Source organism: Cervus canadensis, chromosome 13 (assembly GCF_019320065.1).
Source record: "Cervus canadensis isolate Bull #8, Minnesota chromosome 13, ASM1932006v1, whole genome shotgun sequence".
Lineage (NCBI taxonomy): Eukaryota > Metazoa > Chordata > Mammalia > Artiodactyla > Cervidae > Cervus > Cervus canadensis.
In genome coordinates this window covers 54,211,565-54,283,653 of record NC_057398.1, presented here as the reverse complement: position 1 = coordinate 54,283,653, position 72,089 = coordinate 54,211,565, and positions in this window count along the sequence as shown.

The window sequence follows — 72,089 nt, the reverse complement described above, 5'->3', positions numbered from 1 at the left end:
CATTAATTTAGGAAGAATTTGCATTTCAAAATCATTTTCTTGTTTGCCAGTGAATATGCTCTTATTATCTTGTAGGATCTATAGTGATGTTCTTTGTCTGTTTCTAATGTTGGTGCTTTATATTTTCTCATGCTTTTCCCAGATGTTCATCAGATTTGTATATCATCCCAAAGAACCAGAGTTGATTTAATTAATTTTAATATTATTTTTCTGTTTTCTACTTCACTGATTTCAGTTTTTTATTATTATTTTTGTATTTGTTCTTCTTTTCCCTGTCCCTTAGTGGACATTAGGATCATCGATTTAAGACTTCTTTTCTAACATAAGCATTTAAAGCTATGCATTTTCATTTATGATTTTAGTTGTTCCCTCACAAATTTTGATATGTCTTGTTTTCATTTTTATTCCATTCAAAATACTTACTAATTTTCTGTTGATTCCTCATTTGACCTGTGGGTTATTTAAAAGTACATTGTTTAGTTTTTAAATATGAGGAGATTTTGCAAAGATCTTTCTATTACTCACATTTAATTTCATACCATTATAGTCAGAGAACATACTTTATTAGATTTGAATATTTTTAAATTTACTGAGACTTATCTTATGACTTAGAATATGATTGATGGTGATAAATGTGCTGGGTGCTCTTGAAAAGAAAGTATTTTGCTGATGTTGGATACTGTTTTACAAATGTCACTTAGGTAAAGTTGTTTGATAATGTTTGTCTTCCATATTCTCACTGTTTTTTTTTGTTCTATCATTTATTGAGAAAGGTGTTAAACATTTATGTTTGTGAATTTCTTAATTTCTTTTTTTCGTTTCTCTGACTTTCCACTTCATGCATTTTGAATCTCTGTCACTAGCTACATGAACCTTTAGGATTGATATATATTCTTGATAAATTGACTGCTTTCTTACAATAAAATAACCGTCTTTATTTCTTATAATATTTCTTACCAGAAATCTGCTCTGTCTGATATTAATACAGAGACTCCCATTTTCTTTAATGCTAGAATGATGGATCATTTTCTGTTATTTTTACATTTAACCTATCTGTGTCTTTATGTTTAATTTCGTCTCTTGCACTTAGCAAGTAGTCCTACTTTCTTTTTTGTTGTTGGTTTGTTTTACATATGTCTGCTTATTTTCCAACCTGGTAACCTCTGCCTTTTCACTGTTGTGTTGCAAATGCAGTCACACTTGGGGTGCTGGGGTTAGGACTTAAGCACGTAGATATTGGAGGGGACACAGTTTATACCCTAGGGAAGTTTTTCCACTCTAGCTGATAGAGCCACTATCTAGTCCTAGTTTTGTGTGAGCTTTGGGGATTGTTCTGCCTGTTCTTTCCCTGGCCTCGAGCTTTTCTTCAAAAATTTTTTAAACCAATCCTCAGTCAAAGACTCAAGGGGAATTTGCAGGTATTCAGGATTCTCTTTTTTTGAACAATTTGTTCCCTTTCTTTGGTATTCTTCTCTGTGAATTCTAGCCACTTTGGCCTTCTCTGACTTGAAAGCTTGTCTTTTCAACTCAGGGCACCACCAGGCTCTGTTTGACTTTCCCCTCCTTGAATCACACCTTGGAAGCTCCTTAGATGCAATATTCTGGAGCAGCTGTAGGGCTCACTTATTTGTTTCCCTTCTCCCAGGGATCACTATATGTACTGCCTATTGCCTGAAAATGATTATTTCTTGTGTATTTCTACTTATTTGTTTAAGTTGGGAAGATCACTTCTAATTTGTTACTTTCTTATACCAGAAGTGGAAGTCAGCTAAGCTGTAATTATTATTATGCTATTATTATACATATATATAATAATTTTTCTGCTTATAATTTGTAAACCTTTACTGAGGCCTTGCCCTGTCCTAGATTCTACATTAGTCTCTATATTAGTCACTGCAAATAGTTGATAAGACATCTTACCTGCCCTAAAGAGATTGTCAGTGTAGTCACAAGGCAGATTTATATACACATGTTTCCAAAATTAAGCTCTGAAAGGTTTTTTAATGGCCGCTGATTCTTATCCCAGTATGCATGTCTCTTCACAATTTACTTTGCCACTTTTCTCCACGTCCTTAAAATCTGGACTAGAATTCTGAAGTGGAAATGATATCCTGTGAGTTTTGCAGTCTGAGCCACAGGAGACCTTGAAGTTTCTACATTTGCCCTCTTGGGATGCTGTTCTGAGACTTCTATGTAAGGACAGCAGGGGGCCTGATGGAGGATCGAGATCACACAGAGGAGAATCAAGATCCCCCAGTCAAAACCATTAGCATTGGCCAGCACAGTAGGCTTTCCAGCTGAATGCAGCTTCAGCACTCCATTTAGAAAAGATTAGCAAAATGATATCCCAACCAACCCACAGAATTGTGGGAAAAAAATAGTTTTTTGTAAGCTGCTAAAATTTGGAGTGGTTTGTTATACAGAAAAGTGTTGAAACAAAAATGCTAATTTACTTCTTCCCAGAAATTTCTGCAGTTGCTCCACTCTCAGGAATAGTTGTTATTGGTGATATTTGATGAATGTGTTTTTCAGGCCATTCACCTGATGCTCAATGCATATTACTTTCTATTGCTATTCAGTGCCTCAGTTTAGTTGTGTCCTACTCTTTGCAACCCCGTGGACTGCAGCATGCCAGTCTTCCCTGTCCATTACCAACTCCTGGAACCTACTCAAACTCATGTCCATTGCATCACTGATGCCATCCAATCATCTGTCATACCCTTAACCTCCCACCTTGAATTTTTCCAAGCATCAGGGTCTTTTCCAAAGAGTCAGTTGTTTGCATCAGGTGGCCAAGTTATTGGAGTTTCAGCTTCAACATCAGTCCTTCCAATGAACAACCAGGACTGATCTGCTTTAGGATTGACTGGTTGGATCTCCTTGCAGTCCAAGGGACTCTAAAGAGTCTTCTCCAGCACCACAGTTCAAAAGCATCAGTTCTTTGTCACTCAGCTTTCTTTATAGTCCAACTCTCACTTCCATACATGACCACTGGAAAAACCATACCTTTGACTAAATGGTCCTTTGTTGGCCAAGTAATGTCTCTGCTTTTTAATATGCTGTCTAGGTTGGTCATAGCTTTTCTTTCAAGAGCAAGAGTCTTTTAATTTCATGGCTGCAGTCACCATCTGCAGTGATTTTGTAGCCCAAGAAAATAAAGTCAGCCACTGTTTCCACTGTTTCCCCATCTATTTCCCATAAAGTGATGGGACCAGATGCTATGACCTTAGTTTTCTGAATGTTGAGCTTTAAGCCAACTTTTGCACTCTCCTCTTTCACTTTCATCAAGAGGTTCTTTAGTTCTTCTTCTCTTTCTGCCGTGAGGGTGGTGTCATCTGAATATATGAGGTTATTGATATTTCTCCTGGCAATCTTGATTCCAGCTTGTGCTTCATCCAACCCAGCGTTTCTCATGACGTACTCTGCATATAAGTTAAATAAGCAGGGTGACAGTATACAGCCTTGATGTACTCCTTTCCTGATTTGGAACCAGTCTGTTGCTCCATGTCCCAGTTCTAAATGTTGCTTCCTGACCTGCATATAGATTTCTCAGGAGGCAGGTCAGGTGGTCTGGTATTCCCATCTCTTGAAGAATTTTCCACAGTTTGTTGTGATCCACACAGTCAAAGACTTTGGCATAGTCAATAAAGCAAAAGTAGATGTTTCTCTGGAATTCTCTTGCTTTTTCTGTGGTCCAGTGGATGTTGGCAATTTGATCTCTGGTTCCTCTGCCTTTTCTAAATCTAGCTTGAACATCTGGAAGTTCATGGTTCATGTACTGTTGAAGCCTGGCTCAGAGAATTTTGAGTGTGTAAGATGAGCACAATTGTTCAGTAGTTTGAATGTTCTTTGGCATTGCCTTTCTTTGGGATTGGAATGAAAATTGACCTTTTCCAGTCCTGTGGCCACTGCTGAGTTTTCCAGATTTGCTGGCATATTGAGTGCAGAACTTTCACAGCATCATCTTTTAGGGTTTGAAATAGTTCAACTGGAATTCCATCACCTCCACTAGCTTTGTTCATAGTGATGCTTCCTAAGGCCCACTTGACTTCACACTCCAGGATGTCTGGCTCTAGGTGAGTGATCACATCATTGTGGTTATCTGGGTCATGAAGATCTATTTTGTATAGTTCTGTGTATCTTGTCACCTCTTCTTAATATCTTCTGCTTCTGTTAGGTCCGTACCATTTCTGTGCTTTATTGTGTTCATCTTTGCATGAAATGTTCCCTTGGTATCTCTAATATTCTTGAAGAGATCTCAAGTCTTTTCCATTCAATTGTTTTCCTCTATTTCTTTGCACTGATCACTGAAGAGGGCTTTCTTATCTCTCCTTGCTATTCTTTGGAACTCTGCATTCAAATTTGTATATCTTTCCTTTTCTCCTTTGCCTTTAGCTTCTGCATAGTCATTCTATTATGTGTCCTTGACTAAATCAAAAGCTCTTTAAGGGTAGAGTAGTTTCCTTAAATTGCATTTCCAATGCTTTGGTAGGAACGATAGTTCAAAGAAATATTTGATGATATTGATACAAATACTTTATAACAATCACACTTCAGTAAGTCTATAAATTATCCTGGTTACCTTTGTTCAATAGATTATAAATACTTCGGAAGAGCCTATGAAGGGTTAGGCACTGTGCTTTCAGAAACTTTATTGTTGCTGTTGTTAGTAAAATTATTATTATTTAAGTGATCACAATAACTGTGAGTTAGTACTCTCATTTTGTACTTAGAGTGTCTGAGTCTCAGAGAAGTAAAAGCCTAATTCTAGCACATACAATTCACAAGTGGCAGAAATGAAAGCTCAGATATCGCAACTCCAAGAATAGAGCTTTTCCAGAACTTTCTCAGAAATAGGCAGATAAGAAGACTTAAGTGCTATGCCTGGGGCAGCAGACTGGGACAAGAGCACCCGTGGGGCCCCCTTTCTTCAGAGGCCTTGGTGGGAAGCATCTCATAGTAAACGTGAATTAGCATAGGGTTGCCAAGGAGTGGAGGATGTGAAAGCACATGGTTTTCAGGCAGCAGGCTCTCCGCAGCTTTCCCAGTCTGCCTTCCCCAGGAGGAGAAGAGTTGGGCTGACATTGCCCTCGACCACTTGGCTTGTTTTTTCCTGAGCCCCCCCGTGGCCTAGTCTCAGACAGTAGTGACCCATGGTCACCCAGTGAGACACTTTGTAGCCAATTCAGCAAGACCATCTGTGGGTAAAAGTGATACCTGGGTGGAAAGACCTAGCATCTTTTGTAATTGAAGTAGCTGACTTACAATGTTGTGTTAGTTGCAGGTGTACGGCACAGTGAACCATGTGTATATATGTATGTATATAAATCCCATGTTCTTTGCCCATTCACCTGTAGATGGATACTTAAGCTGCTTCTGAGTCTTGGCCACTGTGAACAATGCTGACATGAACATCGGGGAGCATGTATCGTTTTGAATTACAGTTTTCTCCATATTTAAGCCCAGGCAGGAGTGGGATTGCAGTGTCACATGGTAGTTCTACGTTTAGTTTTTTAAGGAACCTCTGTAATGGCTACACCAATTTGCATTCCACCAACAGTATAGGAGGGTTCCCTTTTCTCCACACCTTCTCCAGCATTTATTATTTGTAAACTTTTTGATGATGGCCAATCTGACTGTGTGTCAGATGATACCTAATTGTAGTTTTGACTTGCATTTCTCTAATACTTAACGATGTTGAGCTTCTTTTCATGTGCCTTTGTCCATCTATATGCTTTTGGAGAAATGTCTGTTTAGATCTTTCCATTTTTTTAAACTGGCTATTTTTGATGTAGTGTTTTTGGGTGCTCTTGATGCAGTTTTAGTCTGAATATGAAGCTTCAGAGACCTCCTGGGAAAAAGAGAAATTTAGATCAAACCCATGACCATATGGGCTTCTCTGATAGCTCAGTTGGTAAAGAATCCACCTGCAATGCAGGAGACCTCAGTTTGATTCCTGGGTCAGGAAGATCCTCTGGAGAAGGGATAGGCTACCCACTCCAATATTCTTGGGCTTCCCTTGTGGCTCAGCTGGTAAAGAATCTGCCTGCAATGTGGGGAACCTGGGTTCGATTCCTGGGTTAGGAAGATTTCCCTGGAGAAGGGAAAGGCTACCCACTCCATTAATCTTGCCTGGAGAATTCCATGGACTCTATAGTCCATGGGGTCGCAAAGAGTTGGACACAACTGAGTGACTTTCAATTCACATGACCATATGGCTGTGAGAAGAATCCAAAATCAAAATGACAGAAAAATATATGGACTGCATTCCTTATTGTTTTTCCTTTAGAAAGAATCCAGGATCCTTAATGGTACATATGGAAATAAGTCTAAGAAAAATTGGGAAACATGGGGGAAGGAGAGTGGTTACGGCTTTCAACACATGAAAAATTTAGTTGTGAGGATGCTGAAAGACTTATTTACTCAATTAATGATGAGGAAGTAATAATGTTAACTATAGCTAATGCATATTAAAAACTAACTTTATGTCAGAGTCTGTGGATTCTATGTAAAATCCTGTGTTAAATAGTGGTGAAATTTTAAAAAATGGATGACTTTGCTCATGAAATTTGCAATCTAATGAAGGACTTTTAAGCAAATAAGCATACAAAATATATGATTTATTTATGAGCTGTGAAGGAAGAACACAATGCTATGGTAAAGAAAATAATAAGGAATGTGAAAATCAGATTGGAGATCAGGAAGGCATGAGATCTGATTTGAACCTTGGAGTGCAGGAAACTAGACCCAGTGGAAAGAGTCTAGGTATGTGGTGGGCATAAGAAAAGAAAAGGATATTAAATGTAGGGAGATAAAGTTCTGCTGCAGTTCTCAAATGGCCGGCTAGGGAGCTGCCAGCTTGGGAAGAATTATCAAAAATGAGAACACCGTTTACTCATGTGAAGTCGAACAGCTAGAAATTATTTTCCCGAGACTCTCCAGAGCTGGGAGTCCTCTGTCCAGCATGCGCAGAGTCAGGGGCAGGTACAAAGTCTTTATGGAGGAGGGGGGTGCCATGATCATCTCCAACATGGCCTTACACAAGACTGTATGTGACTTGAATGACAGAATTCATATTTCCTGTGAAATAAGCTTAAATTCCCAAACATCTGAAAAATATGTCCTCCAGCAACCATTTTATGAACCACCAGAGAACTCTGATCAGCCCCAGAGACCACAGATCGGCTGGTTGTGCTATGAGTCACTAACCTCCAGGATTCACTGACCCCCCTCAGAGGAGCGGGGATAGCCATGGCAAACTGCTCCCCGAGAACCTCATCATGAACGGTTCTGCAGAAAGTGTCACTCTGTTTCTGGCAGAGTTCACGCTCTTTGGCATTGGAGTGAAAGATCAGCGGGGTACAGGCTGGTGGCAGTCTGGAGTGACTGTCAGTGGGAACCGGCCCAGCATATAATTATATCATGAGTCAACCTCTCTCCAGGGATGTAAGATGACCAGAGGAAAATGAAATAACATTATATCCCACATGAATAGAGGCACTGGTGGAGAAAGCTGACTCCTGAGAAAGAATACTCAGGCTAAGAAGTTTCCCAGCACTTAAGTGTCTTATGATTTGTCCCTGTGCCCCTTCTCTTAAAAATAAAGAGATAATACGGACACAAAGCATGCCTCAGCCAGAAACCCGGAGACACAAATGACCAAACAATCCACTTAGATAGATAACCTTGATGACAAAAAAGTCATTTAGCTGGAAAACTTCTTGTCTCATATAGTTCCAACAGAGCACTGTTTATTCAGGAAGACATTATACTGACAAATGTTGTGGTGGGAATTAAAAAATATTTTTTTCCTCACTAAACCACTTCCAAAGGTATATTTTTATGGATCCAGGAATAGCAGCCTGTTTGTCTTGCTCGTGTTGGTTTTCCCTCTTGTTTCTTTTTGGTCAACATCCAGCGAATTAGCCTCTTTGCAGAGTGGTGCTGTAGTATGAACGGTGCCTGCTTCCCAGATGATATAATTAGCTAGGGGACTTTTGATCAGTTCACCAAAGAAAAACAGTTACGGAGCAGCTTGGCTTATGTGGTTAGAGACATCAAAATAAGAGTGACACCCTTTTTAAGATGACTTTCAAATAGGGTTATTTTAGACAGAAACTGCAGAAACAAGGAAATGCTCTGAGTGGGAAAGAATAAATTGATTTTTATATTTACCTGCCCTTACTCATTAGCAATGGTCACAAGAGAAACAAGCAGTAAGGTGAAATTTACGGCAGAATCTGGGAGATCAGTGGAAGTGCGAGGTGGAGGCTATCCTATAATCTTGCGGACATCAGTCAATATAAGTTTCTATCTGTTCAGTGTTCGGTTTAAACATTAAAGCACTTTACTTAGGGGTCAAAATAGAAAGAGGAGAAATATTTAAAAGAGACTCTGAATTTTGTTTTCATATTTACCCCTGGGAGGTGTTTGCCCTTACTGGGAATTTTTCCTTTTAATTAGAAACACAGAATCCTCCTGCCAATGTGGGAGACACAAGAGATGTGGGTTTGATCCCTCGGTCAGGAAGATTCCCAGGAGGAGGGCATGGCAATCCATTCTGGTATTCTTGCCTGGAAAATTCCTTTGACAGAGGAGCCTGGCAGGCTACAGTCCATGGGATCACAAAGAGTCAGCCACAACTGAGCAACTGAACATGTGTAACAGGATTAAAGAGAACACACCTACATATCTTCATCCTCAGAAACAAAGATGGAGGTGGTTTGGCATTAATATCACTTCTGTATTAATATCCCTGAAATGATGGTTACAAAGCAGTCAGTCAACATTTACTGGTTGCCTGTTGATATTTATGTGTTTACTATGAGTGAGGAGTAGAGCCTTGTAGGAATTCAAAATGAAGGGCCTTGTAAGAAGAAGTCTGGTCAATGTTTCTATATAAAGCTAAAATAACAAATCAGTCCTGTCAAGTCAGTAGGGAAAATAGATAACTCAGATTGGGTGGTAACATCCAGGCACAATCAGAGACACTGTCCTGAAAAAAGTCTTGATTTCATTTCCTTTTTCCAAGATTTTTTTTCCCCTTAATATTATCTTTTAAATATTGTCAAAGCATTATTTATAGGATCTCTGTTCTATTTCTTAATGCAAAGCTCTGGTGGTGGAAGGTATGAACAGTTCTGCTCCCTTCCTTACTCCTATTCAATCCACTGAAAACCTCCTCTGTGATAGTAGGTGTGTTTAGAATGTGTCACTAACTGGTCTAAATGGGTCATCAAGTGGGGCTCCATCTTTCCCACCCTCTGTCATGGATCATAATAGTTTTAATTTAATTCAAACCATTAGAGATTTAGTTCTTTGAATATTGCAGGAATTTCTCAGTTTTCAAAGTCATCTATTACCATATTTCTTCTACGACTATTTGTGTTTTGCATTTGACATTTCTGAAATTAAAATATATCTTGAAATTAAATTGATTGATGTGTGTGTGTAACCTGGAAGTGTTTTCATCCCCCTTAAACAGGTTAGGGATGAATGATATTGATTTAATATTGAGGAAATAAGGTAACTAAGTTGATGAGATAAAGGACCTTGCAGTGTGTTATGAACTGAATTGTGCCTCTCCAAGATTCTTACCTTGAAGTCTTAACCCCCAGTACCTCAGAGTGTGACTATGTTTGCAAATAGTCTTTAAGGAGGTAAACTAAGATCATTCAGGTAGGCTCTAACCCAGGATGACTGGTTTCCTTGTAAGATTAGGATACAGACACACACAGAAGGAAAACCACATAAAGACACAGGAAGAAGATGGCCATCTACAAACTAAGAAGTGTGTGTTATTCCCTCTGTTATGCCCGACTCTTCATGATCCCATGGATTGTGGCCCATCAGGCTCCTCTGTCCACAGAATTATCTAGGCAAGAATACTGGTATGGATAGGCATTCCCTTCTCCAGGAGATCTTCCCAACCCGGGGACTGAACTTGTGTCTTTGGTGTTGCAGGCAGATTCTTTACTATCTGAGCCACCAGGGAAGTCCAAACTGAGAAGGTTGTGCCATGAAAAGAATACACTCTCAGGAATCCCCTAGCAGTCCAGTGGATAGGACCCTATGCATGCTCTGCCAAGGGCATGGGTTCAGTCCCTGGTCAGGGAGCTAAAATCATGCAGCTCATGTGGCATGGCAAAAAAAAAAAAAAAAAAAAAAGCCTCACTCCTGTTGACACTTTGATCTTGGACTTCTAGTCTTCAGAAATATGAGCAAATGCATTGCTATTGTTTAAACCACCCAGTCTTTGGTACTTTGTTGTGGTCTTCCTGACAAATGAATATAATGTGTTATCAGTTAAAGGCCAAAACAGAAAGCTTGATAGGTAGTGAAGCCATGGGAAGAGACTCATGGGATCAGGAAGACACAAAGGGAGAATGAAGGAGAGTTTCAGACATTCTGCATCTAAATGTCAAAGAATGACCATCTCCCAGAAAACAGATTCTATTTCCTATTCTAACTTTATAAATGACAACAAAGTACAGTACCTGAACAATTATCCTTAGTTTTATCATTTTGCTTTTCATCCAAAATCAGCCCTCTCAAGAGGCCTTCTCCATCTCTAGAACTTTGTTCTGACTGGTCAATTTTCTCCTTCCCCTTTCACCTTATTGTGGTTGTTTCTATATAAAGCTAAAATAACAAATCAGTCCTGTCAAGTCAGTAGGGAAAATAGATAACTCAGATTGGTTGGTAACATCCAGGCACAATCAGAGACACTGTCCTGAAGAAAGTCTTGATTTCATTTCCTTTTTCCAAGATTTTTTTTCCCCTTAATATTATCTTTTAAATATTGTCAAAGCATTATTTATAGGATCTCTGCAAAATAGCTTTAGATGCTTTTGGAGGAGATGTGGTAGGGAATCAAATTAGATTGGGTCACAAGGGAAAGTGTCTGTAAGAAATATGAATGGGACCCGGGGGAAATGAAAATTGAAGAGAAACCAGACTTGAGTTGCAAATTCTCTATTTTGCCAAATTGGACTTGGATTATGTCATCATATGCAATTTCAAGGAATGGGCAAAGCAAGTTGGATAAAAGAAAAAAGTGATCTGATTCGTTTCCCAAAGCATAAATTGAACCACAGGGAGAATTTTCTTGGATGCAAAATAAATGTTCCTAATATATTTTTCCCTGATTATTCATTCTCATGAGCCTTATTGCTTTTAATTCTAAATGAGAAGCGAAATGCTGGAATTACCTAAAGATAATCATTTCTAGGTTATGCATAATTCCTCACACCTTGGTGTTAATATTATTTTATTACATTCAACTAAAGGTTGAATCATTAATCTCCTTGTTAATAGTTGCAGTATATATACCATATGTCTGTATATTTTCTTCCCACTTATAATTATATTTTAAATTTCTTCTGTGCTTCCTAAAAGGCATAGCACAGTCCTGAGTACTTTGTACATGTGTCAGTTTGATATTGCTGTGTAGCAAACCACTTGAAAGCTAGTACTTTTAAAACAATAAAAAATTATTTAGCTCAGGATTCTGTGAATTACCAATTTAGGCTGAGCTCTCTTGGTAGCTCTCTTGGTTTATCATGCCAGGCAAGGGTGATGGAAGCTGGGATTCATTCATGCTTCTGCTGTCAGCAGTTTAAATTGCTGAGGGCTGCCTGATTGTTGGCTGAGTTGTCCCAGTTCTCACTCAGGTGGTTCCTTAACCAGCAGGGCTGACTGGCCTTGTTCCCATGATACCTGGGTTCCAAGAGCGAAAACCAGATAAGCTTTAGTGCACAGGCACTTTTCATGACTTTGCTTGCATCATATATACTAAGAGGCTATCAACCATAAGAAGTCACTTGGCTAAGCCCAGAGTCAGTGAAAGAGAGCAGTGGCAAAGGGCATGGACACATGGAGAGGGATCAAACTGGGGCTGTTACTGCCGTCAGGCCATAAGTAGGCATTCAAAAAAATCGTTAGCATCACCAACTATGGATATGAATTTGAGTCAACTCTGGGAGATAGCGGAGGACAGAGGAGCCTGGCGAGCTACAGTCAACGGGGTTGCAAAGAGTTGGACACGGCTTAGTGACAGAACAACAGCAAAGTAACGAGAATCCTAGTTTTCCTTACTTTCCTAATTCAGTATGCAGACAAATATAGTAACTTTTGCCGTCATTCAAATGATTCGTTTTTCTTCTGAGAGCAAGAAATAACAGGAAACCTAGTATGGGTTAAATGTTTGGGTCCCTGTTCCCCCTTGCCTCCACCCTGCCCCCCTACATGTGTTGAAACCTTGACTCCTAGTGAGGCTGCCTTTGCAGATGGGTCCTCTAAGGAAGTAATTAAAATTAACAAAGGGTGGAGCCTTTTTCTGCTAGAATTTTTGTCCTTATAAGAAGAGACAGCAGAGCATGCAGTCACATAGCACAAAGGCAACACAAAAGCCGGGAAGAGTGCTCTCAGTAGAAACCAGATTTGCTGCCAGCTAGATCCCGGATTTCTAGCCTCCAGACGTGTGAGGGAAAAATGTGTTGTTAGTCACCCAGTCAGTGGTATTTTATTATGGCAGTTTTTTCACTGTTGTTGTTCAGTTGCTAAGTTGTGTCCAATTCTTTGTGACCCTATGGACTGCAGCATGCCAGGCTTCTCTGTCCTTTACTATCTCTGGGAGTTTGCTCAAATTCATGTCCATTGAGTTGGTGATGCTACCTAACCATTTAACTTCTGCCACCCCTTCCTCTTTTGCCTTCAGTCTTTCACAGCATCAGGCATCTGAGGAGGCATCAGACCAGGCATCAGAGCCTGAACAGGAAATCGCATTTCTACTGGAGTGCTTCCTGCTCTTCTTACCTAAACTCTACTTTTTCCTTTCTATTCCAGCTTCTTTAGTTAGTTAAGTCACTCAGTCGTGTCCAACTCTTTGCGACCCCATGGACTGTAGCCCAACAGGCTCCTCCATCCATGGAATTCTCCACGCCAAGAATACTGGAGTGGGTTGCCATTTCCTTCTCCAACCAGCTTCTTTAGATAACCAAATTCATCACCTCCAGGCAAATTCATTGCCTCCAGGCCTGGTGCTTGGTCTAGCTAATGAAGAGTTTGACAGTGCAGAGTGTGTATGGCCAGGTAGAAAGTTAAATATTCTTTTATTTTGTTTAACCAAGATAAAAGCTGACCCTTATCAAACCAACCCAGCAGAAAATGATAAGGAGGCACTGCTGAAAAATGTACTGCACACATCTAGGAGCTTTTAATCCATGTGGAATGCATTTGTTGTTCATTTGCTATCGTATCCGACTCTTTGTAACCCCATGGACTGCAGTATACCAGGCTTCCCTGTCCTTCACTATCTCCCAGAGTTCGCTCAGATTCATATCCACTGAGTCGATGATGCCATCCAACCAGCTCATCCTCTGTCACTGCCTTCTCCTCTTGTCCTCAGTCTTTCCCAGCATCAGAGTCTTTTTCAATGAATTGACTCTTTGTATCAGGTGGCCAAAGTATTGGAGCTTCATCTTCCGTGTCCGTCTTTCTAATGAATATTCAGGGTTGATTTCCTTTAGGACTGACTGTTTTGATCTCCTTGTTTCTCCAGCACCACAGTTTGAAAGCATCAATGCTTAGGTGCTCAGCCTTCTTTATGGTCCAGCTCTCACATCTGTATATGACTACTGGAAAAGTCATAACTTTGACTACACAGACCTTTTGTCGGCAAAGTAATGTCTCTGCTTTTTCATGTGCTATCTAGGTTTGTCACAGCTTTTCTTCCAAGGAGCAAGTGTTTTTTCATTTCTTGGCTGCAGTCACATGGAAGGCATTTAGGAGGGCCGAGCAAAGGAGGAAGCTTTGACTCAGGATGAATACAATAAACCAAGTAGCATTTCTGAGAGTAGATGGTCACTAGTTGACAAGGGGCCTCTAGGTTTAAAGGTGGGGGGGGGGGGCTGGATTTCAGAACTTTTTAAAGGTCTTACCTGTGATATTACCAGTTGCCTGAGACAATTCAACTTGTTCCTTTACATTCTTCTCTGAATCTAGACCAGTGTGAATTCTCTGATTTCTTGGGTAAAGAGTACAGAATAGGAGGAAATTCACATTATTAAAACATGCGAACACCCCAAACACTTGACACTATGTGGAAAAGAAGCCTCTACTATGCAAATAATCAGAGTCTTTGTCTCTTCTGAATGAATTTATTTGAAGAGAGTTTGGATTAAGAGGATGTGGGAAGTCTAAAAGGACACATCATTGTTTACTCTTTAGAGGAAAGAGTTCAGAGCAATTACCAAAGCCACCAGGGCAATTAGAGACCCTGAGGGAACTCTGGTAACATTTTTTGGCTTTAGTAGAGAGTGACTGGAAAAAATGAGTCCAGTATGGCTAGCCCAGGAAATTTCAGATCACTTTGTCTTTGAGCACCTCTCACCCGTGTACCAAACAATGGTGTCTCAGAGTCTGTATGTGGCCATGAAGCTACCTCATTTTCTCTATGTCCTGGTGAAGCCTAGGAACTGTATTATTCAGGGGGAATAGCCCTGGGATGGAACACCAGTTTGAAAGATATGTAGTGGGAAAAAGGCTAATCTGACTTTGGGCATTGTAAATCCCAAGGTGTGGCCCATAGCCTATGGAAGTGGTGGTTACTGGGCATCTGGCTTAGTGAGCGCCTTAGAGCCTGAGGCTCACGGATTCTGTGGCACTGGCGAGAGTCCTGTTAAATTCATCTTCCTTCTCACAGGGAAACATTCCCTTCAGGGGTTCAAGGCCGCCATGCTGTGAGTATGTGTCCATGTCGCTGGGCAAGAGTGTGACCGGTCAGCAGAAGCCAGAGTCAGGGCTGTCAGGTGAGCTCACTGGAATGTCTCTGGGGGTGGTTTGGCTGTATCACCACAAATCCAGAGGAGAACTGAAAGCAAAGGAAACCCAGTCATTTCTTGATGAATTCAACAGCTGTGGACACACAGTTCGGATAATTCAAGTTCAGACTCTTTTCCTTACTAGTTGATCTTTCTCATGAATAACTTAGATAATGACCCTCTTTGACTTCATCTTTTTCTAAGTATGGGCATAGCTTGTTTTATTGTGCTTTACTTTTTATGCTTCCCAGATATTGTGTTTTGTTTTTTAACAAATTAAAGGTTTGTGGCGATTCTGCATGGAGTAAGTCTAATGGCGCCACTTTTTCTAACAGCATTGACTCATTTTGTGTCTCTATCACGTTTTGGGAATTCCAGCAATGTTTCAGACTTCTTCATTATTACTGTATTTGTTTTGGTGATCTGTGATCAGTGATATTTGATGTTACTACTGTGACCCGCTGAAGGCTCAGATGATGGCAAGCATTTTTAACAAAAAATATTTTTTTAAGTCTGTGAGTTGTTTTTTAGACGTAATGCTATTGCACCCTTAGTAGACAATAGTGTAGTATAAACATGACATTTATATGTGCTGGGAAACAAAAAGAAATTTATATGACTCACTTTATTGCCATATTTGCTTTATTGCTGTGGTCTAGAACTGAATCTGCAATGTCTCTGAGGTCTGTCCTACAGTCATTAGGATGAATCTAAATGTATCAAGTCAAAGACTTCCCTGGTGGTACAGAGGATAAGAATTCACCTGCCAATGCAGGAGACAAGGGTTCAATCCCTGGTCCGGGAGGATTCCACATTCCTAGGAGCAATTAAGTCTAGGCGTCACAGCTACTAAGCCTGTGCTCTAGAGTTCTCAAGGCACAACTACTGAAGCCTGTGTGCCTGGAGCCTCTGCTCTGCAACAAGAGAAGCCTCGACAATAAGATATTCAAGCACCGAAATGAAGCATAGTCCCTGCTCACTGCAACTAGAGAAAGCCTGCAGGCAGCAACAAAGACCCCGTGCAGCCATAAATAAATAAAAAGGTGTTGAGTTGGGTAATAACTCTATCACTTGCATTTGATTTCTATAAACAAGTAGTTTCAGTATGCCCCAATAGAAAACCCATTCATTATATTGTTTATTCATGTTAGTCTTTTTTATAAGTAGACTATGATTTAGAACAGTTTTAGATTTTTAGAAAAATTTTAAAAATAGGACAGAGACCTACCATAAATCCTCTACCTAATTTCTCCTATTATTGACATTTAACAATATGGTTCACTTGTTACAATGAATGAATGAATGAATATTGATAGACTACTATTAACTAAAGCCCTTAGTTTTCAGAGATTTCCTTTGTTTTTAATTAATATCCTTTTTCTGCCCAGTACACCACATTGTGTTCAGATATCATGTCTCCTTAGTCTCCCCTCAGAAGTGACAGTTTCTCAGGCTGTCCTTGTAGTTGATGACCCTGGCGGCTTTGAGGAGGACTTGCCTACTTGTTTTGTAGAATGGCCCTACATTACAATTTGGCTAAAGTTTTCACTCCTGAGTAGACTTATTGCTGCTGCTATAGTCCTTGATTATCTGGCTGAGGTGATGTTTGTCAGGTTTCTCTATTGCAAAGTTATCCTTTTTTCCCTCTTTTACATACTGTGCTCTTTGGAAGGTAGTTCTTATGCTCTCCCTCCTTGAGGGTGGAGTTTTCACAAAAATTGTTTGGGGTATTTCATGGGAGATTTGTTTCTTCTCTTTTATGTATTTATTAATACTTACTTATTTAATCCTTTATTTTTATTAGCATGGACTCATAAAAATCTATTTTCTACTTTTGGTTATAATTCATTGTTACTTCATTTATTCCATTCTTTAAATTATCTCAGTATTGGATACTACATACCCCTGATTTTTTTGAGCAGTTCTTTACCATCTACTATAAATTTTCTTGGGCTCCAAAATCACTGCAGATGGTGACTGCAGCCATGAAATTAAAAAATGCTTGCTCCTTGGAAGGAAAGCTATGACCAGCCTAGACAGCACATTTAAAAGCAGAGATACCACTTTGCTGACAAATGTCTGTTTAGTCAAGGCTATGGTTTTTCCCATAGTCATGTATGGATGTGAGAGTTGGGCCATAAAGAAGGCTGATTGCTGAAGAATTGATGCTTTTGAACTGTGCTGCTGGAGAAGACTCTTGAGAGTCCCTTGGACAGCAAAGAGATCAAACCAGTCTTTCTTAAAGGAACCCAGTCCTGAATATTCATTGGAAAGACTGATGCTGAAGCTGAAGCTCCAATACTTTGGGCACCTGATACAAAGAACTGACTCATTGGAAAAGACCCTGCTAGTGGGAAAGATTGAGGGCCGGAGGAGACAGGGGCGACAGAGGATGAGATGGTTGGATGGCATCACCGACTCAATGGACATGAGTTTGAGCAAACTCTGGGAGACAATGAAGGACAGGGAAGCCTGGTGTACTGCAGTCCGTGGGGTTGCAAAGAATCTGACATGACTGAGTAACTGAAAAACAATAAATGCTTCAGGATCATCTTCTATATTTCCTGTCCCAGTCCTAAAATGAACCATTTCTTTGAGGAGCACTGGTTCCTTTTATTGCAGAAGGATAATAGAAATCAGGATCTAGGAGCTGGGTATATCCCTTGTTATCAGACGTCTTTGCTTCTTGGCTCTCTGTGCTAAAGAGTAAGAAAATAGATATATGTGAATTCTAACCCATGTATAGAACACACCTATAAATATTTCCATATGTAACCATTTGTATTTATATTAAGCTAAATTGAGCTCATACTGATGCTTTCAATGCTAATCATTACCACAAAGATTTTTCTAGCCTCCTCCTTACTTATCCATAAAATCCCACTTCAACAGTTAGATACCTGGTCTCCACCATCCACCATCCATTTTCTTAATTGTTCAGTTCCAGTATACACAGATAAAAGTATCAGGTTTGCAGATTTATACCCTCTTGGCAAACAACTTTATTTAGTAGAATTCAGAGATTATATGCCATTTCTTTTGTCTCTCATCTTATGGACTCAAGTCATTTCCAAATTTACTTGGGTCAGCACCATTTCCCCCCATCCTCTACTGTGGGGTTGTGTCTTGCATTTGTAATTCAGTTTGTTTCTCTTAGCACAGTCTTGCAGCCCTTTCTAGGATCTCCAATCTTGTAAAGAATTTTTAAAAATTTTCATACATTAAAGTTTACTCTGTGCTATGAAGTTCCATAGGTTTTGGCAGATGTCAATGTCATATATCCACAATTACAATGTAGCTTATAATAACTTTGCTGCCCTAAAACAGCCTGGCTTTCACTGATTCAACTATCTTCAGTTCAGTTCAGTCACTCAGCTGTCTGACTCTTTGCGACCCCATGAATCGCAGCACGCCAGGCCTCCCTGTCCATCACCAACTCCCAGAATTTACTCAAACTCATGTCCATTGAGTCAGTGATGCCATCCAGCCATCTCATCCTCTGTCGTCCCCTTCTCCTCCTGCCCCCAATCCCTCCCAGCATCAGGGTCTTTTCCAATTAATCAACTCTTCGCATGAGGTGGCCAAAATATTGGAGTTTCAGCTTCAGCATTAGTCCTTCCAATGAACACCCAGGACTGATCTGCTTTAGGATGGACTGGTTGGATCTCCTTGCAGTCCAAGGGACTCTCAAGAGTCTTCTCCAACACCACAGTTGAAAAGCATCAATTCTTCAGCGCTCAGCTTTCATCATAGTCCAACTCTCACATCCATACATGACCACTGGAAAAACCATAGCCTTGGCTAGATGGACCTTTGTTGGCAAAGTAATGTCTCTGCGTTTTAATGTTGGTCATTATCTAGGTTGGTCATAAGTTTCCTTCCAAGGAGTAAGTGTCTTTTAATTTCATGGCTGCAATCACCATCTGCAGTGATTTTGGAGCCCAAAAAGATAAAGTCTGACACTGTTTCCACTGTTTCCCCATCTATTTCCCATGAAGTGATGGGACCAGATGCCATGATCTTAGTTTTCTGAATGTTGAGCTTTAAGCCAACTTTTTCATTCTCTTCTTTCACTTTCATCAAGAGGCTGTTTAGTTCCTCTTCACTTTCTGCCATAAGGGTGGTGTCATCTGCATATCTGAGGTTATTGATATTTCTCCCGGAAATCTTGGTTCCAGCTTGTGTTTCTTCCCTCCCCTCAAACTTCTTTCAACTGCTGCAATTTTTATTGTCTATAATTTTACCTTTTCTAAAATGTTATATAAGTGGAATCATGTGGCATGTACCCTTTTCAGATTGCCTTCTTGTAATTAGCAATTTAAATTTAAGGTTCATCCATGTCTTTTCGTAGCTTAATTTCACTGAATAACATTTCATTTTATGAATATACCACAGTTTGTCCATTTATCTATTGAAGGGTATCTTGTTTCCTTCCAGTTTGGGATGATTATGAACCTGGTATAACATTCATATGCAGGTTTTCCTGTGAACATAATTTGCAAATCTGTTGGGTAAATACCTTGGAACTTGGTTATTGGATCATTTGGTAAGACTATGTTTAGTCTTGTAAGAAACTGCCAAACTGTCTTCAAAAGTGGCTGTATCCTTCTAGAAACAAATGAGAGTTCTTTTTGCTCCACATCCTGCCAGCAACAGATACTGTCATGCTGTTAGATTTTAGTCATTTTAATATGCAAAGTAATATTTCATTGTTGTTTTAATTTGCAATTCTCCAATTACAGATGATGATGAACATCTTTTTGTATTTTTTTTGCCATCTGCATATATTCTTTAGTCATATACTAGATTCTTTGCCTTTTTAAAAATTTGGTTTCCTATTTTTTTAAGAATTTGTGTGTGTGTTTATTTTAGATACAATTCTTTTATCTCAGTGGTCACCAACCTGTTTGGCACCAGAGACTGGTTTCATGGAAGACAACTGCTCACTTCCTGCTTTATAGCCAGATTCCTAACAGGACATGGACTGGTACTGGTCTGTGGCTCAGGGGTTGTGGACTCCTGTTTTATCAGATATATATGCTACAAATATTTTCTCTAAATCTGTGGTTGTCTTTTCAATACTTTCTAGAAGTTTTGCAATTTTGAATTACACATTTAGTTTTTTGATTCATTTTGAGTTAATTTCTATGAAAAGTGTAGGATCTACATCTAGATGATAATTTTTTTTTTCCCCGTATATGGATGTCTATTTGTTACAGCTCCACTTGTTGAAAAGATTATCTTTTCTCTACTGAATTTCTTTACTTTTTCTGTCAAAGATCAATTGACTGTATCTGTGTGGGTATATTTCTGGGCTTTCTATTCTCTTCCATTGATGTCAATATCTCATTTTTTTGTTAATACCACATTAATTGATACCATTATTAGTAGTGGTGGTGATTTAGTAGCTAAGTCACATTTGACTCTTGCTACCCCATGGACTGTATGTAGCCCACCAGGTTCTTCTGTCCTTGGAATTTTCCAAGCAAGAATGCAGGAGTGAATTGCCATTTCCTTCTCCAGGGGATCTTCCTGACCCAGAGACCAAACTCAGGTCTCCTGAACTGGAGGCCATCTCCTGCATTGCAAGTGGATTCTTTACTAACTGAGCCACCAGGGAAGCCCACTGTCTTGATTATATTAATTAAAATTGAATGTTGAATAATCATTGCATATCAGGGATAAATTTCACTTAGTTGTAATTCTTTTTACACATTGTTAGTTTCAATTTGCTAATATTTTGTTGGGTATTTTTTATTGTCATGAGAGATATTGGTGTATAATTTTCTTGTAATATCTTTATCTGGTTTTCATGTCAGAGTGACACTTGTCTCATAGAATGAGTTAGTAAGCATCCTCTCTGCTTCTATTTTCTGGAAGAGATTGTGCCTAAGTTATTTGCGAACACAGAATTGTTCACAGTGTTCTTTTACTATCTTTTAATGTCATGTACTTATTTTTCATTTTTATTCCTCTTTTTCTACCTTCTCTGGCTTTGACTGAACACTTTATATGATTTCATTTTTTTCTCTCTTAGCATATTGGTTTCACTTTTTAAAATTTTATTGTTTCCCTAGAGTTTGTAACATACATTTACAACTAACCTATGACCATATGCTAGTTCATCTGTGTAGTGCAAGTACCATAAAACAATGTAATTTTAATTCCTCTCCCTGTCCATGTCCCTTAAATATTACTTTAATTCATTTCACTTATCCATATGTTACAGTCAAGCAATACATTATTACTATTATTTTAAACAAATATCTTTTAGAAAAATTAAGAATAAGAAAGATAAAAGGATCAAGCTTGTGTCTCTTACGTCTGCCTGCATTGACAGGCGGGTTCTTTACCAGTCGCACCACCTGGGAAGCTCCCATAGTGTATACTTAAATTGAAAATTAAATTAAATACAGCTTATTTAAAACATAGATATATGGCTGATTCATATCAATGTATGACAAAACCCACTGAAATGTTGTGAAGCAATTAGCCTCCAACTAATAAAAAAATTAAAAAAAAAAACAACAAAAAAAAACATAGATATCTATATTATATGCTCAGATATCTATAATATAATATAATATATATATAAAGCATAGATATCTAAATATTATGTATGTATATATATTTTTATATATATGGGCTTCCCTGTTAGCTCAGATTGTAAAGAATGTGCCTGCAATGCAGGAGACCCAGGTTTGATCCCTGAGTCAAGAACATCCCCTAGAGAAGGGAATGGCTACCCACTTCGGTATTCTTTTCTGGAGAATTCCATGGACAAAGGAGCCTGTGTATAGTCTTTCCAAGTGGCTCTTGTGGTAAAGAAACTGCCTGTCAATGTAGGGGATGTAAGAGATGCAGGTTTGATCCCTGGGTCTGGAAGATCCCCTGGAGGAGGGCAAGGCAACCCATTCCAGTATTCTTTCCTGGAGAATCCCATGGACAGAGGAACCTGACAGGCTATAGTCCATAGGGTCACAAAGAACTGGACTTGACTAAGGCAACTTGGCATGCACACATGCATATATATATGTATATCTGTGTGTGATCTGTTTGTGTGTCTGTGTGGTAGTTGCTCAGTCTATGTTATATATAGTATAGATATCTAAAATATAAAACTAGATTTCTACATTATATACTGATATCCAGGTCAGAGGAGTCAAGACCAGAGTTAAGATCTCAGTTAAGAATAGAGTAGCCTTCACATGTTTTCCTTCTATGCTTATTCCAGGTTTTCCCCTACTTCCTTGGCCACAGCATTGACCCTTAAGAAAAGACCACATTGACCAAAAGAAGGGAGTAAAAAGAGAAGAACAAGGGGAAGAAAGGTCTGTGAAAAGTGTTCTTTTTCACCCACAAAGACCAGAGAAAGGTAGCTTGGAAAAACAACCCTCTTTACTCTTGAATCTATTTTGATGATGTTTTAGGGTGCCCTTGAAAAAAATAAATGACATGTAAATGATCACCTCCTTCATGGATTTGTGGATATATGTTTGGTCCCTGCATTCAGTAGAGCATAGCCATCCCTGGTGTCAGACTGTCTGAAGTTAATCCTGGCACCACCATCTACCTGCTCTATGACTTTGGGTAAATTAATCCAATGCTCTGTGCCTCAAATCTTTCATGGGTAAAATATCCCTCAAAATATTACTGTGTGGTTTAGATGAATGTGGCGGTGGTGGTTTAGTTGCTAAGTCACGTTTAACTCTCGCAATCCCATAGACTGTAACCCTCCAGGCTTGTCTGTCCATGGGATTTCCCAGGCAAGAATACTGGATTGTGTTGCCATTTCCTTCTCCAGGGGACCTTCCTGACCCAGGGATGGAATCTACATCTGCAATATAGGCAGATTCTTTACCACTGAGCCACCAGGGAATGTATCTATGTTTGTTAGAACAGTGCTTGGTATGTAGTAAGCACTTAATAAATGTCAATGATTATTGTATCCTTTCCTTCTCCATTGTGTACACTTCAGCCCCAGCTATATGAGGTGAGTTCTGTGACTTTCTCTCCAGGGCTCACTCTCAGCTTTCCTAATCATAGAAATATAACAGCAGATTAGGGGAGAGGAATGATTTTTTTGGCCAGCCTTGTATCTCACTTAAACTACTGGCATATAAATTGAAATCCAACTATAGAACTCTGAGGGTTTTGCCAATTTACTGAGTCCAGCAAATAGCTCCCTGCGCCCAGTGCCTACAGAGTAAGGTACAAGATGGACCTTTCTAGTTTGGCATTGGCTGTCCTGGTAAAGTCCTCCTACTTCCTACCTATTCACCCTTCTCCTATATGAAATTATATTATTTTTTAATTGCCTTTCATTGCCTTTGGTAATTATGGCATTTAGTTTTGAACTTTTTCCTAGAAGACCTCTAGGCTGTGGGGCTATTTTAAAAATCTAATAAATGAAGGGAAATAAATGTACAGATTTTAAAGTAAATGGGCCAACACCATTTGGAGAAAAACCCCAAAGTGACTGCCTGCTTGCTAGAACAGGAATAATTTTAGAACAGGTCAGTAATGTAAACAAAGTGAATGAAAACATTTTGCTTAGTGAATACACTGGGCGTATGTTTTCACCTTTCTCCTGAGTCTTTGCTTCATTAAGAGGAGTCTCATGACCCTCTTCTGGTGAGTAAAGTACCTCCACCAGAAGCCAAGAAAGATTGGCTTTTGCTCCATTCACCTCTCAGGTGACCAAGACTCTGTGGAGGCTGTAATTTTCTTTTACTAGTTCCTTTGAGAAAGGTAACGTGCATATTGAGTCTACAAAAATGGAGGAGCTCTCAATCTGCCTATAAACCTGCCTTTCCTTTGGCTGACTGGGTGTGCCTTGGTGGATTTAACTTCTGTCCTAAGCCCACTGTCCCTCCTTGACATAACTAAGTGGCTCCTAGAAAGGCTGATCATATGAATATACTTGTATCTAGTTGGCCACTCCAGGGTCAGAAAGCATGGATACTTCTTTCTTCCTTCATTTTACTAATGGAGTTAAAAAAAAGCAAAAACACTATCTATCTTCTTTAATAAGTGGGGCTGGGAAAACTGGATAACTACTTGTAAAACAATGAAATCAGAACATCCTCTAATATGATATATAAAAATAAACCTAAAAATGGTCTAAAGATGTAAATGTAAGACCTGAAACCATAAACCTCCCAGAGGAAAGCAGACTGAACACATTTTGACATGAGTTGTAGCAATATTTTTTTTGGATATGTTTCCTAGAACAAAAGAGATAAAAGAAAAAATAATAAGTGGAACCCAATTAAGTTTAAAAGCTTTTGCACAGAAAGGGAAACTATCAACAAAACAGAAAGACAGCCTACTAAATGGGAGAAAACATTTGTAAATGATATGACTGATAAGGAGTTAATATTCAAAATATACAAACAGCTCATACAACTCAATATCAAAAAAACCCACAACCTAATTAAAAATGGATAGAAAACCTAAATAGCCATTTTTCCAAAGAAGACATACAGATGGCCAACAGGCATATGGAAAGACCCTCAATATCCCTAATCATCAGGGAAATGCAAATCAAAACCACAGTAAGATATCAGCTCACACCTGTCTGATGTGACTGATGTAATAGAATGACTATTATCAAAAAGAGCATAAATAACAAATGTTGGTGAAGATGTGAAGAAAAGGGAACTCTAATTTGCTGTGGGAAATGTAAAATTGGTGCAGCTTCTGTGGAAAATATCAGCTCTTTGAGCTGTTGGAGGTTTTTCAAAAAAACTAAAAATAGAGCTACTATATGACCCCAAAATTCCATTACTGGGTATATATCTGAAAAACACAAAAACACTAATTTGAGAAGATACACATGTCCCACTATGCATGGCAGCATTATTTACAATTTCCAAGATATGGATGCATCTTAAGTGCCCGTTAACAGATGAACAGATATATACACCCATAGCCAATGGAATACTACTCAGTCACAAAAAAGAATGAGATTTTACCATTTGCAACAGCATGGATTGTTGGAGGATATTATGCTAAGTGAAATAAGTCAGTCAGAGAAAGACAAATATTGTATGATATTACTTACATGTGTGATCTAAAAATTGCAACAAACTACTGAGTATAACAAAAAAAAGTAGTCTGTTTTTGTTACCAGCAAGTAGAGGGAAGGGGATAGTTACCAGCAAGTAGAGGGAAGAGGGTAGGGGAAATATAAGGAGTAGGGGATTAGAAGGTGCAAACTGTTAGGTACAAAATAAGCCACACAGATATACTGTGCAACATAAGGAATATAGCTGATGTATTTTAATAACTATAAACAGAGTAGCCCGTACATGTGCTGCATGCTCAGTCGTGTCCGACTCTTTGTGACTCCGTGGACTGTAGCCCTCCAGGCTCCTCTGTCCATGGGATTTTTCAGGCAAGAATACTCGAGTGGGTTGCCATTTCCTCCTCCAGGGGATCTCCCCAACCCAGGGCTTGAAACTGTCTCCCTCATTGGCAGGCAGATTCTTTACCACTGTGCCACCTGAGAAGTCCCCCATAAATGGAGTATAACCTTTAAAAAATTGTCAGTCACTATATTGTACATTTGTTGTTTATGTAATACTGTTCATAATACTTCAGTAAAAGTACTATCTATCCATCTATTTATCTAGATAACAAATAGGGCAAAGTTTTAATTATGGTCTTAATTGTCTTATTTCATTGGTGACCCCTCTTGAGGAATAACTGTGCCTTACATTCTTAGAGTAGGGCTTTCCTGGTGACTCAGTGGTAAAGAATCCACCTGCAATACAGAAGATGTGGGCTAGATTCCTGGGTCAGGAAGATCCCCTGGAGAAGGAAATGGCAACCCACTCCAGTGTTCTTGCCTGGGAAATCCCATGGACACAGGAGCCTGGTGGGATACAGTCCACTGGGTCCCAAAAGAGTTGGACAGGACTTAGTGACTAAACAACAACAACAAATATTCTTAGAGTACTTTGTACATAACAAAGTGTTCACACATGCAATTGGGCAAAGAGCCAAGAACTGATAGTTATATAACTGGTTCAAACCCCATCTTTGCTGGTTGCTAGTTCTCTAATGTAAGGCAAATCATTTATCCATTCTGAGTCTCAGATTTTCATGTGTTAAACAGAGACCATCATTTTATATATATATACATGGTTGACTCTTAAATAACCCTTGAATTGCATAGGGTCTACGTATATGTGGATTTAAAAAAAAATACTACAGTACTACACAACGCACAGTTGGTTGAATCTGAGATTGTGTGTGAACCATGGACACAGAGGTTCAACTGTAAATTTATTTGCAGATTTTTGACTGCTTGCTAGTTGGTCCCCATAACCTCCACTTTGTTCAAGGGTCAACTGTATAGTATCCTTAACAGAAGTGTGTGAGGAATATATTACAAAATGGTGTGAAAATATATTAGGAGTTATAAAGTGGTATATAAATATAACTATTACTTGTGATTAATATTTTCATCCATATCATTTGATAAGTGAGGCAAGCATCTTTATCCTCATTAGAAAGGGAGAAAACTAAGCAAGTTCTGTTTTTGCCTTTCTTTTAGGGGAGACATTACTTGCAGATGGTTCTCCTGCCCTTGGTCAGCTTCTTAGGTCTCTCTCCATGGGAGGGTGTCCTTTGACCTTTGAGCAGGGCAGAAATGCGTCAGAGTTAACATTTCAGAAGCAAGCCCCCATGAGTGAGGGACTAGAGTAGGTGGATCAACACCCTGCCCTTTGAGGGGACAGTTCTGAGCTGTGATCTATAGTCTTAGGGAGAGTTCTGGGTGGAGTGGGAAAGTTTACAGTGAGTAATTCCTCACTAACTATCTCTTCCTGTCCCACTTCCCCACTAACTCATCATGCTTCCAGGGATCACCCACTGCCACCCCCATCTCAAATAAGGAACTTGCACCCAAATCCTTGTCTCAGATCTGATTTGAGGATGATTTAAATAAGACAGTAAGACTCAGAATTCAAGAATTTCATGCACAGTCATATAGCACTTGAAGGGCAAAGGGGGTTGTAAAGCATTTTTTTCTGCTGTACTGTACTATAATTATTTTACAAGATTGTACACATAGGATCCTAAGAAATAACTTTATTTGATTTTTTGTAGAAAAACATAGTGACTTTTAAAGAGTTTTATTGTATATATTGAAGTATAGTTGATTTGTGGGGCTTCCCTGGTAGTTCAGCTGGTAGAGAATCCATCTGCAATTCCAGAAGACCCTGGTTTGGTTCCTGGGTAGGGAAGATCACCTGGAGAAGAGGTATGCTACCCATGTCTGTATTCATAGACTTCCCTGGTGATTTAGATGGTGAAGAATCCACCTGAAATGCGGGAGACCTGGGTTTGGTCCCTGGGTTGAGAAGATGTGCTAGAGGAGGCTGTGGCAACCCACTCCAGTATTCTTGCCTGGAGAATCCCCATGGACAGAGGAGTCTGGTGGGCTACAGTCCATGGGGTCACAAAGAGTCTGACATGACTGAGCAGCTAAGTACAGCACAGCGTAGTTGATTTGCAATGTTGTGTTAGTTTCAAGTGTACAAGAAAGTGATTCAGTTACGGGTATATCTATTCTTTTTCAGATTCTTTTTCCATACAAGTTATTATAGAATATTGTGTAGCATTCCCTGTGCTATACAGTAGGTCCTTGTTGATTATTGTTTTATATACAGTAGGGTATACATGTTAATAATACCAAACTCCAATTTTTTCTCTCCCCTCAGTCTTTACCCTTCAGTAACCATAATTTTGAAAAGTGCAGTGATTATTGATTTAAAAAACTGACTTTTTTCTTTTTTACCTTTAGATTTATAAAGCATATTTTGAAGTAACTTGGACAGAAGTAGAAATATTAGATGAATAGATGAAAGTTGCACAACCAATACAAAGGTGATCTTAGAGGCAAGGAAGGAAAATGACTTTGTATTTTTTAAAAATTCTGAAGCCATAGAAATAAATCTCAAAAGATAATTATCTTTATAGTAAAAAGACCAAAAAAAGAAAAAAGAAAGAAAGAAAAAAAAATAGCATCTCTGTTTGGAGAAGATGGCCTGAAGTTAACCAAAGCAGAGAAAGCAGAAGTGTTTCAATTTTTGTTTCTCTTTCATTTCTTTCGAGGAGAACAGTCTTCAAATGATAAAATTTGGCACTCACTTGTTTGAGATTAAATTGACACAAGTTTTAGGGAAGAGCTACAAAGAAATCATTTAGCAGTTCACAATGTATTCCTGTCTCAGGCTTACACACCACTCAACTTTGTGTATTGGAAAAACTAGGAGATATGATAACAGAATTGGTTCAATAATTATCAACTTTCTGTGAAGACTTGGGGAAGTGCCAGAAGTTCTGACACATAAATCTATAAATACAGGAACTGTGGGCAAAGACCTCTGAATTTTGTAGACTTAAAAAATCCTAAAACAGATGATTAGAATATAGTTGTTTAATAATTAGATAAATGAACTGATCATCAGGAGGAACTAGGAAAAGTTGACTAAGTCACTATCAACGTTATTTTGAATTTGTGATTACATTCAGTTCAGTTCAGTTGCTCAGTCGTGTCTGACTCTTTGCGACCTCATGGACTGCAGCACGCCAGGCCTCCCTGTCCATCACAAACTCCCAGAGTTTACTTACACTCATGTCCATTTAGTCGGTGATGCCATCCAACCATCTCATCCTCTCTTGTCCCCTTCTCCTCCTGCCTTCAATCCTTGCCAGCATCAGGGTCTTTTCAAATGAGTCCATTCTTTGCATCAGGTGGCCAGAGTATTGGAGTTTCAGCTTCAGCATCAGCCCTTCCAATGAACATTCAGGACTGATTTCCTTTAGGATTGACTGGTTGGATCTCCTTGCAGTCCAAAGGACTCTCAAGAGTCTTTTCCAACACCACAGTTCAAAGCATCAATTCTTTGGTGCCTAGCTTTCTTTATAGTCCAACTCTTACATCCATACATGACTACTGGAGAAACCACAGTCTTGACTAGATGGACCTTGTTGGCAAAGTAATGTCTCTGCTTTTTAATATGCTGTCTAGGTTGGTCATAACTTTTCTCCCAAGGAGCAAGCATCTTTTAATTTCATGGTTGCAGTCACCATTTGCAGTGATTTTGGAGCCCCCCAAAATAAAGTCTACCTCTGTTTCCATGGTTTCCCCATTTATTTGCCATGAAGTGATGGGACCAGATGCCATGGTCTTAGCTTTCTGAATGTTGAGCTTTCAGCCAACTTTTTCACTCTCGTCTTTCACTTTCATCAAGAGGCTCTTTAGTTCTTCTTTGCTTTCTGCCATAAGGGTGGTGTCATCCACATATCTGGGTTATTGATATTTCTCCAGGCAATCTTGATTCCAGCTTGTGCTTCATCCAGCCCAGCGTTTCTCATGATGTACTCTCCATAGAAATTAAATAAGCAGGGTGACAATATACAGCCTTGACGTACTGCTTTTCCTATTTGGAAACAGTCTGTTGTTTCATGTCCAGTTCTAACTGTTGCTTCCTGACCTGCATACAGATTTCTCAGGAGACAGGTCAGGTGGTCTGGTACTCCCACCTCTTTCAGAATTTTCCACAATTTATTGTGATTCACACAGTCAAAGGTTTGGCATAGTCAATAAAGTAGAAATACATGTTTTTCTGGAACTCTATTGCTTTTTCAATGATCCAGCGGATGTTGGCAATTTGATCTCTGGTTCTTCTGCCTTTTCTAAAACCAGCTTGAACATCTGGAAGTTCACGGTTCATGTACTGTTGAATCCTGGCTTGGAGAATTTTGAGCGTGTGAGATGAATGCAATTGTGTCGTAGTTTCAACATTCTTTGGCATTGTCCTTCTTTGGGATCGGAATGAAAACTGACCTTTTCCAGTCCTGTGGCCACTGCTGAGTTTTCCAGATTTGCTGGTATATTGAGTGCAGAACTTTCACAGCATCATCTTTTAGGGTTTGAAATAGTTCAACTGGAATTCCATCACCTCCACTAGCTTTGTTCGTAGTGATGCTTCCTAAGGCCCACTTGACTTCACACTCCAGTGTGTCTGGCAGTATGTCTGGGTCTAGGTGAGTGATCACACCATAGTGATCATCTGGGTTGTGAAGATCTTTTCTGTATAGTTCTGTGTATTCTTGCCACCTCTTCTTAATATCTTCTGCTTTTGTTAGGTCCATACCATTTCTATCCTTTATTAAGCCCATCTTTGCATGAATTGTTTCCTTGGTATCTCTAATTTTCTTTGAAGAGATCTCTAGTCTTTCCCATTCTATTGTTTTCCTCTATTTCTTTGCACTGATCACTGAGGAAGTCTTTCTTATCTTTCCTTGCTATTCTTTGGAATGCTGCATTCGAATGGGTATATCTTTCTTTTTCTCCTTTGCTTTTCTTTTCACAGCTATTTGTAAGACCTCCTCAGACAGCCATTTTGCTTTTCTTCATTTCTTTTTCTTGGGGATGGTCTTGATCCCTGTCTCCTGTACAATGTCGTGAACCTCCATCCATAGTTCATCAGGCACTCTGTCTATCAGATCTAATCCCTTGAATCTATTTGTCACTTCCACTGTATGATCATAAGGGATTTGATTTAGGTCATACCTGAATGGTCTAGTGGGTTTCCCTACTTTCTTCAGTTTAAGTCTGAGTTTGGCAATAAGGAGTTCATGATCTGAGCCACAGTCAGCTCCTGGTCTTGTTTTTGCTGACTGTATAGAGCTTCTCCATCTTTGGCTGCAAAGAATATAATCTCATTTCGGTGTTGACCATCTAGTGATGTCCATTTGCAGAGTCTTCTCTTGTGTTGTTGAAAAAGGGTGTTTACTATGACCAGTGTGTTTCATTAGCAGATGTCAATCAGGGATTGCATTATGAGATGTGTCATAATTATTGTTTCACACAGCATTGCATGTTGATTCGCACCTTTGTGCTGATTTGCAGTTTTGTATATTGATCCGTGTATTAAATAAAGAAATGTCAACTGATTGGCATTCTCACTTGATGGATTCAGAGCTCATCAAACAGGTTCTTAGGTTTATTGTTCATGGTAGGATTGCTATTTTTGCTATCTTTTAGTTTTGGAACAGTGAGGTTTGTATGGTTTGGTATCAGGCCTGAGTTCAAATACTGGCTCTAATACTTTCTGAGTAAATCATGAAAATCTTAGTTTTCTCAGCTACAAAATAAGAAACTGAACAACTCAGCTATTGTATAGTGTTCTTTTGCTGATTAGATTAAATAAAGAACACCAAAGAACTTTATAAAGTGGAAAGTCATATAAACGATAGTGATTATTGCATTTTAGCAAAAATGTTTGCATTTCCAATCATTATAAGAAAATAGAAATCCAAAATACATCTCTGCTTGCTCGTGTTGAAATAAAAATACAAAACAGCCTCTCTTTAGCGAGAGTCTAATACTTTGCTAAATAAAAACCCAACCCATTTTTAGATTAGGTACGCAATTGCTTAGATTTTTTTTTTCTTTATTGGAAAGGCTGGCAAGACAAGACGTTGACAAACTGCAGCCCATGGACTGAATGTCTTCTAAATAAAGTTGTCTTGGTGCACAGCCATGTCCATTCATTGATGTGTTTATTTTCTGTGAATGCTTCTAAGCTACAATGGTAGAGTACTTATGACAAATATTTACTATCTGGCCTCTGATAGAAAATGTTTGCCAACCTCTGGCCCACACTAAATAGTGTGTATGTAATGTGATATAGCCTCTGGAAGAGGGCATGACAACCCACTCCAGTATTCTTGACTAGAGAATCTCATGGACAGAGGAGCCTGGTGGGCTACAGTCCATAGAGTCACTAAGAGTCAGACACACCTGGAGTGACTGAGCATGAACATAATGTGATATAGCTATCTATATCCATATATACGTATTATCTCTCTATCTATATTATGTATCTATATATGTACATACACACACACACACATATATATATACACACAAGCATACATACATACATACACACACTCTCTTAAGGAGGATATTTAAGCAAAGATAAGGAAATTCTGGAGTTTATAAATTTCAGGAATAAGAATGGGAGTCCAAATATTATAGACAGCATGCACAGTTTATCTATTAAAATCACTGGACAGTTATTAATTTCCCTAAATTTATAGTCCAAGAGCATCACACAAAAATCATGACTTGGAAACATAGATTTAAAAACGTCTTTGGTGTTGGAAGTCAAGGAACTGGTCTGAAGAATCACTTGGGGAGAGAAACTCCAAAGAGAAACTGAGTGTGCTTGGAGACTGCTTGGCTGAGATTTTCTGGTTTAACTTTGATGAAAGTACTGGTCCAATGCGCTCATGAATCCAGTCATTTGTGAAAGCTTAGGAAAATCTCTCTGCACTTTCCAGAATCTCCAAGCATTATGCTATTGAAAAAGCAGCATAATTACTTGCAATAATAGTTGCTTTATGCTAAGAGCCTGGCATACTGAACTTAGTGTAGCAGTTCGGCTTAGTCGTATTTGAAACAGGCAGTTGCCTTTACTAAAATAGGAACCAGTGTCATCCTTTGACCCAAATTTACACTAATGAACCTAAACCTCCTTTAAGAACTTTCAAAATAATTCAGTGCATTTCTAAAAGCATTACCAAGAATGCAGGGTACTCTGATGTCTGGATCATTGGTCAAGGTTAAATGAAAACATTAAGATATATATTCCCTAAGATTTCTGAACTCACTAGAGATGGTGGTCCTAATAATGAAGTTTCTAATGGTAGATTCTGCTTGTAAGTTAGAGATGGGGGTTGCTAAATTATGACAATAGAAAACTCTCTGAAATTTGAATTTCTTATGTATTTTGGGCAGTGGGTAAATCTTTTGATTAATTTTTTAAGTATGTGATTTAGTGCTGGTGAAAATGACCTATAGGGATGTCCAGCCATGCTGCTTGTTGAGATGTGAGATGCACTGAATTGTAAGAGGAGAATAAAGAAGAGCTTAAAGTAGTCTGCAGAAAGCAACATTAATTTATCTGGAGAAATATGCGGGCACTTTTGGGGAACATTTTTTATGATTTATGTCAATCTTTCCTATTTTAGCCCAATTTTGTAGGTGAGAGAACTGAGGACAATGAAGTGTTGGCTTTTGTCAGGCATCTCATTTTTAGAAAAGCACAGATTAGAATCTGACCCTCGAGTTTAGCGCTGTTTCCTCTACACAGCTTTCCTAAGCTAGCTGAGAGGGAGTGTGCCTGTGAAGGAATTCAGTTAATGGGGTATGACTTGAGAAAACCGTTTCGTACTGAGTGAATCTGGCCAATTCTGAGGAAACTTTGAGACTGAATCCTGAGAAAATGACAGCTTCAAATGGTTCTGAGAGGAAAATTCCTACCGTATCAGAAACAATGTGGACAATTTTAGGCCAGTGACTGATTGGAGCTAGAAGATTTTCTAAAAGTCACTTGAAATAGCAAATTCTTAACGAGCTAAAGGCAAAGGTAAATGTTAATAAACATGATCGATATCCTCAGACCTGTCAAAATCCTGTTAGGAATGTGGCCAGTGGAGCTCTTGACAGGGAGGCAGTGAATGATCGACACAGGCTGATAGGGTTAGCATGTCAAAAAAAAAAAAAAAAAGGACTTATTAGGAATTGATATTTAAATAGAAGAAAAGAGATAACAGTGATGACATTTGGGATCTCTGTGTGTGGGGTTGAGTTGGAGTATAATCATCATTTAATTTAAATTATCCATCATATTTATAGGTGAAAAAATAACTTCACATGCATTTGTAAATAGTGGTAAGTTTGTGTCTAACCTATGTAGGAAGATCTGCCAAGATGGCTACCTTGCCCTAAAATTAATCCTGATCAAAACACTATAAATAGAAGAGAAATATGATTGCCCGGAGTGAATACAACCAGTCAATTGATTTTAAGAAGCTCTTGAGGGATCAGAAGACCACTCGGGCTCTGGTGCAGGTCAGTTGCAGCCAGAGGGTGAAGGTGTTCTGAAGTAGGTAGAAAAGTTTCTTCAGTTCTACTTTTTATTTTTCTCTGTCTTTTCCCTTCTCTGCAGAGGTGAACTCAGGTAGTAGCAGGGCAGCAGAACAGCCTTGCTTGGGGAGGAATTAATGAAAACACGTGCTGACTGACAGGCTTCCATTATGCCCTTCAGACTCACATGACTCATGAATTGAAACTTAGGAAGTGTCTTCTCCCTAATGCATCATTCTCTTGAAGTTTAAAGTAGAATCCTGACCACTGGACTTGACTTGCAAACTGGCTACAAATCAGAGTAATTCATGGCAGTATAGTGGTACCAGGGCTTTCTAAATGGAGGCTTACTCTCTCTTCTTTAACTCATCTAAATGGGACAAAATAGCTGGTATCTTCATGGTAAAAATAAGCTCTTGGTCCCACGTAACTAGACATCCAAGAGCTACCCGTATCCTTTGAAATGGAAATATTAGAAAAAGTAGACTAAGAATTTAAAGTAAATATAAAAAATACTTAAATTACAAGGGAATAAACATACTAGCTTATACTTTTAAGTATATTTTTCATATTTATTTTGAATTCTTAGTCTTCTTTTTCTAATAATCTCTTTCATAGGATACAGGTAGCTCTTGGATGTCTAGTTATTTGGGGCTGAGAGCTCATTTTTTCTGTGGAGATACCAGAGATGGTGAAAGACGGCACCCTTGCATACTGCTGTGCATGGGGTCTCAAAGAGTTGGACACATCTTAGCAACTGAATGACAAAAACAAAAATATACTAACTATAAGACAAAATAATAATAAAAACAATGGAAATATGAAGTATGAGCTTACATGAAGAAAAATATATGGGATATGTTGGAGAATAGGTATAACTGAAAAGTAAATTAATGAACTGGAAGACTAAATTGAGAAAATCTTCTAGAAGGCAGCAATAATGCATAAAAATTCGAAAACAAACATAGAAAACAAATTAATAAAAGTTAATATGATGAATAGAAGTCATCATACTGTCAACAGAAGTACAAGTGACCCTCAGAAGAGCAATGAAGATACTTGGAAGGAAGTGGTATGAAGAAGTAATAAGGATAGGACACGGTTTACAATAGCTAGGACATAGAAGCAACCTAGATGTCCATTGGCAGATGAATGGATAAGAAAGCTGTGCTACATATATACAATGGAATATTACTCAGCTATTAAAAAAACACATTTGAGTCAGTTCTAATGAGGTGAATGAAAGTGGAGCCTATTATACAGAGTGAAGTCAGAAAGAAAAGCACCAATACAGTATATTAATGAATATTTATGGAATTCAGAAAGATCGTAACGAAGACTGTATATGCAAGACAGCAAAAGAGACACAGATGTAAAGAACAGATTTTTGGACTCTGTGGGAGAAGGCAAGAGTGGGATGATTTGAGAGAATAGCATTGAAACATGTATATTACCATGTTGCAAAATAGATGATCAGTCCAAGTTTGATGCATGAAACAGGGTACTCAAAGCTGGTGCGCTGAGACAACCCAGAGGGATGGGATGGGGAGGGAGGTGGGGGGGGGTTGGGGACAGGGGTCACGTGTACAAGTGAGACTGAGTCATGTCAGTGTATGGCAAAACCCACATAATATTGTAAAGTAATTAGCCTCCAATTAAAATAAATTATTTAATTAAAAAAAATAAGGATAGGAGACTTCCCTGGTGGTCCAATGGTTGGGACTTCACCCTTCCACTGCAGGGGGTGCAGGTTCCATCCTTGGTCTGGGAACTAAGATCCTGCATGATACATAGTGCAGCAAAAATAAATAAATAGATAAATAAAAAATAAATAAATAATACCCACACATACAGAAAAAAAAAAAAGAAATAATAGGAATAAATTACTCATACTTAAATAAAGGGAAGATCTCAGTGTCAAAGAGCTAATGGATTGCCAAACATAAGAGAAAAGGAAAACTCACATTTACACATATTAAAAAATATATAAGAGCAGTAAGTACCAAAAAGAAAAGTTTTATATGCGTCCAGGAAGAAAAATGAAGATCACCTAAAAATAAACAAGAATCAAATTGATATCAGATTTTCCAATAGCAACATTGGATATGAGAAGACAGTGAAGTAATATTTTTAGAACGTTGAAGGAAAATAACTTTTAATAGAGAGTTTTACATCCGGCAAAATTGCCACTCAAGTATGAGGGATAATAAAAACATCTCCAGGCATACAAAACCTCAAAAGTTTGTCTTATGAAAATATACATGGAAAGTATTTTTTGGAAAAGTATTTATTTCAGAGGAGAAATGCATTAAGAAGATTGTACAAGAGATATGTTGAAAGTAAGAAAGAGGGAGGTTCAAAAGGGAGGGGATATATGTATTCCTAGGGCTGATTCATGTTGAGGTTTGACAGAAAACAAGAAAATTCTGTAAAGCAATTATCCTTCAATAAAAAATAAATTGAAAAAAAAAAAAAGAAAGTAAGAACGATAGCATATCTTGCGATCCTAGACAATATTATTGTGACGAGATATGGCTTGTAGGTCACAAAGGGGCTATGTGAGCCTGTGAGACCACTTTGCTGCTTAGGAAGAAGATTCAGGTCTTGATAAACTGTTTTTTACTACTTTGCCAAGACTGCCATAACAAAATATTTACAGACTAGTGGCTTAAACAACAGAAATTCATTTTCTTACAATTCTGAAAGCTGTAGTCTCAGACCAAGGTGTCAGCAGGTTTGGTTTCTTCTGAGGCCTCTTTCTTAGGTTGTGGACGGCCAGCATCTCTATGTGTCCTCATAGCGTTTTATCTCTGTGTGTCTATGTCCTAATCTCTATGTTTATGTCCTAATCTCCTCTTAAAGAGATATCGGTCAGATTGGATTAGGGCCCACTTTAATGACTTCATTTTACCTTAATTTCCTCTTTAAAGAACCTATGTTCAAATATAGTCACATTCGGAGCTACTGGGGGTTAGGGCATGAACATATGGACTTCGGAGGCACACAGTTCATCCTGTAATACAAATGTTCTCCCAGCATATACCTACAAGCATGTTAATCAAAGATTGTTCTGATTAGTGTCAGCATCATTACCAGTTGTAAATTTTCAATGTCACTTCTAGATACTGCAAGTTTAAGACCTAAATAAAGGCATGTAGTTACCTGCATAAAATATCACATAAAAGCAAAAATATAATGTATAGCTTTTAAAACAGAAGGAAAAATAAGTGAATCTATTCAACAGAAAGCAGAAAGAAGAAATGGAAGCCAAAAATACAGTAAATGGAAAGTATGAAATGAAGGAACAGATATAAGTTTAAAAACTCATTACATTAAATGTAAGTGGTTAAAACATATTTATGGAAATAGACTTTTTGATTGGATTCTAAAAAGATTACATTGGTTTCAAAAGATACATTGAAATAGAATATACAGAAATGTAAAAATACACAAAAAGATAAAAATAAAATAAAAAGTACATCTGGAAAATGTGAATTGAAAGTAATCTAGAGTAGACATCTTAATAATTGGCAAAAGAAATAAAAAGGACAAAGAAGAATGATGCTATGTACAGTAAACTGAGCAATAATACAGAAAGATATAGTATTTTGATCTATTATGTCCCTAATAACACAGCTGTAAATAATATTAGGCTCCAAGAAGCAGAATTTCAGGAAGAAATAGATAAATCATCAGGTATGGCTGGAGATTTTATACACAACTTTCAAAAGCTCATAGATCAAGCACAAGCATGTGTACACACAAACACACATACACACACAGAAGCAGCAGGATTAAAGGCCTGAACAATACAATATGTAGAAATGCTAATACATAGAAATATATATGTATGAATTTCTACATCCGACCACTATTTAGTTCCAAGCACATATGGAACATTTGCAAAAACAGACAATAAATCAATTTCATTGCCTAAGTTTCCTGAATTGCATATGCAATACAATGAAACATTAATTGCCAAAACAATAGCTAAACCCATCATGTATTGGGAAGCTAAATATTTCAAAAGAATCCATATGTTAAAAATGAAATCATTATGTGCCAAAATTTATGAATGCAGTTAAGCAGAAAAAATTATAGCTTTAAAAATACCATGAAACTACAAAGATTAAAAGTAAATAAGCCAAGTTTTCAGCTCATGAAGTTGGAAAAATAGCAGGGAGGAGACCCAAAGAAACAAGAAGGAAGGAAATGATAAAGATAAAAGTAGAAAAAAAAAGTCAAGAACAGAGGAACAATAGTGAAGATTAACAAAACCAAAAGCTGATTCTTTGAAAAGATTAACAAAGCAGACTCCTGGCAAGACTAATCAAGACAAAAGAAGAAGCAAATAAACAAAAGTAAAACAGGAAAACTGATAATAGCTATAGATAAAGAGAGATTTGAAACAGATAGATTTGAGATTCTAGATGAAATAAATTCCTAGAAAAATATAAAGTGCTAAAATCACTTTTTGTCACAAAAAGACAAAACTTGAATAGACCAAATAAATGATTGATATGGTTCTCAAATAATTATCTAACATCAACAGCAATGAACAACAACAAAAAAACCCATAAAACTTGAGGTTCCAATGATTACTAAATTTTACCCAAATTTCAAGGAATAGTAAATTCTCCATTATGCTAATTGTTACAGAAAATATTGTTGTTGATGTTTAATTGCTAAGTCATGCCTGACTCTTTCAGGACCCCATGGACTGTAGCCTGCCATGTTCCTGTGTCCATGGGCTTTCCCAGGCAAGAACACTGGAGTGGGTTGCCATCTAACTTCTCCAGGGGATCTTCCTGACCCAGGGATCAAATTCACATCTTCTGCATTGACAGGTGAATTTTTTTTTTTACCACTAAGTTACCTGGAAAGCCCACAGAAAATGTAAAAGGATCAAAAATTCCTTAGCTCACTTTGCAGGTTTATTAAAGTATAATTTACATACCATAGAACTGACCCATTAAATATACACAAGTTGATGATTTCTAATAAATTTTTACACTTTTCTAACTATCATTACAATTTTGTTCTGTTGCTTTGTATCATTCATTCACTCCTGTTTGCTGCTGATTAGTATCTACATGTTGTATTAATTTCTTAGGACTGCTGTAGCGAGCAAATTGCATTTGGTTTAAACAACAGAAATTTACTATGTCACAGTTTTGGAGAGGAGAGGTCTGAATCAAGGTGTTGGTCAGGCCATGATCTCTCTGAAGGCTTAAGGGAAGCCTTCTATTTCTTGGCTTCTGATGAGTGCCAACAATCCTTAGCATTCCTTGGTTTGCGGTAGCACAACTCCAATCTTTGTTTCCATCATCACATGATTATCTTCTCTCTGTGTCTATATCCAAGTTTTCCTGTTTTAATAAGGATATCCATCACTGATTTAGGGCTTACCCTAAGCAAGTGTGACTTCTTTTAACTTGGCTGTCTACAAAGATTCTAGTTCCATGTAAGGTCACACTCGTTGGTTCAGGATAGACTTGAATGTGGGGGGACATTATTTGGTATGTGTGTGTGTGTGTGTGTGTAGCAGTACTTGCTAGGTATTTGGATTGTTTCCGTTTTTCTCTATTAAGACTGTTCTTATAGAAAGCAGCGATTCATATTTTACTTAATCGGAAACAAACAGACAAAATGAAGTGGTCCAGTGGTCTAGTCTTTCTTGCCTCTTCATGAAGGAAATAAAGGTATAAAGGAAAGTTTAGGAAGCTACAGTTTGGAAAATTTCTTTCAAGAATCTATCATCAAACTTCCCTGGTGGCACAGTGGATAAGAGCCCACCTGCCAAAACAGGGGGCTTGAGTTCGATCCCTGGTCTGGAAAGATTCCACATGCCAGGGAGAAACTAAGCTCATGTACTGTAACCACTGAAGCCCCCCCGCCTGAAGCCTACACTGCACAAGAAATCCACCACAATGAGAAGCTGCTGCACCGCAACGAATAGTAGCCCCTGCTTGCTGCAACTAGAGAAAACCCTTACAAAGCAACAAAGACACAGCACAGCCAAAAAGAAATAAATAAATACAATCATAGAAAAAGAATACCATCTCAAGCAAATCATTTTTAGAAAATGTCTGACTTTTGAGACTCTTTTATAGAAAAGCGTGTGTGTCTGACTCTTTGTGACCCCATAGACTGCAGCCCACCAGGCTCCTCTGTCCATGGGATTTCCCAGGAAATAGACTTTGATTATTCTCTGACCGCATAAACTTTTGATTGGTGCTGAGTAGGAAATGGTCAGAGAATCAGGAAAGATGGTCATTTGTCCCTTCTTTGAGTGTCCTTCATTTTCTTGATGGTTACAGGGGGCCTCTGGGGAACCAGACTGACCTGTAGACAGGGTACCTCTAGATAAGGGCATTCTTGGTAGGATTTTGTCTTTCCAGGGACAGATGCTGCTGTTATCTGCAAAATGGCAGCTCCAATGGCTCTCTTTCTAGGCTTCCCTCAACTTTTAAATGAGTATAATTTTCAAACCTGCATTCCAAAGAATTTCTTTTCAGAAATGCTTTTGTACTTAACACCTCTGTGAACTCTGTGACCATACACCCCCATCTGGAAGGTCGGTTTGGAGCTGGCTGAGCAGGCTGCCAGATTCAGTCTCTGAACACTATCATTCCTGCATTAAAATGCTTCCTCCCTCCACCCCACGCCCCTGCCCTGCCCCCAAGAGCTGGAATTAAATATTTAGAGGCATTTGGATTAGAGTTGAACTGTTTAGTCCTATTTTAGTTGCCTATCCATACACAGACAGGATCTCTAACCTGGGAAAGGGTGTTGATCTCAGGAAATAAACCACAGAAGTACTTTGACCACAGTGTTCCAAGTTAGATTTAGGGGTAGCTAGCTGTCTTGAGGGAGAAGGCAATGGCACCCCACTCCAGTACTCTTGCCTGGTAAATCCCATGGACGGAGGAGCCTGGCAGGCTGCAGTCCATGGGGTCACGAAGAGTCGGACACGACTGAGCGACTTCACTTTCACCTTTCACTTTCATGGATTGGAGAAGGAAATGGCAACCCACTCTGGTATTGTTGCCTGGAGAATCCCAGGGACGGCAGAGCCTGGTGGGCTGCCGTCTATGGGGTTGCACAGAGTCAGACACGACTGAAGTGACTTAGCAGCAGCAGCAGCAGCAGCTGTCTTGAGGAAAGCCTGGGTTTATTGTAGTGCTGGCTAACAAAGGCCATTGCTGAGAGGGTTCTCAATTGGTATTTTCTCATGAGGAAAGCTCTTCCTGCAGTACTGTCCCAGGTTAAACCGTTCTGAAGTTAATCATCAAGTTCAAACATACAGTGATATTCAGTCTCCATCATGGTCATAGTATGTGGTTTCAATATATATGTGGGCCACTCTCTTAAACACTAATTTACTGAGCTTAAAGAACATTTTTGTCTGCTCAGCACCTATATGACATTTGGAGGGGTATTTCTCCTTCCTAATTGCAACTGGTTCTACGGGTTAGTAGCAGTATTTGTTGTAGCTGCCCTCCAGCCCCCAAATCCATCCACAGCTGTGGCAAATAATCCAGACCAGGCCAATCATGGGAACCCATCAAGGATGAGATTGAGATTCAAGCAGGGCCAGATTACTTCCTGCATTTGCAAAGAGAAGTCCACTTTCTGCTGGGAGGAGGTGAACCTAAGGTTACGTTATAGCCATTTTCTCTGCAACATAGTACTAGTCTGTGGAAAGAAACTGACATACAAAAGGAAGAAGCAGATGGTGGATGGAGACAAATCCTCCACTATATCTCTTAGATTGCAGAAGGTGGGCTGAAGTCTTATGACTGTAAGCCATATTTCACTTTCTGCCTAATCAAGAAGTTTCTCTTATTTATAAGCTAAAAATGCCACATTAGCTCACTATGTCTACTACGTATCAGGTACTGTGTTAGGTGGGGGCTGGTGGAGGGATAAAGATGAATAAGACATTTTCACAATATAACTAACAAAGCTGAAATATAGATGAAAGACTCTATATAGAGAGATTATGCTTTATAATTATTGAGAGCATGAGTCCTGTTTGCTTTTATAGATCAGCATCAACAATTACCAAGAAGTCACATTTATTACTAGAGGATCAATCAGGCAACTTTGCTTTACTCAATAGGTGTACAACTCAAAATTAGCATATGATTTGCATGATAACAGGTCAGATATTTTTAAAATGTAAGATTTTCACTGTAAAAAAGAGTAATAATGAACTTTTCATCTCTTGATTATGTTAGGATTTTAATAAACTAGGTCCTGGAGACATATTTATTCATTCAAATATTTATCAAGTGCCTACTCTGTTGTAGCCATTCTGCTGGACACTTAGAAAAACATCTGGGACAGAATGTTTTGCATGATGTAATATTTTAGCTTCTTCCAGAGTGTTACTAGTACAACTGATTAAATGCTTCAGCATTGCTGACCTTCCCAGATGACTATTAACTAGGAGCTAACCAATCAGCTATTATCTTACATAAGTAATCAAATATTTATTATTTCACTTTTTTTCTCTTTAAGGAAGATGTCTTTGAATTGAATTTGGGGGAAAATTTCTTCCCTTTTGGAAATTTGGGAAATCTCTGATACATAAATGTAGTCAACTTGTTGGAGAAGCTATTTTGAAAGTTTGTCTTAACAATACAAAAAGGACAGTTCCAATCCTCGAGGAGCTCATGGTCCAGTTTTAAAGGACAGATAGGTAAGCTTATGACTGAAGATCTGAACAATATAAAACCTATAGGGCCCTAAGATCATAGAGGCTGGAGTCAAAATCTGACCTGTGGTTCTTCCAAGTCATTCTGGGGGGAGCAATGCCCTCTCTCAGTCTGGGAAGGTCACTGGGAGCTGGCCAGGTGAAGAAGGTGGGAGGGCATCCAGGCAAAAGCCCATATATGTTAACTGAATGAAGCAAGAAACAATAGGACGTGCATTTAATTCTGTGTGGCAGAAGAAAAAGTGTGTAAATGGAGATACGAGTTTAGAACAAAGAGGTCTCAAAGAGCCTCACGCAGGTAACTAAGGAATTCAGCTTTCTAAGGAACTCAAAAGCTTGGGCAGAGGCTCACTGGAGAATGCTCAACATGGAAGTTATTTTTTATCACATTTGTATTTTAAGAGAATGTCACATGAGCTCTATGAATAACAGGCTGAAGTGGAATAGAAGCACGGAGATTTCTAGGAATTCAGTTGAGTGGCCGAGCTGGAACATGAGGAGTCTCTAAACCAGGGCAGTAGCAGAGGGGATGGAAAAAAATGTGATTTCATGATTGGTAAAATTAATAATCATAAAGTAATCTAAGTTTGTGAATGGTAGTAAAAGGATTATTATTTATTTAGGAAAAATCATTTCCAAAATCATCTCCAGTCATATAAAAATTATTTTCAAAGTGTAAAAACATTTGTCTTCTAATGTTGGATATCACTGGAATCTCTTTATGATCGTGATGCAAAAGACTGAACTCTAGCACACTACCAGAAATGAATCAAAGAGACCAAACCAATCAATCCTAAAGGAAATCACCCCTGAATATTCATTGGAAGGACTGATGCTGAAGTTGAAACTCCAACACTTTGGCCACCTGATGCAAAGAGCTGGCTTATTGGAAAAGACTCTGATTTTGGGAAAGACTGAAGGCAGGAGGAGAAGGGGCGACAGAGGACAAGATGGTTGGATGGCATCACTGACTCAATGGACATGAGTTTGACCAAACTCTGGGAGATAGTGAGGGACAAGGAAGCCTAGTGTGATATAGTCCCTGGGGTCACAAAGACTGAACAACAAGCTCCCCTGGGCTCAGACGCAGTTTTGAGGGCAAGAGACTGTTGTGTCCCCCTTTGCCTGGCAAAGTAATAAAGCTATTCTTTTCTACTTCAAGCAAAACCAAGATTTGATTTGGCACTAGTGCACAGAGGCTGAGCTTTTGAAATCATTTTAACCTAAGGGTGTATGAGTGTTCATCAAGGGACTTGGGCTGTCACAAGCTTTAGTTGATTGACATCTGGAGGGACCAAAAAGCTCACCATCTTCATCCCTTAGATTCCAGTTGATCTGGTGCTTGAGCGCTTTAGGCTAATCTTTACTATTGAAACAGAACTGGGAGTCTTTACAAGGGATATGTTATCTTTGCTATTGTTACTTTTCTTGCCTGATAATAATGCTTTGTTCCTGCATTCTTTTGTTCCCTTAAGATCTTTATATAACTGAGACCTGCTCAAGAGCAAGCACTGTGGCCAGACAGATCACAAAATGGGTTAAGCCAAAGCTGGCTTCTCTTATGTCGGGAAAGCCTTGTTTGGTTCTCTTTCTCCAGAGACCCCCTCACCGCCTCTTTAACCTTATCAGCTAACACTCCGGCTTGTTCCACGTGGGACATTTGTTTTGCTCTTATTTGCTTTCTACCACCGACAGTCCATAAGACCACTGCACTTTTCATTCTTATAAGGCACCTCCAGCTCACAAACATTTCAGGGGAGCACTTTCCCTTGTTCTGGGGACCATAGGTTGATATTGCCAAGAAGATTTTTCAGAAAGTCGTACTTTGGGGAGCAAAGTGCCACAGAAAAAATAGGGTCTCACATATTTAAAAGTGATAACATGTATGAAGCCCTACAGTAAGTAGCTGCCACATGTTAAGTATCTAATAATTAGTACTGTTCAGGATTGGTTTATTATAGGATGGTATTTAGGGAGGTTGGGAATGCTTTATGCATTTGGAGACTGTGAAACTTAATGCTATGCTGATCTAGTCACAGGACATTTCAAGCTCAACTGTGGGAATAGAGAAAGAAATATGACTTCAATGTTGGAAGCAGAAAAAGGAATTGACTCACTACAATTATCAATCAGTTTGGGGCAGAATCACCACCTCATCTTTTGGTGGATTTTGTTAAAGCTTTGTAAATCCTCTTTTTCCTTATTACTTAAAAAGATTATTTATTTAGTTTTAAAAAGTTTGGCTGTGACATGCAAAATCTTAGTTTCTCCAATCAGGGACCACACCCCGTAGAGTAGAATCTCAGAGTCTTAACCACTGGACCACTAGGGAAATCTCTTATTGTGTGTGCGTTCTCAGTCAAATCTGACTCTTTTGTGACCCCATGAACTGTAGCCCACCAGGCTCTTCTGTCCAATGGATTTCCCAAGCAAGAACACTAGAGAAGTTTGCCATTTCCTATTCAGAAAAGCTATGACCACCCTAGACAGCATATTAAAAAGCAGAGACATTGCTTTGTCAACAAAAGTCGGTCTAGTCAAAGGTATGGTTTTTCCAGTAGTCGTGTATGGATGTGAGAGTTGGACTAAAAGAAAGCTGAGTGCCGAAGAAGTGATGCTTTTGAACTGTGGTGTTGGAGAAGACTCTTGGGAGTCCCTTTTACTGCAGGAAGATCCAACCAGTTCATCCTAAAGGAAATCAGTCCTGAATATTCATTGGAAGGACTGATGTTGAAGCTGAAATTCCAATACTTTGGCCACCTGACACGAAGAACTGACTCATTTGAAAAGACCCTGATGCTGGGAAAGATTGAAGGCAGGAGGAAAGGGGATGGCAGAGGATGAGATGGTTGGATGGCATCACTGACTCGATGGGCATGAGTTTGAATAAGCTCTGGGAGTTGGTGATGGACAGGGAAGCCTGGCGTGCTGCAGTCCATGGGGTCGCAAAGAGTTGGACATGACTGAATGTCTGAACTGAACCGAACTGAACTGATTACAGGGGATCTTCCATACCCAGGGATCAAACCTGTGTCTCCTGCATCGGAAGGTGGATTTTTTACGATTGCACCACCTGGGAAGCCCCACTTCCTCATTACTTTTAAATAAATTTATGCACAAATGTTCTACACCTATTGTTTTTTTAAAAATTGTTGACCATTTTGAGCTTGTTTTAAAATTATTTGAAATAGAGGCATTTTCCTCTGCTATGTTTACATGCTGTTTTTTCCTTTCTTGTTTTCCTGTTTAAATTTGTACTTTTAATAAAGCACCTTCTCATGGTCAGATTTGTATTACAGTTTCTTATATATTGTCTGCCCTTTCTGAGGGACTGTGGATTTCTGGGAACCAGGAATCATGTTTGGATCTTTGCATTTCCCACAGAACTGGCATAGCACCTCATATATAGCAGGCATGCTTTAATGTGAAATAAATTAAAATCAATTGTCTGTCCTGTGATTAAGGTCTAAATTCCAATTACTGTCCAGTGTAAGGAAATAATTCACAATTTTACAGGTGGTCTGGAGAAAAGTTACTGACAGAAACTTCTGCTGATGTGCTGGAGCAAGTTTGTATGGATTTGAGAAAACAGATTATTAAATATTCAGCAATTCTTGGAGCCAGTTGCTAAATCATTGATAACTTGAAACTGGCTCTGCTGGGAAAATTAATGCCATGGAAATCAGCACACATTACAAATCAAGGCTATTTTTTTTCCTTTGAGTGTAAGTTTGCCAGCAGTCCACTGATGCTAATTGCACTGGATACCTGGTGAAAAAGGTAAGCCTTGAGGAATTGAAATAACTTCATTTAGTATTGGCTATAGTCAAGAATTTTGTAAAATAACCAAACTTCGCAATAGAAAGCTAAACACAAGTGCAATCCATAAATTGTCCGTGAGACAATTAGATAATTTTCTAAATAGTAGGGAGTGAGGGCAAGTAGGGGCACCATGCTTAGAGAGAATGCCTGCTCGTAAAACAGTTCAGGGCTTCCTCATAAACAAACAAACAAACAAACAACAACAAAAAGCAAGAGTGCAGCTGAAGAAAGCAAGATAGCTTCTCACAATTTCCAAAAATAGCAAAACTCATTCAAGGTATTTGCAGGCGCTAAGATCTGTATTGTGATCTATTTAAAATGTCCCAGAGAAATTTTAAAGTCTATGCAGTGTCAAGGAGCACTTTAAAAACTGGTGTGTTAGAAGAAAATCCATTAGATGTATTTAGAATTAAGTAAAGCGTTTGCATATTCAGTATATATTAGAATAAATGGAGAAATAATAAACCATACCTCAGTTTCTAATTTTCAGCAGAGTGAATGATGCAGCTTATGAGTTATTCCTCAGTGACCCTTATATGCAAAGACTGTCTTTCTTGTTAAAGTACCTACTCATTCAGTAACAGTTTTTCACAGAACTTTGCATTCATTAAAATCTTCAGACACATGTACTCCAATGTTCATTGCAGAACCATTTAAAACAGCCAGGGCTTGGAAGCAACCTAGATGTTCATCTGCAGATGAATGGATAAAGAAGATGTTGTACATATAAACAATGGACTATTACTTAGCCATAAAAAGAATGAATTTGAATCAGTTCTAGTGAGGTGGATGAAACTAGAGCCTCTTATACAGAGTGAAGTAAGTAACAAAGAGAAAAACAAATATAGTGTATTCACACATATACATGGAATCTAGAAAAATGGTATTGATAAACCAATAAACTGTGGAAAATTCTGAAAGAGATGGGAATACCAGATCACCTGACCTGCCTCTTGAGAAACTTGTATGCAGGTCAGGAAGCAATAGTTGGAACTGGACATGGAACAACAGACTGGTTCCAAGTAGGAAAAGGGGTACATCAAACCTGTATATTGTCACGCTGCTTATTTAACTTATGTGCAGAGTACATCATGAGAAACGCTGGGCTGGAGGAAGCACAAGCTGGAATCAAGATTGCTAGGAGAAATATCAATAACCTCAGATATGCAGATGACACCACCCTTATGGCAGAAAGCGAAGAACTAAAGAGCCTCTTGATGAAAGTGAAAGAGGAGAGTAAAAAGTTGGCTTAATGCTCAACATTCAGAAAACTAAGATCATGGCATCTGGTCCCATCACTTCATGGCAAATAGATGGGGAAACAGTGGAAACAGCAGCTGACTTTATTTTGGGGGGCTCCAAAATCACTGCAGATGGTGATTGCAGCCATGAAATTAAAAGACACTTACTCCTTGAAAGAAAAGCTATGACCAACCTAGACAGCATATTAAAAAGCAGAGACATTACTTTACCAACAAAGGTTCATCTAGTCAAGGCTATGGTTTTTCCAGTGGTCATTTATGGATGTGAGAGTTGGACTATAAAGAAAGCTGAGCACCAAAGAACTGATGCTTTTGAACTGTGGCATTGGAGAAGACTCTTGAGAATCCCTTGGACTGCAAGGAGATCCAGCCAGTCCATCCTAAAGGAGATCAGTCCTGGGTGTTCACTGGAAGGAAGGTGTTCACTGATGTTGCAGCTGAAACTCCAGTACTTTGGCCACCTGATGCGAAGAGCTGACTCATTTGAAAAGACCCTGATGTTGGGAAAGATTGAAGGCAGGAGGAGAAGGGGATGACAGAGGATGAGATGGTTGGATGGCATCACCAACTCAATGAACATGAGTTTGGGTGGACTCCTGGAGCTGGTGATGGACAGGGAGGCCTGGCATGCTCTGGTTCATGGGGTCGCAAAGAGTCGGACGTGACTGAGTGACTGAACTGAACTGCAACCTATGTGCAGGGAAGGAATGGAGACACAAAAGTAGAGAATGGATTTGTGGACCCTGTCGGGGGGAAGGAGAGAGCAGGATGAATGGAGAATGCAGCATCAACATACATCCTACCAAGGATAAGATGTATAGCTGGTGAGAAGTTGCCGTGCAGCAGAGAGCCCAGGCTGGTGCCCTGTGATGATGTAGGCGGATGGGATGGGTGCAGGGGAGGGAGGCTAGGGATGATGGGGCTGTATGTATAATTATGGCTCATTCAAGTTGTTGTATGGCAGAAACCAACATAACATTGCAAAAATTTAAAACACAGAAATAAAAAAAGTCTTCAAACAGGGACTTCTGTGGTGGTCCAGTGGTTAAGACTTTGCTTTCCAATGCAGGGGGTACGGGTTTGATCCCTGGACAGGGAACTAAGATCTCACATGCCTTGTGGCCAAAAAACAAACATAAAGCAGAAACAATATTGTAACAAATTCAATAAATTTAATAATGGTCCACATTAGAAAAAAAAACTTAAAAAAAAACAAACTTCAGACAATGGTAGTCTAGAGAAAGAAACACTCATTAAATCCTTATTCTGTTGTGAGGCAGTTTTAAAAGAATGATGAGAAAGCCATTTTAAGACTTTCTGATGATGAACCAAGATATTCTTCACAAAGTATCAGAGTTGTATGATCTGAATATAATAAAATACTGTTGGGCTTAATTTTATTGAAAAAAAAAGTCTTTCAAACTGTCAGACTACAGAATAAATCACACAAGCTAAGCATGAAGGTATTCCATTATATGTTAAACAATATTTTTAGCTAAAAGACGTCTGGCATCTTATAACTGGTTTAGGAGGTCCACTAAGGAATTATGGGAAAGCTGGAGTTACGAAGTTGATTCAAAAGGCTAAAGGAGTGTAGCTCACATATCACACTAGTCTTGACTGTTGAAAAGCACCAGGCAAGGACACTCAATCACTAGTGGAGTGATCTCGGGAGATCTTTTTCTGGCTTCCTACAAGTGCTCCTTGCTTTTCAGCAGTCCACTGTGTGCATAAAATTAACAACATGCTACAATGACTTCTTATATCATAAATGGAGTCCCTTAAAGTGATATTCCTTCCCACACTTTTGCAGCCTTCCGGTGAGAATTACTACCGGACTCCACTTGTTTGAACAAAAGGTGTGAGTTTAAAGGTATGAGGAAACACGCTGGCAATATATTAGCTGTCTCCAGTGATACGGATAGATGGTTGAGTGACGCTTGGACTGTGTCTGGCTACAGAAACCTATTTCACTAAATGCTAAATCTTCACCAAAACATCTTTTGGGAGACTGAAACTATTGTGAACCTCTATCTCTACTGAAATTTTCAGCTGAGCTTTTCCCTTCTCACCTGGTTGTTTTAGCCCCATGTAGATCCAACAGTCATCACCTCCTGCTGTGAGGGTTTTTAGAGTCAATTCCTGTGGCTCACCAAGAGTAGGATGGACTATTCCTTACCTGTGAGATGTTTTAAAGAAGGAAACAGAAAGCCCACCAAAGGAAAAGTTGAAGCTAGTTCAGCTGCTTGTGTAAGATCAATTTGTCTGTGAAAGTGGGAAGGATGAAGTTGGTGGTGGAGTTGATAGACACTTATTTTTAAAATTTTACTTCTTATTGTAGTAAGCTTTTAAAAAATTATATATTTATTTGTTAATTTTTTGGCTGCACTGGGTCTTAATTGCTGTACGTGGGCTTTCTCTAGTTGCAACGAGTTGGGTGCTCATTTCGATGGCATCTCTTACCTCAGAACACAGGTTTAGTTACCTCGTGGTATGTGGAAGCTTTCCAAACCAGGGATCGAATGTGTGGCTCCTGCATTAGCAGGCAGATTCTTAAGCACTGGACCAGCGGGGAAGCTTGATAAACATTTGTTGAAAACCTCCTAGAGTCACTCTCGTAAGTCATTTAATCTTCACACAATTCTATGAGACAGGTAATATTTTTATCTCCACTTTACACATGGGGAGACTGAGGCCAAATGAAGCACCACGTCCAAGGTCACACAGCTAGTAACTGATATATTCTGGATTTTATCCCAGTGGTCTGATTCCAGAGCCCACATCTTAACTATTAGCCTTCAATATCCAAAATGATCATTCCCTAAGGTGCCTCATGGATGACAGAATCAGAGTCTGGGGTAATATGCATATGTCCTCATAAAGGCATACCTGGCCAAAAGCCTAATCTCCCTTTCTTTCTTGGCTTCTATATCTCACCCAGTTTCACATACAGAAGATCTTTTATTTGTTTGATTTTCACAATGAACTTGTTTCCATACTTAGCAAATAAAAATACAGAATGCCCACATATATTTGAATTTCACGTGAACAACAGACACTTTTTGAAGTATAAGTGTATCCCAAATATTGCCTGGTACATTACATGAAAAATTATTATTTCTTGTTTATCTGAAATTCCAATTTAGCTGAGTATTGTTTATTTTATCCTTCAACCTTAAGTAAGCCAAGTTTCGAACTTGAATGTCAAATTATAAAAATTGCTCTTTTATCTCTTGGAGATGTTGAATAAAACCTACCTCGCCTGAGGTTTGTCAGGTTAGGGATGAAATGCTGGTCAAGTTTTCCTTGGGACTGCCTTAGACAGATCAGACATGGTATTTCTGTCCACCACAGCTCAATTCCCTGATGTCCTCTGAGTCATGCAGAGAGTTTGGGGAGGTGTGTTACGAGCACAGGTTATTTTACTTTTATAGTTGCACAGCTCTGGATACCCATCACTTAGATTAAAATAAAATCCCTAAATGTTGATTTAATGATGTGAGCCTCACATTGCAAATGGTCTTATTTGCTGTGGTCTCTAAAATAAAGTAATCGACCCTGATGCCATTCAGCTTGGGACACATAACTCAAGCCACGGTCAATTATTTTTTGCTGGACTTTAACACAGTGGGAGCCATTGTCTACATAATGACTGTGGGGTTTGCAGAGCCCACATCACTGCAAAGGGGACTCTTGAGAGCCTCACCTGTGATGAAAGGGCCAAGTCTCATTCATCTTTGCATCCATCACCTAGCACTGTGCCTGGCACATTCACGAACACCTACTGAGCATCTACTCTGGGCTGGATGTGGGAGTCACAGGAGGCAATGACATAGGTCCTGCCCCTGTTCTAACTGAGTTAACAGTCTGGAGAATGTGGTCAATAGACAGGTGAAAGAATAGTCGGTACAGAGATCCAGACCTTTGAGGGCTGAAGGATTCCTTGATTACTTTACATACAGATGAGGAAACTGAGGCCCCGGAATGGGTACCATAGTAGAAGTCAGAAGACTGGGGCTTGAAAACCAACTTTCCCTTTGAGCAAGTCCCTAAACTTCTCTTAGGCTTAGTGTGCTCATTGGTAAAATGGAGATAATATTACTGCCTAGTTGATAAGACAGAAATGAGATAATGCTCTATAGACTTCAAAGTGTTATGTCCTTGTAAAGTTTGATGATAAAATGCATAGAGCTGAGGTTGTATGGTCAAAATGAGAGATAGCTTAGTATGAAGCAGCCAGGATGCCTGGGTTATATTCAGGCTTTTCCATTTACTGATGTGTTGTTGTTGTTGTTTAGTCACTAAGTCATGTCAGACTCTTTTGCAACTCCTTGGACTATAGCACAACAGGCCCCTCTGTCCACGGGATTTCCAGGCAAGAACGCTGGAGTGGGTTGCTATTTCCTTCTCCAGGGGATCTTCCCGACCCAGGGATCGAATCTGCATCTCCTGCATTGGCAGGCAAATTCTTTACCACTGAGCCATCTGGGAAGCCCTTACTGATAAATAATTATGGTAAATTATTTAAATATGCATCAGTTTTCTCTTCTGTAAAATGAAGACAGGGTAGCTACCTCAAAGGATTATTGTGAGGATTAATCAAGTTAGCACAGGCAAAAATAATAAACATTCAATAAATTTCATTTATAATCAACATCTGTTGCAATACCTGGGCATGAGGGTATTGACGTGTTGTCTTCAGGCTATTAAGACAATTACCCATCTAATATGCATTCTTCCACGTCAACATAGAGAGGTTCATTTTAAGAAAATAGCAAAAAGAGATTCAAATTCCACTCTCTGTTTCTTAAATAATCTTCAGGTTAAGAGATGTTTTTATAATCATGTACTTTGATCAGAGACTTCTGAACAGCCCCCAAATCAAAATATCAGCAAAGGAGAGTAGAGAGAAATGGAAAACTGATTTATTCATTCCTAGTCAATAAAGTAAGCATGCAGTAGCTGGATTGTAAATACCCCTGCAAAGTGAGATTTACAAGACATAATATTGGAAGACAGATTTATCCCAGTTGAAAGTGCATTGCTGTTGAAGCAAGTTCGGTGGAATTTATAAGATGAGGCCTTTGAATGAGAAGAACTGGGAGACCTTGGGGAGTCAGACTCAGGAGGTTTGCTGGGCACAAGTTGGATTTGCATCTTCAAGAAATTCATTCAAAGCGTTTTCTGAAAATATTGCAGGGAGAGGAGAAAAACAACCCAAGCCAGGGGCATCAGCTTTGTTTAAAACTTCCTTTTACTCAGGACCGTTGGGTTTATAAATCAAAATTATGTGTCCAGTGAGGAAATGAGAAGTAAAACTGTTTCCAAAAGAAAAAAAGAAAAGAAAGCAAGTGATTCATTTTGGCCTAAATAATTGAAAATGCAGATAGTTCAAGTGTTCCTGGCTGCTCGGTCATAAGTTTATTTGTCCTTTTTGCTGTCGTGTAGCAGACTCCACAATGGAGGCTTGGAAGATGAGTCTCGATAAATCTTTAAACTGTTTGATGAAGTCACTTGGAGCCCAATCCTTGGAAATTTGCTGAATTTTCACTTCTTCACATGGGGCAGAACTCTAATGAAGCAGTGTGATTATGTTTGTCAGGCAAAAAGAAAAAAGAAATAAAGAGGATGGAAAGAAAGGAGGGAGGAAAGAAGAAGAAAATAGGGACAAAAGGTAGTTTGTCCAGACGTACAAGGTCAGATTTCTGTCTTACACTCAGATGTGGGGCATTTGGTTCACCTTGAAGTCCAAGTCATTTCTGTGTTCAGGACCCTAAGTGACTGACCCTCAATCCAGATGTAGAACAGGAGATTGACTCTGAACTATCAGAGCCCTGAATGATGCCACCAATCAGAATAAGTCTTACACATTTTCTTAGTGTCTAAGAAGAACATTCATAAGAGGGAACGTCAGGGACCAGGATTTCATAGTTACTCAAGATTTTCCTTCTAGGAAGCCTAAGAACACTTAAAAATATCTATCCTTATTATAAAAGCCAGTGTGTGCTAAGTCATTTCAGCCATGTCCAACTCTCTGTGACCCAAGGGACTGTAGCCTGCCAGGCTCATCTGTTCATGGGATTCTCTAGGCAAGAATACTGGAATGGGTTGCCATGCCCTTCTCCAGGGGAGCTTCCTGACACAGAGTTCAAACTTATGTTTCTTATGTCTCCTGCATTGGCAGGAAGGTTCTTTACCACTAGCATCACCTGGGAAGCCCATAAAAACCAGTAGAAATAATTAAATAACACAAGAAAGGGTAGCACACTGGGAGAAGAAAGCAAAGGAGGTAGATTGCTCTTCTAGCTGGGGGAACTTAGGAAGGCTACCTGGCAGAAGCAACTTTTGAGCTGAGCCCTGGGATATAGTATAGAATTAACTGTAATTGGTCAGGAGAAGAGTCAAAGGGCTGAAGGGCTGAAGAGAGATACAGAAGAGTGAACTGGGATAACAAACAGTGGTTATGATGATAAGTTATACAAGGGTATGCGTGCATGCGTGTGTGCTCAGTCACTTCAGTCTTGTCCGATTCTTTCTGACCTTATGGACTGTAGCCCACCAAGCTCCTCTGTCCATGGGATTCTCCAGGCAAGAATACTGGAGTGGGTTGCCATTTCCTTCTCCAGGGGATCTTCCCAACCCTGGGATAGAACCTGTGTCTCCTGTGACTTTTGCACTGCAGACAGATTCTTCACCTGCTGAGCCACTGGGGAAGCCCCAGACAAGAGTATAGTTCTGATTATTTGCCTATTTCTCATATGAGTGGTCCCATCACTTCATGGCAAATAGATGGGGAAACAGTGGAAACAGCAGCTGACTATTTTTCTGGGCTCCAAAATCACTGCAGATGGTGATTGCAGCCATGAAATTAAAAGACGCTTATTTCTTGGAAGGAAAGTTATGACCAACCTAGACAGCATATTAAAAAGCAGAGATATTACTTTGTCAACAAAGATCCCTCTAGTCAAGGCTATGGTTTTTCCAGTGGTCATGTATGGATGTGAGAGTTGGACTATAAATAAAGTTGAGCGCTGAAGAATTAATGCTTTTGAACTGTGGTGTTGGAGAAGACTCTTGAGAGTCCCTTGGACTGCAAGGAGACTCAACCAGTCCATCCTAAAGGAGATCAGTCCTGGGTGTTCATTGGAAGGATTGATGTTGAAGCTGAAACTCCAATACTTTGGCCACCTCATGCAAAGAACTGACTCAGTTGAAAAGACCCTGATGCTGGGAAAGATTGGGGGCAGGAGGAGAAGGGGACGACAGAGGATGAGATGGTTGGATGGCATCACTGACACAATGGACTTGGGTTTGGGTGGACTCTGGGAGTTTGTGAAGGACAGGGATGCCTGGCGTGCTGCAGTTCATGAGGTTGCAAAGAGTCGGACAAGACTGAGCGACTGAACCAAACTGAACTGAATATGAGTGAAGGTTAAAAGTCCCTTGTCCCCTATACTTGACATATTACTAATGGAGAGTAGAACATTTCTGTTTTGCCCCAAAGATGTAATTGTTTTAAAATTTATAAAAATTAAACCAATAGGATGGAAGGATAATAAAGAGATTGTGTAATACAACCCATTGTTTTATAGATAATGTAATTGAGTCACAGAGGGATGAAGTGGCTACTTACAAGATCACAATGCAGGGCTGGACTGGCATCCAGTTCCGCATTCAGGACTTTCCCCAGTACACTACCCTCCAATGGAAGTGAGAGATCACTCAATAAATGAGTGGAAGGAGTCTTTTGTATGCTTATGACCCAAATAAGGAAACTAAAAAGCAGCTGCAAGCCCAGTACCTGGTCGCACCACTTCAGGACTGAGCAAAAATTGAAAAGGGAATTAAAACATTCAAGCTTTGACATATGCAGTTCATCTTTGCCAGATAGGGATCACTCAATAGGGAGTGAAAGAGAAATGAACTCGATAAAAGTAGAAAAACATGTGCTTTTTTGTTTTCAAATTTTAATATCTGGGAGTCATTCAGAGAACAGGATGGTGATAAAGTTTTGTTAGTTGATACAGTTTTGCTCTTGGTTAACTGATCTCCATCAGTTTACAGAACCTTCCTTTCCATTCTACCAAGAGGCCAGGAGACCCAGTCTTGTTTAAGAACTGATTTCTGGTAGGATAAATTCAAGTTTGTGCCTACCTTCTAGGAAAAGAGGACATCTTAAACTGTGAGTCCCCTGGGGTCAAGTCATGGATTACTGATCTCTGTATCCCCAACAAATAAAGTGTCTCATAGCAATAAAGTGCTGCATTCAATTACAGTTCTTAAATGGATAGATATATTCGGAGACAACTTTATTCCAAGCCCTCTCTTTCACAACTTACCTTATTAAAATGACGGCAACCAAATCCCAACCAGAGTGTTGCTATGGTATGTGATGTGATTTCCTGAAACGGGCCTTGTGGTGGATGAGTCCCCCAGCTGGGTTTAGGGCCCCACTGCAATATAGATTAGATAGCATTCCTTTTTTTAGAACCGGTTTAATCAAGTACAACTTCCCCTTTCCTAGTCAGGGACTAAACAAGTCAGAGCTTTGGCCTTCTAATTTATCAGCCAGTAAATTATAACTGCAAAGGTCTGGTGTAGGCCAGGGATTTTCCGCACAGAGTGAGGGGGATCCTGGGGGGCCAGGCATAGCAGATTAGATATGTGACTCATGGCTGGGGTAGCATTACATGTGAAAGTGAAAAGGTCAAGCAGGGAAAAGCTATTTTCCATAAAAATAAATTAAAAATCGAAAAGCTCTCCTTTATGACACTGGAATTTTGAACTCAGCTATACAATTATTAATCAGAAGACTTATTAATTTAAGTAAGACATGAAGGTTAGCTAACAATATGGGAAATCAGGTAGATTTAAAAAGCACAATTAGAAAATGAAACAGAGCACCTAAAGAGACCTAATTTTCATGCAACTTACAGATTTTTGTACAAGGAAGTGTCATTTCTTTTCATAGTCTAATATTCTCTATCATTTCTGTTAGCAGAAAACAATAAATATTGTGTTTCTAGCTGTGTTCCCATTCTGAACCTGAAACATTCATTTGTGTAATTATGATGAATTACATTATGGTTAAGTACATTAAATAAGCATCCAACTTGACTCCCAGGTGTGAATTAGAAGTGTTAATTTTAGACAAATTTGAAAATGTTATAGTTTTGCAAGAAAACATTACATGAGAACCTATAATTAAAGAAGAATTCCTATTTAAAATTATAGAGGTGACAAGATAGTCTTTGAAGCCCCCTTCTAATTCAGCAAATCTAATAATTTTAAATAGTCTCGGGAATATAAACATGAACAGAAGGACAGTTCATATATTTCCTATGGCTTTTTGCTCTTCCCACATTCTACTTGTACAGAGCTTATTATTTCCTTGCTTTGCTCCCTCCAACTTGATAACAGCCCCGTCATGGCAAGTTCCAAGCCTTCTAACATGTAGGATAAGGTGTTGCACACAGTGGGCAGAAATGAAGATTAATGGAGCAAAGATGATGGAGTCTCCGATTTGGACTAGAAGAAATGCCAAAGAGGCTGACCCTTACCTATGATTTCTATAATGCTTCTCTCACAGGTCTTGAATTTGACCTCCGACCTCAGGAGAGAATGAAACACAGCAGATGTCTAGGTGATGCAAAATGAAAAGATCAAAGGATAGAAGAGCTACACGGCGTTCTCAACATGAAACTTACATAAGGAGGCTCTGGGCCTTTTTGGAGGAACAGGGATTGGAATCGTTTTCTGTTTACTTGATGAACTTCAAGTAGGTTCTGAAGAGGTCCCTTTAGATGATGGGAGACAGGATGTAAGCAATGGCCATGACAAAGGGAAGGGTCCAGTGATTCAGTGTAGTGTAGGCTTTAGTCTCATTTCCTTCATTGCCTTAGGAGAAAGAGACGATGGAGCCTTCTGGGCCAATTTTACAGTGATCTCTTGATTTGAATCCTAGAATGTTAGTACTGGAAGGCCATGGAGTTGAGGAAACTGACACCAGAGAGGAGTTACCCCAAGTTGGAAAAAGAACTCTGTGTACATTCTGATCTCTTCAATCCAGTGTTCTTTTGGCCACATTGCTTCAAAGATGCTATGGTCGTCCTTAATCTTTATCCTATTTGCATTCAATCTAGGAATCCCTGTTTTTGTCTCTCCTAAAACCGCAGACTGACTACTCACTGAATTTTCTGATTGTTTTGTTTTGTCTTGCTCTAGCTCTTCTGGGAGATAAACTCATTTAACTTATCTGCAATTTAGATCACGAACAACCATCTCTCTTAGATTAGACATGTCTCATCAGAGGTCACTCCACTACATTTTCCTCCAATGAAAATAAGTGCTCTGAAAGGTTACCCAGCCCTAGTGGGAAAGAGGAACACAGGGGACTCTTATGACTATGATATATGATGATATTTCTGAAGAAAGTCAAAACCATTTGGAGACCAGGTTTTGATGAATTGCAGGAAATGGCAGGTTTGCAACCATTCCAGAATTCCCAGGGACTGATTTTCATTGGCAATGATAAAAATTTTAACTAGCATGTTATAGAACCAAGACCAAGGCTAACACCCTGGCAGAATGGTTCTGTTTGGATCTCCTGTTATAGCATCTGCCCCTGGGAGAGGTGCTTACAATTATTTCTGCCTTACTTGAGACTCACTGCTACTTGTCTGCTCAAGTCAAGAATTAGCAGGAAGGAAAAAAAGCCTACTGCAAATAATTTGCTATGAAGACAGAAAATAATCATGCTGCCCCTCATCCCTGCTTTAAGGGGACACTTTCTCCTAAGAAACAAATCCACATGGCAGAATCATTAACTTGGGTGCAAGGCTGCCTGGGAAGTGACCAACATTTCTTCTCTATCAGTGGGCCTCTACCCTCCAATAGCTACAGCTGGATCAAGATAGAGTACCAACATAAATGGACATTCTGACGTTTTTAATCTCTTGGTGGGAAACCAACAAACAACAAGATGATATTTACACAAGAACAAGAACACACTGAACTTATCGAAGATGTCTTCCCAGCATAGATTATGATAACTTGGTTTCATAAGAACAGCTGAGGGTCAAAGTGCTCATGTGTGCTCAGCGTGTCCTACTCTTAAAGACCCCATGCACTGTAGCCTGCCAGGTTCCTCTGTCCATGGAATCTTCCAGGCAAGAATACTGAAGTGGGTTGCCATTTCCTCCTCCAGGAGATCTCCTCCACTCAGGGATAGAACCCGAATCTCCTGTGTCTCCTGTATTGGCAGGTGGGTTCTTTACCACTGAGCCACCTGGGAAACCCTGTTGGGGGTCAAGCTTGTAAGTAAAAGGAACAAAGCTGGGGAGGAGCCTGGCACCCAGTGTTCTGTCCTTCTTTAGACCCTTTGATTAGCCCAAGCCCTGAAACTCTCATTATAGCAATTCGAGGATGTTGGCAATCTCTGCCATCTCCTCTATCAATTCTCCTCCGTCTGCCTCTCTATAAGCATATTCTGGAGTATATAGCACATACACCGTGGACGTTGAAACTGATTCCTTTTTTTCAGGTGGTGAACCCAAAGATGGGATTTTGGAGGACAAAGCGAGGTCTTCCCCTTTCAACACAGTTATTAAATTATTTAAAGCATGAGATATTTTTATAAAAGCCTGTAGTGTTTTAATAAGGCCAGCTATTTAGGAAGTGGTGACAATGTGCAGTCTGCAGAAAGGGGAAGCCTCAGAGGTGCTGTGGTAATAATGCAGTTACTTAAAGAACATTTAAACTACAAATATCTCTGTGGTTTCTTATTTGGTTCCACACTACAGTCACTCTGAGAAATTTCTCAAACCTTGGCTAATCATTTTAAAATGTAAGGCTTAGCAAATGACTATACTTCCCTAAATGCTTTGGGGCCTTTCAACCCCACCCCTTGTTTTGTATTTGATAAAAGTAAGGAATTCGATGCAAGTAGAGCTACTGAGGAAAATAGAGAGAATTTTAAAATAGACAAATGGTGGGGGCGGGGATGGGGCAGAAAGAGCTGTAATTCTTTTTTTTTTTTTTTTTTTTAAGAGCTGTAATTCTGAAGTTGCAGTGAAGTTGTTATTGGTGACAGAAAAGAACTAAACTTTAATAAAAAAAAAATAAGGGAGGCACTTCTTTTGAAAGTCAAACGTTTGATCCATTGAAATAAAATCGACCTAGTCAGTGTTATAGACAACTCTATCTTTGCCATCTCATTTGCTCTTCACAATAACCCTCTCTGCTTTGTGTGACTGGAGAGACAGGGCTCAGAGGGACCAGAGTGCTAGCAGTCCCGTGTGTGCTGAGTTGTGTTAAAAGAAGCAGCTGAAGTGTGTGCGTGTGCTTCATGTGTGCACTTGCGTGCTTTAATCCGATTCGGAATGACATTCACCCTTCTCATTCCAAATCAGGTGAAAGCACACAAATGCACACTTGCAAGCACACACACACTTCTCTGGTGACTCAAACAGTAAAGAATCTGCCTCCAGTGCAGGAGACCTGGGTTTGATTCCTGGGTCAGGAAGATTCCCTGGAGAAGGGAATGATAACCCGCTCCAGTGTTCTTGCCTGGAGAATTCCATGGAGACAGGAGCCTGGTGGTCCATGGGGGTCTCAAAGAGTCCAGCACAACTGAGCAACTAACACACTTTCACCCTTCTCAGTCCTTCTTTATTTGGCTCATCACTGCCTTAAAGTGGAACGTTTTTGCACAACCTGGTGGGTGGTGGTATAGTGAGAACATATGAATTTGGCTAACTTTCTCAGGGACCTAGAATTATGTCCATGGGCCAAGAGAGACATTGAAGTGTACTATAAGAGTGGGGAAACCACAACTTTCTGAGTTCACATTTGACCTGCAGAAGAGGAGCAACCCATGATTTGCCTGCTCTCAGCCAAGGTCAGCAAAAGATTGTTATTTAGCTGTTTCATGAGGGTTAATCTTGTTTGACCAACTGGATCATGAGCTTCTGGATGGTAGAGGCCATGCCTTACACTTTAAAAATTGATGACACTACTTTAAAAAATCTTTTCTGTGCCTGTCTCAGTATAGAAAAAGCACTTAAGATATACTTGATGAATTAACGAAAGACAGCTTCAGATTGGAGCCCCTACAACTGGTATATTGTTATAAACTCACTTCCCAAAGGATTCAAACTTGGGTGTACTCACTATGCCCTCAGGCTTTCTTCCCAGAGTACTGCCTTCTCAGATGTACTGCAGGGTAAATCTCCTACCCACCTATTATAGGAGATTTATGCTCCTGTGTTTAGTGCAGTGGCCAGTGGCTAGTAGATCCAACTATCAAAATCAGAATCTTTATATCTGATTCTGACCCTGACCAGAACCCTGGTCAGAGTCCAGAACCCTGACCTGGATGGTCTACGGCACTACTTATATTGATGTGTTGGTATGTACACAGTTAATACATTTCTATATATCTCATTTTGGCAATAATTACAGCTGACATTTTAAGTACCTACTATGCACAATGGTCCAAACCTTAATTTTATAATATCACTTTTTCTTACCATACCCTTTAGGCTAGGCATGGATATTCCTATTTTATGGGAAGAGATTGAGTGTCAGAAAGATTAAGAAAGTAATCAAATAGTTCATAGCTAGAAAGTACTAGAATCAAGATTTGAAATTAGTTCTCCATGGCTCCAAACGCTGTGTCCTTGCCATCAAACTCACTGCTATCCTAAAAGCAAGCAACCACAAAATAAAATATTCAGTTCATCAACATTCATTGTGTGTGTGTGTGTGCTCAGTCATGTCTGATTCCTTGTGACCCCGTGGACATTCAGTGTACATATATTACTTAAAGAGGATGAAGTTTTAAAGAACTATTCCGGATGCTCTTATATTCAGTTATTGCATTTCCTGTTATTGACTTCAGGCTTTCAGTTTTATAAACAACTATATCTTTGCCATGTCATTTATATCCACAGTAGCCCTATGTAGTACATAAGGCTTAAGTAATTTAGAGTCCAGAGACAGATGGTAAAAATAAGGTCATAGAAAGATAAGTTACTTGCCCAGGTTCATTCCGCTGAAGAGTGGCAGACCTAGTAACCTCTTTCAGTTTTTTCACTCTCCATTATTTCATGAACAACTCCCTGTGTAACACATTTGGCCCATGTGCCTAACGACTGATATGAGCCCACGGTGAGCTATCAGTCGCCACCATATAAAAAAGTCAGTGGAGAAGTCACTGAGGCCTTCCTGGGCCCCTACTTCTGTTTATGACTTTAATGTGACTTTCAGAGTATTCCCTTCTCTGGGAGACAATTCATAACATCGTTCCGCGTGGATATGGAGACCGTATAGTTTGGGGGTTTGCAGTTAAATACACTCAGCATTTCTCCATGTTTTGCCTTTAGATTCCTTTGTTGGGATGACATCTTTGAGGCAGCAAGGCAGCGGAAGGCTTCTATACAACTTGGAATAGAAGCAAGCTCCCTGACTGTTTTCACAATTGGGTCCTTGCTGATGATTTGCATACCCAGCTGCCCTAATGAGCAGTGCCCTCCCCTCCCATGTTTCCACTGCAACTTTAAATGGAATCTGGAGAGGCTGCCTGGACTATTGACTTCTACTTAACAGTGGGTGGCAGGAACTCAGAAGTTTAATCTCAGACCTGCTACTAATTTCCTGGATGGCTTTTGGTCCATTCATTAATCTCTCTCTATCACCGTTCCCTTCTCTGGAGGAGATAGCAAGAATAATGGGATGTTTTATGCATTAACACATTTATGATCCTAATGTGCTCTGTAAAAGTATGGGTTTCTGGAAATGCTCCATGGTAGCAGGTAAATCAAAAGGAAACCAGTTTCTTTTTCTCTAATATGACATGTTGACGGGATCTATCTTTTTGTGACTTCCATATTTAGAAACTAGAACTGACATGGATTGAAGAGCTGAGTGGTTTACCGTATGAAAAGTACTGTCTCACCAAATGCTCCATCTTGAGTTATCTGATAATAATCACAAAGGTACCTTAAAGTGAGGATGAGTACATGAGGGGATTTTCTGGTACCAGGGCTAATAAAATTAAAACCTCATATTTTCTCAAGAGGAGCATTTTTATTATTCATTGGGAATGTGAAGCTGGGACTGGTCTCGTTAGGACTTTGGCTGGAAGCACTTAATTTTTTTATATAACAGAACACTTTGGTTATGAATTTCACAAATATTTTACTGCATCAGCATGACTTATACGAGACCAGGGAGGACAAAATAAACCTCCAAGATGTCATTCTGGATGAACTGCATTGCATATTCTCTGAGAAATGTCCTTGCCTATTTTGTCTCTATAAATTCTTCAGCCTCCTAGGAAGATATGTGAAAGCTCTAAGGAGAACTCAAATCATGTGTGCAATGACCTTGTGCAAGATAGAATTAAAATGTGGTTCAGTTATAAAATTGCAGTCTAGTCCAGTCTTATTTTCAAAAAGTAATTCCACCACTTAAATGCATGGGCTTGTTTTTATTCTTCGGCGTTGTCTTTATTGAGGGATTATTGTTTTTGACATTAGAACTGGAGAAACAAACCAAATCACCAAAATTAGTTCATTTTTAAAGAAACCAGAAAACTCTACAGGTTTTTTCCTTGTAAGGTAAAATTACAGTGTCCGCCTTTTCAATGTGTGGTTATATGAGAAAATATAATCTAAGATAAATCTGAGGAAAGCCTTAAGGAGATAAGTTGCTCTAAAACAGGCCATTTTGCAAAGTGTTCACACTGTTCTTTCTCATAATGGAAAATAATCTTGAGGGTCTCTACCAATAAAGCTAGATATGACATGAGGGGTGATACAAATGTGAGACATACAGTAAATGCAAGAGCCTTTTTGAAGTTTATTTTTGGGGTTTTCCCAATCCTTTTATCTATAAATCACTTGTAATTAGTATAGTCAAGTGTCTCAGGTATGATATTAATGTGAACTTATGCACAATAGACTATAAAACTTTCTGAGGAGACTCGGAATATGGCAGGAAACATACAGCTTAGATTCATTTAAATAGATTTCCCATGCAACTTCCTAATTAACACTGCCCTCTTGTAAACTATTTCTGGTAATTGTGTTCCAAGTTACTCAGATCTTGTCAAAAATAATTTAAAATGCTAAAGTTTTTATTTAAAAATCAACTTAAAATCTTTGAAGTACTAAAGAATAATTCCAATGTATGACAAAGCCAATATTCAGAAAGGTAGATAGAAATTGAAACCCTCAGCTGCTTATACCCTTGAAATAATAGCCCATTCAACACACTTGTATTTTGAGTCAATGACTCAGTGGAGTAAGAGGGATAGAAGTAAAGCCCCAAGACATGCTGAAGAGTAAGAGTTTTATGGGATACCTTCCTTAATTAAGTGGAAAGACAAAGAACTTTGTACTTAGGGCCGAACCAGAACTAAATCCATTCTCCTCCCCTTAGCATTAGGGATCGTAGAAAAGACTCTACCAGTGCTGAGTAGCACAGGAGAAGAAAAGGAAAGGAGGAAGGGGGCAAAAACCCTATCCATGACATGGCTATTGACTGGTACAGAACTGTACCCTGGACATACATAACCTATGTGAACCTAGAGTCTCAAGCCTTAATTTAAGGTAGTTTCTGTCTAGAGGTGTCCCAGATATCTGCCAGCAGCAACTCCTGTATGGTAAACTACTCATCCTAGGTTGCAGATTATTTTCCAAGAGCAATGATCAGAATGCACTCAAAGATAACTAGGCACCTAAGAAAACAAAAAATGCATAGGAACTAGCAGAAACAACAGGCAGCAGCAGACATTGGGCAGTACAAGCATCAGATTTTGGAATTACCTGGACTAGATTATAAAACATGCTTACAAAGTTTAAATACCCATGCTTTCAGAGTTTAAATGTTAAACAAAAAGCTTGAAATATCTATAGGAAATAGGAAACCCTAAAAGGTAACAGTAAAGAGATTTAGGGTTTCAGGATCTCATAGTGTAACTGAAACCTGAAAAAAAGTAGAAACTACATTACTTCTTATTCTCAGAGCTTCTTTCTCAAGTTTGATCAGCAATGCAATTCTCAATATGGTCACTGTCTTTGTAAACCTCAAGCAATCAGGTGATGGAGTAATAATTCCTTTATCCTGTCTGTAAGATAGCAACTCAGCAACTCAATGAAAATAATTGTCATCCCTTCTCAGATAACAGAAACCTCCAAAAATCCCAGAACAAACCTACCTCAGTTTATTGCTTTCCTGCATATAGTAAGTAGTTATATAAATGATAGCTATATTGTTTTACATTTCACCCCAACCCCGAAGGCTATTGTTTTCTCTTACATGGATGAGACAGGCTTATAAGACTGTTGTTTTTATAAATCTCACTTGAAATCACAAAGAAAGATTAAGTTCTGCACTTCTGTCATTGAACAGTTCATCTTTTGAGTATTGACTGTCACTAGATATTTTTTGGACATCTATTTCAGAGTCTGTGTTTTGAGTATGTATATACATGTGTATGTTTGAGTATATATGTATATCTGTGGCAAATGTAGTGTGTGTGTATGTGTATATGTAGTTATATATAGAAGTGGTACATGATTATGTGTTATCAATATGTATATAATGGTATGTGTGTGTATGCGTACATGTGTGTTATGTGGTCTGTGTATGCTGGTACTCTTTATATTTCTGAAATGAGACTCAGTGCTTTGGGTCATAAATCAGGACTTCCTTCTTTTTTTTAGTTTTAGACTTACTGCTGACAGCCACTTGTAGCCAAATTTCCCCAAACACCCACACAGTGAAAGAATAAGGATCTGGACAGCTGGGCTCAGTTCCTTCAGGCTTATCAGAAATATGCTCTAAGTTATTGAAAAAATTTCTTGAAATGAGCATGAGCCAAAGACTGGGGCTTTTAAAATTGATGTCTACATGGTCCATTGATATGATCTGATCCCAGAAATGACTGTGACAAGAACAATATAGACAACTCAAGAACTAGCGTAATGAGTCATACTGTGTGTGTACCTGTGTGGTATGTGTCTGTGGTGGTGTGTGTGCCTGTGCATATGCATATTTTGTGTATACACATACTATGGTATGTTAGTGTGTGTGGTGTTGTATGTATGTATGATATACGGTGTGTGGTGGTGGGGTGTGTGTATGTGTGTGTAGTATTTATGTATACTATATGGTGTGTGGTGGTCATGGTATTTGTGTGTGTGGTGTGGTATATATGTATGCTATCTGGTATGTGATAAGGTGTGTGTGTGTGTGTGTGTGTGTGTGTGTGTGTGATATGGTATGGTACGAATATTACCTGCATTCTTTGGGCTGCACTAAGAACTAATGTCTTTAGGGTTCCTGATGTGTGAAATCCTTCAAAGTTCATTATTTCCTTCACTTTTATTTCTTTTTCTTCACTTTTAAACTGACTTCTGTCAACATAACAAATAATGCTGAGATTGCCTTCTTCCATCATAAAATCATTAGTGAAAAAAGACAAACTTGTAAGTAAAACAGAAAGCACTGGGACAACAGTGAGTGACTCTTATAATAGCTAGAATTTTTTAAAACTGAATTTATTCTTAAAATACAATGTGATGCCTTTCAACAAAGGGTATAAAGGGGCTCTTTGCTAAAGGGTATTTTGTATCTCCCCAATAGTGCTCTAAAGCTGGGATTTAGCAAGTTTCTGGCACATACTGTCAGCTCAATAAATATTTCTTGATTAAATGAATGAAGATATCACAGCAAAGTGATAAAGAGCATGAAACTAGGACTGTGGCTAAGACTCCTTGGTCCTAGTGCACAGGGCCCAAGTTCGATCCCTGCTCATGGAACTAGACCCCACCTGCCACAACTAAAAATCCCACATATGACAGTGAAAATTCTATGTGCTGGAACTATGACCCAGTGCAGCCAAATAAAGAAATAATAAATAAAATAAATATTTTTTTAAAAGAGCATGGAGCTAATCTCAGACAAAGTTACTAAAGCTCCCTGTGCTTCAGATTTCTTATCTGCAAAACTGGAATAAGAATAATGTTTACCTGATGTCATCATGAGGGTTAGGAGTTAGCACAGTGAAAATTCTTAATATGGTGTCTGGCACATAGAAAATACATTGTAATTGTAGCTATTGTTTTGGTCATGGTGATTGCTCACATTCTGTATAAATAGGAGACTAAAGCATCACGGATATTTTGATTTTCAGATCACACATCCAATCATGTCTTTGAGAAATGATCAGGTTAACTTCGATGTTATCATTGGGGTGGAATCTCTGCATTTGGGAAAAACATGGACGTTGTGTCCACCAGTTTGTATGCAGTCAAATCCCAGAGTCTAAGGAGAGAGTTTCCTGGAAAGTTTCTCTTCAGGTTGTCTTCCCAATTTCTCTTAATTCCATTAACCTGCTGCGTGATGGGCTTCCCTGGTATCTGGGAAGAAAATGGCTTTCATCTGCCTGGAAGGAGTAGGTGTGACCTGGAAAAACCAAGCTTGCCGCCTTGCGGCTGTCGGGTTCTCGGATGTAAGAATTGTAAGAATGATTCTTCCTCTCTGCCTAGCTGAGTCTAGCAGGCACAGAGCAAGCAGGATCCTCGTAAGGGTAACCCTCGGGCTTTGGGGTGGGGGCAGTGCAGCTCCAGGCAGAGGAACACCATACTTCCCTCGCCATCACATTGGCCTCTGGCGGCCCCAAGCAGCTGACAGACGGCTCAATCATTTCCTCAGGGCCACTGGGCTCCTGTGCCAGCTGGCTTTGACATTAGCACGCAGGTCCTGACTGACAGGGGACTTGTCCTTGGCTGAGCCCTGGAAGCCCATGAGCGTCTATCCCAACTCCTCCTTTAGTCTGTTGATTTACTGTCCCCGTTGGCCAGTGGTTGATCCATTTTTCCTCTTCGTTGGCTCACAGGGCACCCCAGAAACCAGCCTCTGGTCATATATTTGGTTCCTGATTTCCTCACGAGCTGAGGAAGAAAAACAACCTCGGCGGTGCACCTGTTAGATTTTAATGTGCGTGGGGCCCTTCAGCCAAGACGACACGGAGAGATGGACCGTGTGGGTCCCAGGCCCATATGCAGCTCACGTTACTCTATCAGAATCCAAGCAGAAGCAGAATGAGGTCCCTTTGAAATATATTTGCTGTTTTATTTATGGCTCCTCTGAGGCCCTGCCGCCTCTAAGTCTGGTTGGGGCCAAGGCACTGCTGCGGAGTATGATTCCAAATGGCAAACATCAGCGAGACAGTGATGGCCTAGAAGCAGCCAGTGGGTGCTGCAGGTGGGCAGGGGGCTTTGCTTCAAACCACTGCTGAGGCTTTAGGACCAAAGCCTTTCCCACATTACCTACTTTTGCACAGACACAAAAGGTGGGTCATGGGCGCTTGCCAGATGCTTAAGAGACAGTCGGTGGATCTGAAGGGGTCTTCTGCCTCTCCTTCTACCCACTTTATAATCAGATATTTGTGCAGGGTGGTGGGGCTGCCTGGAATGGATCTGCTAATGCATTCTATTTCTTTTCTTCTCTAGACTGTACTGTTGAAGGATTGAGGAATATTTGCATGTGGCACACGAAGCTAACTGATATCTTGTACACGCTGCTATATTTAAAATGGATAACCAACAAGGACCTACTGTATAGCACAGGGTACTCTGTTCAGTGTTATGTGGCAGCCTGGATGGGAGGGGAGTTTGGGGGAGAATGGATACATATATATGTATGGCTGAGTCTCTTTGTTGTACACCTGAAACTACCATAACATGCTAATTGGATATACTTCAGTACAAAATAAAAGCTTGAAAAGGAAAAGCAAACTGATATCTGACTTCCCTGGCTCAGGTGTGGATTTTCAAGAATCCAAAATCTCTTTCTCTTACTCCAGAGAGCTGTCGTAAAAGTGGACCGATTTCAGCTGTAAGTGGGAAGCAGGTGAATGTGTGTAAAAGGTGGAGTAGCACGTGATTTCTGGGTTGCATACTGACACCAGTAGTTCTCAAAGTGTGGTCCCCAGACCAACAGCATCAGCATCACCTGGAAACATGTTAGAAATTCAAATTCATGCCCCCCACCCCAGACCTACTGAAACAGAAATCTGGAGGTAGGGTCTGGTGGTCTGTTTTGCCAAGTCCTCCACAGGATTCCCCCACACACCCAAGCAGAAGGACCCCTGCTCCATACCAACAATGTTTTCTTAATTTTCTGTCGATTTTGATGGAAAAGGAGAACCTTAGCCAGAGAGGAAGAAGTGTCATCCCAGGGCTAGATCGCATCTTTCAACCCAGGGATGACAACTGTGACCAGGATGTTACAGAGCATTAAAATAATAGAAGCACAGACTTAGCAAAATTACTCTTTGATCCAGGCAAACTAAAGGTGTTACTTTCTTCATTTATAAAAAATAACAACAGTTACACATCTATCTTCTCCACACTTTTAGGGAACTCTGCAAGACTCACCTTTGAGATCTATCCCATAGGAGATGTTCCTCAAATGAACCAATAAGGTTCGGTGAAAGTCTGATAGTAAAGCATTCTTGAGGCTGGTCCCAGAGCATGGATATACAGGGCAAAGGAGCCATGCTGTCATAACCACAGCAAGTTACCTTCTAAGCTGTTGCCGTGTTTATACCCCAATATAAAGTTGGTTGTAGCAGCTTCTCAAAACAAAATAAAGCCACCTTGATTGCTGACAAGTCTTTCAACAGTGGCAGATGTTGTGGAAGTGGACGTCAAGAAATTCAAACAGCATACCTTATTACATATAGAAGTTCTCAGCCCTCAGGAGTCTGCCATCAAATGGTTTTATAACTTGGGATTACTTTATTCACTGGGTCTTTGTTTCCTCAACTATAAAACGAGGAGTTGGGACAAGAGGATCTATGAGCTTCTTTGACAGTCAGTAACTATCTGATTCATTCTAGAGTCTCAGCCAGTTCATTGCAGAAAAATGATCTTCCTGTGTGAGAGATAAGTCTCTTTACTCAGCTGAAAATGCAAAATTGCCATTCTTTTGCAGAATATTAAATTTAGGTCCTACTGGTTTCAATAAATATTTATGAGAAACAGATTCACAAGTAGTCCTGGATACCAGTGTCATCTTAATGATAGTTTTGTAACAGCACGGTCATTATAGAGCACAGTAAGTCCCCCATATATGAACAAGTTCCATTCCAAGAGTGTGTTCTTAAGTCCAATTTGTTAAGTCCAACAAAGTTAGCCTAGGTACCCAACTAACACAATTGACTCTATGGTACTATGAAAGTTGCCCAGTTGTGTCTGATTCTTTGTGATCCTATGGACAGTAGCCCACCAGGATCCTCTTTCCATGGAATTCTCCAGGCAAGAATACTGCAGTGGGTTGCCATTCCCTTCTCCAGAGGATCTTCCCAACCCAGAGGTTGAAGCTGGGTTTCCTGCATTGCAAACAGATTCTTTACAGTCTGAGCCACTAGGGAAGCCCTATTGTACTGTGATAGGTTTATAATACTTTTCACACAAATAATACATAAAAAACAAACACAAAAAAGGAAACCGTTTTAATCTTATGGCACAGTATCTTGAAACTTACAATCGTATAGTACAACAATTGGCATACAGGGACTGGCATCAAGTGAACAAGCAAGAAGCACTGGAGTCCTGCTGACTGGAGGAGGAAGGGGAGGTGGGAGATGGTAGAGCTGAAGGATCGTCAGCAATAGGAGACAGAGGGCAAGCTGCAGTTTCACTTATGCCTGCCATTGATGGGATGAATGTTCTCATCTTTGAAAGTTCACAACCTGATGTTTTGTGTGTAGGGAATTTACTGTATACTAAAGAAGGGCGTGCTTACAAGAGGTGCTTTGATCAGAAGCCAACACTATGTCTGACACAACAGAGGAGTTAGGCCAAGAAGAGGCAAGGTTTTTCTCTGGGGCAGCTCTGCCAAGTCAAGCTTTCTCTCATGCTTTAGGGGGAAGGGTGTGGAAGGCATCTGCTGAGGTCTTCCCTTTGGGTGTCTATACAACGGCCTGCAGGCACTAATCAACACACCTGCAGTGTCTTGTCAATGCATACACACCGACAACTTTTAATAATCTCCAGCTGAAATGATCCTAGGTCCTGGGAGAATCTACCCCCTTAACATCTGGGAGGAATCGCCACAGGAACACAGGATCGAAAGACTCACCCTCAGGAAATTGCCAGGTATTTAGTACCTTCTTGGGAGGCTCTGGTCTTCTTTGCCAGAGTTAATGTTGATTCCACAAACCCTGGTATTCCAAATTCAGGCTTAGTCCTTTGATTCTCCATATGCAGGTTGCCCAGCCATGGTGCACAGTCATCTTGTGAGATTCAATTAGGAAAACTAAAGGCCATATTAAGGACATCAGCATGAAAAAAAAAAAGAGTTGCTCCTGAAATCATGCAAGAGAAAGAAAGAGAGAAAGAGGAAAGAGGAAGAGAGAAAGAAAGGGAGGATAGATGGAGAGGGAGAGGAAAAGCAAGAAAATAAGGAAGGAAGATAAAGAAAAATGGAACCATGAAATTTAGGATTAGTGGGCAAGAGTAGCTGGACAATTTTTACATCTTTTATTAGGCTCAAAAGGAAACCTCTTTAAATATTCTGTTTCATTCTGAATCTGCCTGTGATGAGTGCCTACTGAGAAGTTGTCTGTGTTAGTGCGAGTGTAGGTAATTCCAGGGGGAAAGTCAGGTCTGCTGGTCTAATGTTACTTGTATTATTTCCTGGACCTACAGTAACAAATTACAATAAACTGCATGCCTCAAATATAGAAATTTACTATCTGGAGTTAGTATTTACAGTTCTGGAGACTAAAATTCTGAAGTCATGGTGCCAGCTAGGCTGATTCATTCTGAAGGCTGTGATGGAGCATCTGCTTAATTGTTCTCTCCCAGCTTCTGCTGGTTTGCTGGCAATCTTCTGCGTTCCTTGGCTTATAGATGCATCACCCCAAACTTTAATGTCTAGTTCACATGGTGTCCTCTGTGCGAGTGTGCCTGCTTAATGTTCAAATGTTCCATGGATTAGGCCCCAAGCTGATGACCTATTTTTAACTTGATCATCTCTTTAAAGATTTATCTCCAAATAAGGTAATATTCTGACATACTGAGGGTTAGAGGATTAACATATATATTTGGGGGGATACAATTTACCCCATAACATTATCTTTTCAAGTCATCCTGGGTAAAATGTAATAGTCTCTCTGATCAATCTGTTGGGAAAGCGTTCTATCTCCTTTCGGTTTAAGATGGACTGACCTAGTAAAACATTGTATTTTTCAAAGAAGACTGGTAAAGCTTCTTCTTTCCCAGATGCTCTTCTGCAATATGGCACTGCCACTTTCCATTAAGACATGGAATCTAATTATCCCCTCGTCAATCATGGCCATTCTACGTGACTCAATAGATTGCAGCAGGAACATTGCTATGAAACTCCTGAGGTTAACTTCCATAAGGAGTTTTGCAACTTCCACCTGTACCTCTTGGTAGCTCGGATTTCCTCTTCCTATGAGG